Below are 72089 nucleotides of genomic sequence, written 5' to 3' on the forward strand. Positions count from 1 at the left end.
TTTGACTGATATCTATGCAACATCGACACATGAAACACATCGTGAATATGCTCAAGCTCAGGTGGCAACCTGAGATGATGTGCAACCGGACCAACATGCTCTAGCACCTCAAATGGTCATATAATCCTCAGACTAAGCTTACCCTTCCGTCCAAATCGCAGCACCTTCTTCCAAGGTGAAAATATAAGAAACACAAAATTGCCCACAACGTACTAAATCTCTCGCCGCTTCAAATCAGCATAAGACTTTTGTCGATCAAAAGCTACCTTTAATCAATCCTTAAAGAACTTAACCTTATCCTCAATCTCTTGAATTAAATCTGGACCAAAAACACACTTCTCACTCAACTCGGTCTAACACAAAGGAGTACTACACTTTGGCCCATACAACGCCACAAACGGAGCCATCTGAATACTAGCCTAATAACTATTTTATAAGCAAACTCCACCAACGAAAAATATCGCTCCCAATAACCAAAAAAATCAATCACACATGCACAAAGCATGTCTTCCAAAATCTGAATCACACATTCTGACTTACCATCAATCTGCGGATGATAAGCTATATTCAAATCAAACTTCTAATCGAAAGACTTATGCAAACTCTGCTAAAACCTCGACATAAACTGTGGGTCATGATCTAAAATGATCGATAAAGGAATACCATGAAACTGCACAATCTCAGTTGTATACAACTCCGCTAACCTCTGCAAAGAAAATCGCGTATGCATTGTGAACATTCAAAACTTACGTATGAACAACAAAAATGCAATTAATGCTTCCATTAAAAAATTAAATATATTTTAAGAGTGATAAAACAAATCCCATCCAATTTCATGTTATCAACCATAATTAATTAACAGTTTAGTTTATGGACCATTTTGAACTCACAAATATTTAGGGGACATTATAAGTCTAGGGAATAACTCAGGCATTTAACGAATGCAATTCCACCCTTTCCATCGGGCTTAATACTAAATCGATTGATCCATTTTTAGAGGGATCAATCCTTTTTTATGTGGGATAGATTCTATGCAAGATAGTAGGTTTGGGATCAATCCTTCAAGCTAAGGGATCGATCCTTTCCCCTAAAGGATCGATCCTTTTGTTATAAAAGTGCATAATTCTCAAGAATATACATTTATAAGTTGCCAAATAACCACAAAATGTTACTAGAAGCTAGGATCATACTTGGATACTATAAATCCACTTCATATATGTCAAAATACATTTATATCATGCTTCAAAAATTAGGTCAACACAACATAAAATATTTTTGCATTAAATGTCACATATTGCATAAATGTTCAACTTTAGCACAAGTCACCTACTCAAATTTTGCATTTTGGGTCATTACATACTACCTAAAGGTCTAACAGGTTTGGTTTACTTAATTACACTTGTCTATACACTCCAAACACTTATTTAAGGTTCAATTCAACATTCAAGCATTCAAATGCATTATTTAACTAAGATCATGCATATCAATCTCTAAAACATCGAATCAAATCATCAACAAGTCTCCAAACATATATCAATCATCCACAACACAAGTGGAATTATTACAATCAATATAACAGAAAATATCTAAGTCCCAAAACGTCTCCCACATTGCCACCGTTTATTTTTCAAAACCACATACACTTCACTTAAGTCTTGGCCTTACCAAACCACTTTCGATGATATCTCCTCGCTTCTGACTCGATTCTATTCCTATGAAAATAGTTAAACAAGAGTGTGAGCTGAAAACCCCAATGAATAACAATCATTCTAAGACAATACACATAACCAAGATGAAGGAAAGCCTATATGCACACACCTCACTTGTTTTTACCTCAACATATGTAGAATCTTAACATGCTCGGATGATCATCTATCGAACACTCAATAATGACACTCCATAATGATCAAGAGTAAAATAGATAAAGAGGATAAAAGAGGATTAAAGTTAAACTTAAAGAGAAAAGAAATATAATTAAAAGAGGAAGAAAAGAAAAGAGGAAGAAAAGTGCTCAGCAAAAGGAAAGAATTTAAGAGAATTTTGGAGAAGTTATAAAACGATTGAATAAGAGAAAATGAAAGACACGTGAAATGAAAATAAATTTTAATTAAAGGATGAATCTGGAAGAAATTTTGTAAAAAGGGAATATTAAAATGCGGTTAATTAGGAAGGGAAAAACTCTAAATACAAGCCTTGGTAAAATAAGTTTCATAGACTTTAGATTTTTTATAGTTTGTGAATTAGTCACTAAAAACATAATTTTGAATTAATTCAATTTAATCAATAAATCAGAACTATAATTAAATTCCAAAATAAAATTCAATAACCAAAAATCACCCAAAACTTTCAAAAATATTTTCCAAATCAAAATTCAAAATATTTAATATTATTTTCATTTATAAACAATCTGAAAACTTACGTAAATACTGAACCGAACTTTGGGACGTTACAACTCTCTCCCCCTAAAAAGAATTTGGCCATCAAAATTACCTCAACTAAACAACTACGAATACCGAGCTCTTGTCGATTCTTCTGTCTTCTATATCATTTCCTCGGTATTATGGTTACGCCACAACACCTTCACCAGCAGAACAAACTTGTTTCGAAGAACCTTTACATCACTAGCAAAATTCTTAACTGACTCATCCTCATAAAAAAGATCCTCTCAAACTTCAACCTCGTCTATCAAAACAACATGAGAAGGGTCTGGTCGATATCTACGGAACATCGACATGAAACAAATCGTGAATATGCTCAAGATCAGGCAACAACTTGAGATGATGCGCAACTGAACCAACACGATCTAGCATCTCAAACAGTCCTATAAACCTCGGACTAAGCTTACCCTTACATCCAAATCGTAACACCTTCTTCCAAGGCGAAACATTAAGAAACACAAAATCCCCACAATGTACTCAATCTTTCACCGCTTTAAATCAGCATAAGACTTTTGTCGATCAAAAGTTGCCTTCAACTGATCCTTAATCAACTTAACCTTATCCTAGGTCTCTTGAATTAAATCTAGACCAACAACCCACCTTTCACTCAACTCGTTCCAATACAAAGGAGTACGACACTTATGCCCATACAACGCCTCAAACGGAGCCATCTGAATACTAGCCTGATAACTATCGTTATAAGCAAACTCCACCAACGATAAATAATGCTCCCAAGAACCAATAAAATCAATCACACATGCATAAAGCATGTCTTCCAAAATCTGAATCACATGCTCTAACTGACCATCAGTCTGCGGATGATAAGATGTACTCAAATTAAGCTTCGAACCCAAATCCTTATGCAAACTCTACTAAAACCTCAACGTAAACCGCAGGTCACGATCTGAAATGATGGACAAAGAATCACCATACAATCACACAATCTCAACTATAAACAACTACGCTAGCCTCTACAAAGAAAACATTATATGCACCGACAAAAAATATGCACTCTTAGAAAAACGATCAACAATCACCCAAATCAAATCCTTCTTTGACCGCGTCAACGACAAACCCAATACAAAATCCATCATGATACGTTTCCACTTCCACTCAAAAATACTAATCTATTGTAGGAAACCCAAAGGACACTAATGCTAAGTTTTAACACGCTGACAAACCAAATATCACTCGAAAAACTCAACAGTAGCACGCTTTAGACTCGGCCACCAATACAACTCTTACAAATCCCGATACATTTTCATACTACCCGGATGCATCACAAATGACCCACTATGTGCCTCCGATAGAATTTTACGCCACATAATCTTATCCCTAAGCACACATAATCTACCAGGAAAGCACAGAACACCCTCGAAATTAACAAGAAACCACCACTAGAATCATCTTGCACCATTTGGAGCTTCGCCTCCAACTTCTTGTAACTCGACTATAATCACAAATACGTTGGGACCACGTAGACTTGATTTGCAATTCAACCACTAACTTCACATCTCCAACCAAACTCAAACATGCAAATAAATTATGTAACTCTCCCATTGACTTACGACTTACAAATCAATAACTATGTTTACCTTACCCGGATGATACTCGATCACACAGTTATAATCCTTCAATAATTCAAACCAACGCCTTTACCTCAAATTCAACTCCTTTTGGGTAAGGATTTATTTGAGACTCTTGTGATCAGTTTAACTTACCAAACAAGAAGTGCCGCCAAATCTTAAGCACAAACAGTACTGCGGCCAACTCCAAATCATGCATGGGATAGTTACTCTCATGCGGCTTCAACAACCTTGACGTATAAGCTACCATCCTATCATATTGCTTCAACACACACCCAAGATCGGTAATAGGCTCATCACTATACACCATAAAATCTTTCCCCGACACTAGTTGAACCAATACCAAAGCCTTAGTCAAAGTTAACTTTAAGTTCTCAAAGCTACAATGTCTCTTCTTTATCCACTCAAAATTAACATCCTTTTGTAACAACTTGATCAAAGAACAGTTATATGTGAAAAACCCTCTATAAATCGTCGATAATAACCAGCTAACTCAAGGAAACTGTGAATCTCGATAACACTTCTAGGCGGCTTCCACTCAACTATCGCCTTAATCTTATTCGAATCAACATAAATACCCTCAACAGAAACTATGTGACCAAGGAACGTCACCATGCTCAACCAAAACTCTCACTTAGGAAACTTATCATATAACTTCTCCCTCAATACTTGTAAAATAATCCTGAGATATGAGTCATGGTCCTTATTCGAAACTGAAAACACTAAAATATTATCGATGAACACCACTGCAAAGTGATCGAGATACGGATGAAACATTCATGAAACCGAACGACATCACCAAAAACTCATAATGACTATAACGCATCCGAAAAGCTATATTCATCATATCCGACTCACTAACTTTTAACTGATAATAACTCGAACTTAAGTCAATCTTCGAAAACACCTTATCACCCTTGAACTGATCAAACAAGTCATCAATCCTCGGTAAGGGATACCGATTCTTGATTGTCAACTTGTTCAACTGGCGATAAACAATGCATATACGCATCATATCTTTCTTCTTCTTGATAAAAAAAATTAAAGCACCCCATGGAGAAATACTCAGACAGATGAAACCTTGATCCAACAACTCTTGTAAAAGCACTTTCAATTTTTTTAACTCCTTAAGTGTAAAATAATAAGGCGCAATAGACATGAGAAATGAATAGGTATAGGTCGATATAAGACACCCAAGCTCACGATATGGAAGTAAAGTCGTCTTCTCTGAAAACACGTTAGGAAAGTCCTAAACTGTCTAGATATCCTGCACACATAACTCCAAACCACCCATATTCAGAACATAAGCCAAGTATGCCTCAAATCTATGATCCATCATCTTACTCGCATCCAATGTTGACACAACATTGGAAAGGACACCATTTGTCATCTTTAGAAGTGCCCAAGAAAACTCAAAATCCAAATGCACACGGTGCTCACGAATCCAATCCGTTCCTAGAATGACATCGAACTCATGGAACGGTAACTCCATCAGTTCTGTTGGAAATACCACACCTTGAATAACCAAAGAACACCTATATATACTCGATCTACAAGTGCACTTTCTCTCAAAGCCTCGGTTACTACCAAACCCATATCCTTAACACTAACAGGAACACTTAACTGACTCGTTAAACGACTAAGGATATAAGAATGTGTAGAACCAGAATATATCAAGAAAAGCAAAGGAAAAGACTAGTAAAAATGAACTCTTGATCACATCCGTCAGGATACGATCATGAGGCTCACGAATCGCATACACTCTGTCAGCTGCACCAGCACGGCTACGACCCCTACCACAAGCCTGACTCACCAGACCTCTATTTCCAACTCGCCCACCTCCTCTAGAAGGAATAGGTGCACCATCTCTCAACTCAACCATCTTCGGACGATCTTGCAACTAATGACCCTTGTCACCATATTGGAAACAACCTTAGAAGTGCACCAACATTTTCCCAGATACCTCTTACCACAAGATGAACAAAGCAGAGATTGCTCCCAACCACCAAATAAAGCATCCAACCTACCAGATTAACCCTGATAATAATTACACTGATCAGGTCCTTTACCTTTCTTCTTGAACAACCTTGAAAACTAGCATCTGTGGATCTCTTCCCAGAGAACCCTGTAACTAGATCACCCATAGTACTCTCAATATCCTTCACCTGATCCCCAAAAATATCGAACACCTCTAAAGATCCAGTAACTAGATATGTACTAATCTCTTTCCTCAGACCATCTTTAAACCTATTGCATCTCTCAAGCTTTGTCGGTACAATCTTTCTAGTATACTCGATCAATCAAAAAAAAACTCAGCCTTTTACTCAAACACCGACATGCACCCATGACCAAGTCGAGAAACTCATTTTTCTTTGTATCGATGTACTGCACACCCATAAACTTATAATGAAACACCTCTAAAAAATATGTCTAGGTTAATCTATCCTTAACAACAACCCTTATAACTGAGCGAAAAAATGTATAAGCCTCCTTTCTCTTCACCTTGTAGTAAGATCACCCTGGAGAATTCATCGCGAACAAAGCATTTTTCAGTATGGAATTCAAGGTAAACCTTATTATCCCTATCAAGCTTAGATACCAAAAGTAAATTTTTGGTTATGTAAGGTACATGCAATAATTCGTTCAATATCAAGGTTCTTGAGGAGGTTGAGGTAAGAGGAAGTAGTGCAGTGCCAATGTTATGAATGTCAATAGAGACCCTATTACCAATAGTAAGTTTACCTGAACCTCAAAATTTAGCAAGATTCAGGACATTTGTTGCATCTAGAGTGATATGATGCGTGGTTTCAGAATCAACCACCCAATGGTCATTGGATCTGGAAACAGTATTAACTTGCACATTGTCTGCTGTCTGAGAATGACCTTTGCAGCATTCACAGCCCAAGCTTGAAGTCTCAGTAAATGAATAGTGGGCATTGACAGACTGGCCTTTATGACCATTGTGAGTTTGATAGTCAGACGTTACACAGATAAACTTCTCATCAAACCGGTGCCAGCAGCGATCGACCAGGTGACCAACTTTGACACAAAGTTGACATTGAACTCTGGCTCACCCTAGACCTTGACCTCAATCACCAATTCTATTGGCAAACGATGAGCATGTAGGTTTAGAGTCTCATCGCCCATTAGAAAAGGAGTCATGAACTTCCTCTCTTGCAGTGACATTAGCAACCATAGGTATATAGTCGAATTGCTCATTAAATCCGGCCAGCTATGGTTCAGCATCTAATAGAACAGTGTAAAGGCTATCTAAAGATAACGTTTCCTTCATTGTGGTGATAACTGCCATAAATGGTTGATACTCCCTGGGCAGACCTTCAAGATGCTTGCAACATGGCCAACATGTGAAATAACACTACCACATGATGCAAGTGCATCGCATACTTCCTTTACATGAGTGAGGTACACCCGCATACTATCACTGCCTTTCTTGAGAGACTGTAACTTGTAGTGCAAACTCATGGCAGCAGTCGTGTACCTACTCGCAAAAAGTTATTGTATGACATTACATACTACAGTTGCTGATTCAGCACCCACAAAGTGAGGAAACCAATAAGGACTAATGGTCGACATGAGCCAAGAGGCAAGCGCACTATCCTACGCTACATAGTCCTTGAATGCATCATTGGTGCGAGTTGCACCAGTATCATCAAGGATTGTCTCCGGCGGTGGCTTCAGCACTCCATTCAGCAAGCGTTCAAGACGGTGACTCCATACCGTGAACAGAATTTGCTGCTTCCACAGGAGGAAGTTCATCTCATCAATAACCACATTGATTTTCTTGTGAGAGAAGCGCTTACTCGTGGATGACTCCATGAAGCCCCAAGTAAGGACGCGCAGCAACAGATGTTGATCAAGAAGCCCAAGACCGATCGGTGAAAGATACCATGTTGAAAATGGTATACTATGAATGATATATTGAATTTATGCTTTTTTCACTTACAAGCATGCAACTTTATAGCTAATGTTAAGCTAACAAACACACTAACAGCCTAACAACTTTTGGTGCCTAAACTAACTGATTGTTACTAGTTATGCTATAGTACAAGCACGTTCACAGCAGTTCTGCTATAGCCTAACAATCACCAATAGAAAATATATAGAAAATATTAAAACTATGTGAGAATTTAAAATTTCTAGAGATACAATCGCATCCCTACACCATATTCGCTCCAATTTATCGTATTGCAAATGCATGCATGCATGCATGCATGAAAATCAGTGCATGCATGCATGAAAATCAGTGGAAATTGTAAATGGAAGCAATGGATTGAGTGGACTAACCGAACGAGGTTGATGTTGTGGTCCGAGAAAAGAGCATTAGGTGTCTTCGTGGTGGAGGACTCCACGAATTCGGCTATAGAAAATGTAGTCTCGATGTCAACCATCATCTTAACTTTCTTCTAAAGAGATTAAAACTCAAACTATTCTCCAAATAAGCTTAGGGTTTATGGAATGAGGTATGTATGCTTACATTCATACATATACATATATAGGAGAAGGGAGAGCAAAGGAGATTGCATAAGAATAAAACGAAACAAACAACAGCAGCATCCAAAGGTGTACTTACTATATATATATGTAATAAGAAGATGTTTCTTTATATATTGGTAATAAACCTAACTCAAGTGCAAAGGTGGAGGTCATATTGTTAAGTGAATTAAAAATGTATTTTTTTTTTGGTTTAATTTTCATTAACCAAAATTAATTAATCGATAACCAAACAATTTAACCATTTTAAATCTGTCAAATGCTCCAAATGAGCGGTGAGATTCATGGATTTCGATGGTGATAGTGACATTAATTATTAGTTAAATCTTGTAGTGATAAGATTAAAATAATTAGATATAAACAAACCTTAAATGCAATGGTAGGAAATACTAGTATTATAAGATGATTCTTCTGCGTTAGACGAGTACTGATAACCACTATTAATGATGAGCATCATTAATCTAATTTATAAAAATTTAAATTTTAAAAGACTCAACATTGAATTATAAATTAGTTAAAATTTTAAAGGTAAATTATTTAAAATAAAAGGTAAAATGTACCAATGACCACCTAACTATTGCCCCTTTTCATTTTGACCACCATTTTTGAAATTTTGTCAATAAGATCACTCAACTATTTAAATGCATTCAATTAAGCCACTTGATGTTAATATTTAACGAAGAAGCTGATGTGATAGTTAAAATATTTGATATAATTCCATATTTGATCAATGTTACTTACTTGTATATTCTATCAATTTGGTCCTAATTTTAATAAATTAAAATGAAATTAACTCTCAAATCAAATGGCATCTTTCGAAATTTGGTCGGCGCCGTATAATAAATTAAAAATGACCACCACAATAATAACATCGCTGAAAAAAACCTCAATCAACCAAAATTATTATACATATAATTAATGTTTTCCGATAACAAAAAATTGCACTAGATTATTACTTCAATTATATCATTTTGATATTTGATTTATTCGTTTAATTATTTACACGTTTTCAAAGTTAATTTATTATTTTAAAATTTCCTTTAATTTTCCACTCCCTAGTTCTCGAGGCATTTGCCAAGAACTGTTGCATCTACTATCGTCATGTTTGTGCTTCTTAGACCACGAGGAGTGTTGGGCGAGCATCATCTCCAATCTACATTGTCCCGATAAATCTGCCTTAGAGGATCACATAGATAGCATTTAAGAAAGGGTCATTTGTCTCTCCTTCATGACTTTTACGAGCTTCGGAACCAAGTTTTCTCGGCTTCTTTGATCAAAAAATCAAGTTATAGTTCCTATTAATTGTTTTATAATAATTTGAATAAATTTATTGAAACGGTTTTAGATTTTAAAATTAATATAAGTTACATATTTCAATTAGGCACACAAATGGAATTAAATAAGTTTCAGTGACACATGACACTATTTGATTTGAGGGTTAAGTTTATTTTAATTTATTAAAATTAGGACCAATTTGATAGAATACATAAGTAACATTGACCAAATGTGTAATTATATCAAATATTTTAACTATCACATCAACTTCTCCGTTAAATATTAACTGCAATTGGCTTAATTGAATGTATTTAAATAGTTTAGTAACATGATTGACAAAATTTCAAAAATAATAGTCAAAATAAAAAGGGGCAATAGTTAGGTGGTCCTTGATATAGTTTACCCTTTATTTTAAATAATTTACTTTTAAATTTTTAACTAGTTTATAATTATATGTTGAACCCTTTAGAACTTTAAATTTTTATAAATCAAATTAATGATGTTCATCATTAGTAGTGCTTATCATGCACGTCGATCATGATAGAATTTTCCAATATAATTTTAAGGAGAGAATTTAAGTTTAATCTTCAAAGAATACGTTATCAGAAGGAGAAATCACAAATTTCTAATATAAATCTTAAAATGATATGAAAAATATAAAAAATAATTAAACTAATTTTATTAATTGTTATTGTCTAAAAAGATATTTATGAATTTAAGATTCAAATTTTATTATTGTATTGAGTTCAAATGAATTTAATAATAACATAGGTACATTTTTCATACTACGGTTGCCCTATTTTTTTCACTGTTTTCGTAGTCTCAGTTAGTCTCTTTTATATTTTTATCTTTGTTATCGACGGTGGATTTAGTCTTAGTGATGATCATCGACCATCGATATTTATTGTTTTTCCTTTGCTTTATTATATCATATCTTTATTTTTATTTTTTTTAATAATTATGTCTTTATGACACATCTTCTGCATTTAGGGACATTTTTCTATATCTTTATGATACGTTTTTTATCGTTTGACCATTATTTTATGTTATTCTTTTTTAGGATTGGATTTGACATCGACACGATTGATTAATATAGTGTTTTATTTGTTATCATGTTAATTTGTCCTGCTTTGGACTCTCATATTAGATTTAGATGCACAATTTGCATTCATGAATAGTATTTTCACGTCGTTTAATTTTTGATTTGCGATTTGTATGTGGTCTTTCAATAATTTAATTTCTTTTTGTAATTCGTTTGCAGATGTGTTATGAATAACGAGTAATGCCACGTAGTGCAGTTTGACTGGTTTAGGTAGTTAGGTGGTTGCAGTTTGGTTACTTAGTTAAATTACCTGCTTGCTTGAAGGCTGCTATATGAGCTTTGGCTAAAGACTGTTGTACTGGGCTTTCTGTTGATAATAATAAAAATCAATTTTTCTTATTCTTCTTGTTTTCTGATCACTATCTTGACATGGTATATGTTGACGAAAACGGGTAAAAAAAACGAAAGAACACGAGAATTTTACGAGGTTCGGCAATGTGCTTACGTCCTCGGTGCCTAGGCGGCGCTAGAATTTTATTCAATGATATTTTAGGTCTAGGTTACATCTCTATTTATAATAGAAAACCCTGGTACATAATTACAAAATCAACCCTGTACCGTACCGCGGGGGCTGCGCCCCCGCACCCCCAACCCACATAATTTGTAACCCCACAACGAGACTTTCTTTGTAAGGACAGTTGATGTTCACTTCGCTCACTCCGCTCCATCTCTTGTCCTCTTTACTGTTATATTTATGAGCCATACCTAACAAATCTCCACCTTGGCGAATATCCTGCCCCTTGGAAAATTTCAATGTGGGTTGGGTTACCTTGCTTTTTTTAACAACTCGAAACATTCAACAAGTCCAAGCAATGCTTGAACTTGTCTGTCGTAACTGGCTTGGTGAACATATCAGCGGCATTCTCATCAGTATGTAACTTCTGAAACAAAACCTCTCCAGATGTAACCAACTCTCTGATCTTGTGGAACCTTACATCAATATGTTTAGTTCTAGCACGATACACCTGATTCTTAGCCAAGTGAATAGCACTTTGATTATCACAAAGCAACTGAACTCCACCTTGTTGAACACCCAACTCCTTCACTAAACCAGTAAGCCATAAAGCTTCTTTTGCAGCTTCAGCCACTGCCATGTATTCAGCTTCAGTTGTAGATAGTGCCACGACAGATTGAACAGTAGACTTCCAACAAATAGGCCCTCCACCAAGAGTAAACACATACCCTGTCGTAGATCTTCTATTATCCAAGTCACCTGCATAATCTGAATCCACATATCCTACAACCAAAGGATTATCCCGCTGACTCCCAAAAATAATTCCATGTCCCACAGTACCCTTTAAGTACCGAAAGATCCACTTGACTGCATCCCAATGTTGCTTACCAGGTTTAGACATGTACTTACAAACTTGACTAACAGCATGAGCTAAATCAGGACGAGTACATACCATCGCATACATCAAGCAGCCAACAGCATTAGAATACGGAACCTTTGCCATATTTTCAGCTTCCTTATCTGTCTTAGGGCACTGTTCTGATGAGAGCTTAAAGTGATTCGCCAATGGAGTGCTAACTGGTTTCGCGCTGCTCATCGCAAACCTTGATTTCTTGCTTATTAAAATGGTGTTGAACGCTTCCGATTTTAGTCCTGCTAATTGAGGTATTGCTCAGGGCGGTTCTTCTGCTACTACCACAAGAATGTTCACCAACAAGAAGGTGAATGTCAAGATTTTAGTACTTGACGAGATGAATTTTCTCCTTTGGAAACAACAAGAACTATTGACGGTGCGTATTCATCATCTTCAGTGACTTCTGACTGGGTTGTTGTAGGTTTCGCCAAAGACGGTTGTTGGTGCTGATAGTGTAATCATGGTAAACAAAGCATATAAAGATTTTATTGATCAAGGTAGCGCTATCGCTTCTTGGTTACTGTTCACGATCAGCACCTCCCTCTTATCTCAGTTCGTTAGTGTTGAGACGGCGGTTGCAGTTTAGATGACTATTCAGTACTTCTTTGCCAACTGTTCTACTATGGCGATCATGAACCTTCGTTACAAGCATAAATCGCTCAGAAAAGGAGATGATAGTATGCGCGTCTATCTTACACGATTCAAAGAAGTGTGTGACGCCCTTGCGTCGTGTGGAAGTCTGGTGTCGCAAGTTGAGCATGTTGTCAACATCTTGAAGGGATTGTCAAGAGACTATCAACCCTTCGTTGCTGTTATAACCACCATGAGTGAATCCATCTCAGTTGAAGTTGCATGCAGAATGTTAATTGATGTCGAAACGCGCAGCTTGCAAGCTTCGAGTCTCAACTAGAAAACATACCTATCAGTGCTCATTTTGCTCAAAGCAAGGCGAGGCAAGGCACTTCTGAAACGTTCATTGCTCGTTATTACAAGCCATATCATCAGTCTTTGACCAGAGGGCTATCAGGTGGTCATGGTCGAGAGCGTCTAGGCGTGTGTCATAACCATTTTTTTGGAAAAACATTTAAATTTTTATTTAAAAAAACAATTATGACTTTTATTTGAAAAATTAACGGATTTTGAATTGATTTGGATTAAATTGAAAAGGACTCGCCATCGACCTTTAGGCTAGGTAGGTCGAATACCTAAAAACATCTTTTAAAATAATTTTAAAGAAAAATCATTTTTAAGACAAAAATGGTATGTGTTTACCAGAAATTCGATTTGATGGGCACAGGAGTCGGTTACGCGTGGAGAAGGATTAGCACCCCCACAGCGAACAAAATTTGTATTGTGTCGCTTATTGTCGAAATAGTGGAAATCATGAATCGAATGTAAAGTTAAAATATGATTTATTTATTGAGTTTAATTAATTTGCTTTGAATTAATTAATTAGAGAAAATTATTTAACATGAAAAGAAATCTCGAGATTAGCAATCCTCCTTCGGGAAAGCTATTTCGATTATTTCTTATCCGTAAAGAATATTCCCTCTTCGATAAAACGCGAATAAATTATAAATTGAAAATCGACATTTTTGCATAAAATAAATCGCTATTTAGAAACATGCATTGCATTGTTCAACTTAAAATAAAAAGAATTAATTACCAAGATAAAATCAATTTTATTTCAAGTTCACATTTCGTTTGAATGTCGTATCGGATTACACCACTTCGATCAAGTGATGCTTTCCACGCCCATTCTATAAATTTGTGTTCTTGAAAATATTCGAATAAAATTTAGTTAATAGATAAGCATTTATAATAACTAACAAATATATACATAAATATGTAAGGTTAAAAATTAACATCACATATACTCATGCATACATATTAGGGACATAAGTGATAATTTACAAACATGATGAATTAGAATACCGATAAAAAACTATCAATCATACATATTAAATAAGGACTAAATAGCAAGAACAAAAAATTTTAGAGGTATAATAATAAACATATAACAAGTCATGGCTAATATACAAATATCACATAACATGAGTATTAAAACAGAATAAAATTAAATTATAAACCCTATTGTGTAATAATTACAAGACTAAAACTTAATATAGTCAAAACATATGGGATTAAACTGGGAATAAAATCAAAGTTATCTCCAAGTCAAAGTTAGTGACTAAAACAAAAGAAACAGAAAGTAAAATGCAAAAATTAAAATAAATAAAACAGAGAATATAACATGTTAGTGACAAATTGGAAGTAATAAAACTAAAGAGCTAAAAATAAAATAAATAGAACATAGGGATTTAGGGACTAAAATGTAAAATGTGGCATGGAGTATAAGGACCTGAAAGAAAATAAACCAAAAAGTTAGTGCTGAGAAGTAAAAGGGAAAATCACTAAATCAGTCCTTAAGTATTAAAATATATTTAAACAGTCACCACACATGACCAAAATAAAAAACACGCCTAAAAAAAGGGACCAAACATAAATTAAACCAAAAATATATAACATGCATAAGAAATGGGTAAATTATAAAATCAATCCCTTCAGGTGACTGTTTTACAAAAACACGCCAAACTTAGGGGAACCTAAGTTCAAATATCAACCTTTTCCTTTTTATTTTCATTTCATTTTTTTTAACTATTTTCAGAGAGAGGGTCTCCTCTCTCTCTAAAATACAAGTGGGTGGCCGGCCACTCACCTTCGCCAGTCGCCGTCGGCCTACGCCGCCACGTCGCCGGTGGTCGATGGCCTTTAAATTACACCGAGAGGTCTATCTCGGCCTTTCCGTCTCTGATCAATGGTTGGTTTCGTGAGAATCGACCCCAAAATCTATGAATCTAGCCGAAACAGTTCGACCTTTCTCTCCTCGATCTTTCGTCGTCCACCGTATAATCGTCCCAGTTTTCAAATATGTTGTTCGTCTCATCGATGTGTTGCTTCTCACTGCTCGAATCTTAGAAAATAGGCCCTGATCGCGGGCGAAGATCCGACCAAAGGTAGTTTTTTCTTTATTTTGCTCGTTCGAATATATATATATATATATATATATATATATATATATATATATATATATATATATATATATATATATATATATATATATATATGTATATATATCTTGTTGTTAAAAAATATCAGAGGAAAGTTGTATGGTTGCTTCATTACTCAAAACAATGGGGGAAAACCCCTGTTACAATTGTTTTTCCCTACCGAAAAAATAGGAGCCCTTTTTTTTTATTTTTTTGAATCGGGGTGTACCCCTTTTTTGCTATTACATTGTTTTTTTCCCCGTCAAAAGAATAAGAACCCCTTGTCCTCGCCAAATACTTCCCTTTTAATCTTCTTTTCCTTTGATTGGTGATGGTTTGTTGTTTGATAAAATGTTGACAGGGCATGGGTAATTGGAGCAGTAGGGTATGGGCACGGGATGGAGTTGCACAGGAGGTTGGTGGTGATAGCATTAGGGATGGTGTGGGACTAAACTGGGTCGGGTCTGTTTGGATCTGGGTTTGGGCCGAATAACTTATAATTTAGGCCTATTTTGGGTTGTAATTGGGCTTCGGTGAAGCCTGTAAAATGTATTAAAATAATAATAATAATAATAATAATAATAATAATAATAATAATAATAATATATATATATATATATATATATAGAGAGAGCCAGACAAAAATGGGTGTCTACAACGACCCCTCTTTGCACATTCTTTTGTTAACAAGAATAGGGCAAAGATGAAAAAGACAATTAGTTTTTGTTCGGTTCTCTTTTTTTGGTTTTGGAAACTTGATATGTTTGTTGTTGGGGATGAAACTACTCATACATGATGAAGACTTCTGGTCGTCTAAGGGTGACACAACTCCTACGTGATGAGGAGATATGGTCGGTGGATGACACGGTTCCTACGCGATGAGAACGGCATGCCATCTTAAGGAAGGGTGATAACACGATTCCTACGCGATGAAGACGGCTGGTTATCTAGGGGTGACATGGCTCCTACGTGTTGAGGAGGTATGGTCGGGGGATGACACGGTTCCTACGTGATGAGGATGGTAGGACATCTTTAGGGATGGTAGGACATCTTTAGGGATGATAACATGGTTCCAACGTGATGAGGACGGCTGGTTATCTAGGGTTGACACGGCTCCTACTTGATGAGGAGGTCTGGTCGGTGGATGACATGGTTCTTACGCGATGAGGACATCATACTATCTTTTGGGATGATAACACGATTCCTATGTGATGAGGATGGTTGGTTATCTAGGGTGACATGGCTCCTATGTGATGAGAAGGTCTGGTCGGTGGATAACACGATTCTTACGCGGTGATGACGGTAGGCCATATTTATCTATTTGTTTCAAGAGAAACTGTCTCAAGGGAGACAAAATTTGTTTTAAGGGGGGCAAAATTTGTTTCAAGAGAAACAAATTTGTTTCAAGGGAAACGATCTCAAAGATTTTTCAAGAGAAACAATTTCAAAGTTTGTCTTAAGGAAGATTGTCTCAAGTGAGACAAAGTTTGTTTTGAGAAAAACAATCTCAAGTGAGATCAACTTTTTTTCAAGTGAAACAAAACTCGAAATTTGTTTCTTAAAGGAAAAATGTCTCAAGCGAGACGAAATTTGTTTTGAGAGAAATTAACTCAAGCGAGACAAAATTTGTTATTAGCGAAAATTGTCTCAAGCGAGATAAAATTTGTTTTTAAGAAAACTTGTCTCAGGCGAGACGACCCTTTGTTTCGAGAGAAACAATCTCAAAGGAGATCGATAGTCTGTTTGTTCCTACGTGTGGAGGAAAGGCCTTCAGAAGATATTATCATTCACTTCAGGATGTTGAATCTCTAAAGATGCCCCAACATTCATAATTTCTTGCTGCAGTACTGATAATGAGCTTTGTGTCTGAGACCCACATGTCAACTACCAAGATCCACTCCAGAGAGATTATCTTGTTTGAAAAACATTTTTCTTCTTTTTTTATTTTCAAAAGTCTAAAAATATCAATTAGAAAAGTTTTGAAAAATGTTTAATTAAAGATTTTGAGAAAATAATGCCCCTTTCTAGGTTTCACAATTGAGAAAAATAATAAAATAAGAGTTCATTGGATATCAAAGAATTAATTACACTTTTAATCTTTCAGTAAATTATAGTTATTTTGACAAGTGTCAAGATCAATTCTATCTTTAAGGTATGGTTTAGTAAGGAGAGGATAAAATGTCTCAGGTTATTGTCTTTGGTTGAAATATGGCATTCTCATTATCTTTGATGTTCACTGATCTGATGGGTAGCTTGTATGCTCTTCTACTGGAAGTGCTCTCCAACTCCCAGCTCTCATGATCACACTCGGGTTGTACGATGCCTTATCAAGTGATATCGCCTTCTATACAACATCTGCACATTCTTTCTATTCTAGTTGCCTTTTTAGGTTTTCAACTTGAACCCTCCTTTGGTTTCAAGACGTTATTCAGAATTTACATATTGAAGCCCCCCTTTTCTATTATTTTTATTTTTTCATCTATCATGCATTAAAGATTTTAGAAAACCTTTTGTAAATAAAGGATTAATCCTAATGGGGAAGGGATCTGAAGATAGTCTCTTCAGTTTAGAAATCTATATATGATTAGAAGGGACTTTTAAGGCACGTAATGTAGGCCATGGTTCACGGTTATGAAAGAAATGATAAATAGGCTCAAATAAGTGTTTAAGGGTATTGAACCAAGGATCAATTCATTCTGATGCCTTCAATCTTGTCTTGCTCAATTTGAATCTGCTCGTATGTGTCTGTTATTTTCTCTTGATATTCTATGACCTTCTGGTGAACTGATTTTGGAATTATTGTGCTTGATCAATCTCAAAGTTTAAAGCTTGATGCGCCATTTGACTCGAGGGAATCTTTGCATGTGTTTCTTATCTTTTTTCTTTCTTTGTTTTTTCTTTTGCTTTTTTCTTTATTTTTTCATTTCTCATTGTTTTTTCTTTTCTCTTTGTTTTGATTGGATCTTTGCACTCTGCATTTGGTTTACCTTTCGAATTCCTCTCTGGATGGATTTCTTCACTCATGCGAGCAGATTTCCTTCACCTTGCCCCCCGTGTGGAGAGTGATCCTTGGTTATGGTTGAATCAGAAGAAAATACAATTCAGGCTCAAAGGGGACATAAGGGATATATTTTCTCTTTTTCTGAAGGGATAATGAAAGAATGACGTTCATAATTTCATACCAGAATTCTTTGCAGAAGAGGTATCCCCAAGGGGGTAGATTTTTAGGATTGATTTTATTCACATGAAAACAATGTAGTTAATGCATGATAGAATTATTTTGAATTAATTTCCTTTTTCTGCTTCTTGCTCTCAACATGTCTCAATTGCTCATGTTCATCCTCAGAAAATTGCTTCGAGATTCCCCACATTGTTTCTTCTTGTAGGAAGGTTCATGTTTAAGTGAACATCTTATAATCAATGTGTAACACCCCCAACCCGTATCCGACCCGGATAAGAGTATGAGGTGTCACATTGACTTTTCAAACTTTGACTCTTGACAAAATTCAAAGAAAATTTAAACATTTCATTAAAGTAAAAGCGGTTTAGTTACATAAACTGACCACAATAACCAAAATCAATCAGAGCATACTTAATTCAACCAATTAGTACATGCCAACTATACTCAAAATAACCAAAAACATTTAAATCTGAAATTTTCTGATCTAAAATTTTGTAAGGGATGTGCTGACCTGTCTCACTCTTCTTCTCTTCTCTTCTCGCTTCTGTAACCTACGTGTGAAACAATCACACGCTAAGTCGATGACTTAGTGAGGCATAAAAAACCACATCTAATGAAATTCATACCCACTAATCATGCAAGATTGTTTTATGCTATCAAGTCATACAACTCATTTACATATACATCAACATATATGTGCACTTGTACCATGTCACGAGAAACACACATATCATTCTATCAAAACATACATTCCATTATTATCAATCTGTACATTAGTCCTTATAATTTTATACTCTTATCTATAATATCCTTAATTATCACATCATAGCACATATATCACTTCACAACAAAATAAACATATAATCATACCAAGTTTATTTATCTTATCATTTTTATTAGCCCATGAACACATGTGAGAACTATAGATATGTGAGTCTATAAAGGTTGTGCATTAATGATGTCACCACAACTCGTATAAATGCACCGAAGTGCCACGTAGAATTGAACCATAGTACCGCGTAGAAATGCACCGTAGTGCCGCGTAGAAATGCACCGAAGTTCCATATAATAATGTCCATAAGGACCACATATCATTCCTTAAGAATCATATACATAGACTAGGGATCAAATATGTGTCTCACAAGACTTCACACATGTTCCAAAGAATATATATATATGTCCCGAAGGACCGCGTAGACCCTCGACTCTTGGCATGCCAACTATACCCATAGCTCTCATGACACATAACATGGGCATTATCATTTATGTCATTTCACATGTTCACGTATTCATATTACCTGGGCACGTAGTCTCATAGTTTTTGAACATAACTCATTATCACATTTTCATATAATCACATAGTCACATAGTTCACTTACACGTAGATCATTTCCATGTAATTCACATGTTACATATCTCAGGTTCTTGTATTCATATAACGTATAATCACATAGATTACTTTCACATATACATGTTCTCATATAGTTTCTATTATTTCTCACACAATCGCATTTATTCATGTATAGTATTTCATCTAAACCGTATAATAATGGCATATACTCATATCACCGAATAACTTCACCTGAATATATCTTTTGTTCATTTCAATGCTTAAATCATATAACACATAAGTTTTCCTTATGTCATTTATGCTACTTATTCATATAATCTTATGTTATCTCCTAGGTAAATGCTACCTAACTTATCTCATTTTCCATTTATACCAGTTTAATCTATTTATTTAGTTAAATTTTACCTAAATCCTATACCATAATTCTCTTTAAATATACTTCTTCTCTATAACACTTATCTTATAGTTTGGCATCATCATTTATACTCAATTCTCTTCACTAATATATTATTCTCATATTACTCTATAGTCTAATCTTATTTAACTCATCACCCTTCTCCTGTAGTCATATAAATCTATTATATTGATTCTTATAATTGATCACATTTACTATGTAACATGCATGGTCACCTATCATATAACCTATTTCACATTCTCATATAATCATACAGATCATTCATATTAATTCCTATAACTTATCACACTGCATGCATTCACACAAATCGTTAATACATCCTATAATATATATATCACATATACCCAAATCAAACATATACATATGATCATACATTCAGGCCTTCTAATATAGGAAATAGACTTGTCGCAAGTCTTATTTCCGTTAAACATCATAAACTAACTTGTATGCACTCACCTTGCCTCACTAGTCAATTCCAATCTCTTATCTTTCCCCTTGATCGATCTTACTTGTCAATGATTCCGGAACTTGATTAGACTCTGAATCTACATAATTATACATTTTAAGACTATTATTAGATACCTACACCTTGTAATTTGATACTAGCAACTTAAACGAACTTATTAAACCAATATTCATAATTTTCCTTTAGGGGGAATCGGTTCCCTACTATGGGGGTATCGATTCCCTCATGACATTCTGGAAATTTTTGTTCGTTTGAAGGGGTATCGGTTCCCCCTTGAATGGGTATCGATTCCCCTAGCCCATAAATCATATTTTTAGCTCGAAAATCACTTCATTTTCAGCTGAACACTTCATACTTCACTCCCTTTAATATTCCTAACTTTCATACACATACTTAAACTCATTTCTACTCCATAATCACTTCTTTAAACTCAAAATTCTATCATTTACATGGCATTCAAGAATCACACTAAATTTCCAACATGTTCTAAAACCCATTCTATCACTTCATATCTCTTAATTTAACCCTTGACAAGTCAAATTAAACTTCAAAATCTATTAACTCCTTCTATTTCAAAAATTCACTTAAAAACTCATTTTTCTTAATTTCTCATAACTTGTTAATCTTTGAGTTTTAAGCCACCTAAAGCTTTCCTTAATCTTTCTTAACATCCCAAGAATCAAAACAAGCTTTAAAACGAAAGAATTAACCAACTGAAGACCCACTTACCTTATACAAGGCCTCACGGTGGAGAGGATGAAGAAGAAGACTGAAGAATACTCTGGAGAAATTATCTTCTTTCCCACGTTTTTATAACCCTTAAAAAGAGAATAAAAATCTTCTCTTAGAAAAGACCATAATACCCTTGTTATTTCCAAACTTTACCATTAAATCCAACATCAACTTTCTTCAATTAAATCCATGAACTTTTAACTTATTTCGAAATCAAGCAAATAGTTTTTAAAATTTGCAATTTAGTCACTGACCCTGATTTAGGATGTTACACAATGCTTTTAGGTTTTATTGGTAGAAAAATTATCGGTTTTACATCTAAGAAGACGATTGTGTGACTTTATTGGCTCAACAAAAGATAAGGGTATGACTTTTGTTTCATGAAAAAGATAAATGCAATATTTCAAAGTCTCAAAGAGAGGGAATGTCAAAATTTGGTTATTTGGTAGTGACCATGAATTATTTTGGGTAAAGAATTGAGATATTTTTATTTTGGGGTTTTAGATGGGATAAGAAAGGTCTAATCTTGTCATATGTCAAAAATCCATAATTCCTTAAGAATTAAGAGAATTCTTAATTCATTTGATATTCGAAGAACTAAAGATTAAAACTCGTTCAATTATTCAACCTTAAAAGGTAGCATAAGTTCAATCATTAAAAGATTAAACAAATATGAAAGACAAAACAAAAACAAATTCAAACAAAACAATACTCTCAATACAAGTGGTTGATGTAATGCCCCCATCCTTTTTCGATTATCCATGCCCCTGAATCCATCAGGCTTTAGATCTTACGCTTCAGTGCCTTACAATTCTCCACGGAATGTCCTAAGATTTTTGTGTGGTAACTATACACGACTTCAACATCATAAACCTCAGGATATGGGGACTCTTTTCTCAGATCATCCTGGCAGGCTCAGTCCTACAACCAGCTGAATAGCTCCCACCGTATTGATTTCAGTTTCTTCTTTTAATTGTTCAAATCTTGATTTTATTCTCAATGTGATGTCACGTGATTAGGACCACTTCATCGAGTCCTCCATAAATTAATTCCAAGTTTTCATGAATGATGCATATGAAAATGCTTAAAAATAAAATGCATATGCAAAATGAAAAGATACAAATGTAATGCAAAAATGTTGATCCCAACGATGAATATCATAGAATAAGTTTCACAAGAGATAAAAGCCTTCACATTACAAGATAGTTCATTTTACAGACATGATTTCTCTTAGATATTGGTTCTAAAATAGGTCGATGCTTCATCTTGGATCTTCATCCTTGAAAATGATGCCCCTCAAGCGCTATGTAACCTAACTCCATTAATGCCCCGACGGTGTTGAAGTCAATGCGTCGCTCCTTGATGACTAGCGATAAGATGATCGTAAATAATAATCTACTGTTGGATTACTCCTCGGATCAATGGATCATAATTCCAATCTCAAATGTTGAACGATCTTATAGCAAGTCTCTTTCTTCTACTCTCTGAACTTCTCTTAGCCCTCGGTGCATGTTTGTGTACGCGACCACTTGATTGAAAAATTTTATCTCTTCTTGTGAAAAATTTCTCTTGAATATCCCCTTGCGGATCAACATTTTCGCATTATGCTATGTCGATGAAATGCAATGCAAAGAATGATGAAAAATGACACAAGAAAAAAAAGAAAAGAAATAAGTTAGTGCGGGCAAGATAATCAATAAAATTAAAGATGTTATTTAAAGATAAATATAACACCTACCCATTCATGGTATCTACCCGAGCATGCTTTCATTAGTTAGCAATCCTACCCGGACATGCTTTCTACCCAACATAATTTATTTTCAAGAAATTGGTCCTAACCGCATGGTATCTAGTTCGCATGCTTTTATTCAACAAAATTTAAAGCAAAAGGTAAAAGTTCAGAAACGCTCCTCCTTTGTGTACACTTATTTTGGGGTACCTACTGACGGAAAGAGGTTTGGTATGGCTATACCTAGGATGACCGTTCTACGGTTCACTATATTCATGGTTTTGGGTCTATGAGGAAAAGGTACTCGGATTGTCCTTGATGTCGGTGCCCCCTTGGGCTGCCAAACCCTCGATCCTCACCCATTACAGGTTTCAAACGGAACAAGTTCAATTCAATGGGATTCAGTGCCTTATACCCATACGAGGAATAAATCCGTACGAAGGTATAAGGTATGTATCCCATGGGTTATTTGCTAAAACTCATACGAAGAATAAATTCTTACGAGAGTAAAGCATTCACCCTGACTTACCTGGAACGAAGCTCGGGTCTGGAGCTTATGCCATGCAAATGCACGTGATGTGTGTGAGGAGGAACATACAAACCTTCGACTCAAAAGGAAACGAAAAAACTCTCAAAAACTTGAACAGAGCTGAAAGTGAAAATTAAATATTAGTATGACAAAAAATGAAGAAATTAAAAACTTCAATAAATGGATCATAACTTAACTAAAGACTCGAACTCATAACTTCCACCACAATGACAATGTGTAAGCGACTTACAGTCCGTCTCTCTAAAAAAAGGTCCCCAGCAGAGTCGCCATGTTGTTATAACCATTTTTTGAAAAACAATTAAAAATTATTTTAAAAACGATTATGAGTTTTATTTGAAAATTTGGTGGATTTTGAATTAATTTGTATTAACTTGAAAAAGGAGTCGCCATCGACCTTTGGGCTAGGTAGGTCGAATACCTAAACACGTCTTTTAAAACAATTTTAAAGAAAACTCATTTTTTAAGACAAAAATGGTATGTGTTTACTAGAAATTTGATTTGATGGGTCCGGGAGTCGGTTACGCGTAGGGAATGATTAATACCCCCACAGCGCCCAAAATTGGTATTGTGTCGCTTACACATTGTCAAAATGGTGGAAATCATGAATCGAATAAAAAGTTAAAATATGATTTATTTATTGAGTTTAATTAATTTGCTTTGAATTAATTAATTAGAGAAAATTCTTTAACTTGAAAAGAAATCTCAAGATTAGCAATCCTCCTTCGGGAAAGCTATTTCGATTATTTCTTATCCATAAAGAATATTCCCTCTTCGATAAAACGCGAATAGAATATAAATTGAAAATCGATATTATTGCATAAAATAAATCGCTATTTAGAAACATGCATTGCATTGTTCAACTTAAAATAAAAAGAATTAATTACCAAGATAAAATCAATTTTATTTCAAGTTCACATTTCGTTCGAATGTCGTATCGGATTACACCACTTCGATCAAGTGATGTTTTCCACACCCACTCTACAAATCTGTGTTCTTGAAAATATTCGAATAAAATTTAGTTAATAGATAAGCATTTATAATAACTAACAAATATATACATAAATATGTAAGGTTAAAAATTAACATCACATATACTCATGCATACATATTAGGCACATAAGTGATAATTTACAAACATGATGAATTAGAATACCAATAAAAAATATTCAATCATACATATTAAATAAGGACTGAATAGCAAAACAACAAATTTTAGAGGTATAATAATAAACATATAACAAGTCATGGCTAATATACAAATATCACATAACATGAGTATTAAAACATAATAAAATTAAATTACAAACCCTATTATGTAATAATTATTGGACTAAAACTTAATATAGTCAAAACATAGGGAATTAAACTGGGAATAAAATCAAAGTTATCTCCAAGTCAAAGTTAGTGACTAAAACAAAAGAAGCAGAAAGTAAAATGCCAAAATTAAAATAAATAAAATAGAGAATATAACATGTTAGTGACTAAATTAGAAGTAATAAAACTAAAGTGCTAAAAATAAAATAAATAGGACATAGGGATTCAGGGACTAAACTGTAAAATGCGACATGAAGTATATGGACCTGGAAGAAAATAAACAAAAAAGTTAGTGCTGAGAAGTAAAAAAGGAAAATCACTAAATCAGTCCCTAAGTATTAAAATATATTTAAACAGTAACCACACATGACCAAAATGCAAAACACGCCTAAAAGTAAAGGGACCAAACAAAAATTAAACCAAAAATATATAACATGCATAAAAAATGGGTAAATTACAAAACAGTCCCTTCAGGTGACTATTTTACAAAAACACGCCAAACTTAGGGGGACCTAAGTATAATTTCCCCTTAAGTTTTCTATAAATATCAATCTTTTTCTTTTTTTTCATTTCATTTTTTAAATTATTTTTAGAGAGAGAGGGTATTCCCTCTCACTAGAAAATCGGTTGGTGGTCGGCAACGCACCTCGCTGGCTTTCGTGTCGTCCACTGCCTGTCGCCGCCGTGCCGTCCACCGCCTACCGCCGCCATACCGTCTATCGCTGTCGGTGGCCGATGGCCACTAAATTACAACAAGAGGTCCGTCTCGGTCTCCCCGTCTCCGATCTAGGGTTAGTTTCGCGAGAATCGACCCCAAACTCCACGAATCTAGCCAAAATCGTTCAACATTCCTCTCTCCGATCCGCTATCGTCCACCGTCTGATTGTCCCAATTTTCAAATATGCTGCTCGCCTCATCGATGTGTCTCTTCTCACCGCTCTGATCTTCGAAAAGAGTTCCCGATCGTCAGAAAAAATCCATCAAAAAATATTAGAGGAAAATTTATGGTTGCTTTATTGCTTAAAACAATGGGGAAAAACCCCTGTTACAATTGTTTTTCCCCTACCAAAAAAATGAGAGCCCCTCTTTTTTCATTGTTTTTTTTTTTTGAATCGGGGTCTCCCCCTTTTTCTATTACATTGTTTTTCCCCACCGAAAAAAAAAACCACCCTATCCTCATCGAATGCTTCCCTTTTAATCTTCTTTGCCTGTGATTGGTGGTGATTTGTTGTTTGATGAAATGTTGACAGGGCATGGGTGACTGGAGTATCAGGGTATGGGCATGGGATAGAGTTGCATAGGAGGTTGGTGATGACAGCATCAGGGATGGTGTGGGACTGAACCGGGTCGGGTCTGTTGGGCTCCGGGTTTGGGTCAAATAACTTGTAATTTGGGCCCATTTTGGGTTGTAATTGGGCTTTGGTGAAGCCTGCAAAATGTAATAAAATAATAATAATAATGTGTATATATATATATATATATTTTAGACCCAGACAAAAACGGGTGTCTACAGTGTGCAATGCCAATTGTGTGGCAAAATCGGCCACTTAGCCGATAGATGTTGGTATCGTTTTGATCGGGATTTTTCATGTGTTAGTAACGATAAGTCTCGGGTTATGGATGATTCTGCAAGTGCTCATTATGCTTCCCGAGACAACAATGGGTGTGCTTGTTCTTGTTCTAATAGTGATGATCAGTGGGTAGTGGACTCGGGGGCCACTCATTATGTCACACCCAATGCTGCCAATTTGGTGCAGCCTACAGTTTTCAACGGTCCATGTAATTTAATTGTTGGGGATGGTGTATCTCTTGGGGTGAACATGGTTGGTAAGTCTCTATTAAAATCATCTTCTAAAGTCTTGTTACTCAATGATCTATAGCATGTTCCAAAAATAACTAAAGTTTACTTTCGGTGTCGAAGCTTGCTAGAGATAATCACGTGTTTCTTGAGTTCCATGTGGATGCTTGCTTTGTTCTTGATGAAGGCAGTGGAGCAGTTCTTAAAGGCAAACAACTTGATGGGGTTTATGCCTTTGGTATGAATTGTAGAGTTAATACTTATAATAAGGCTGAAATAAATTCAGCATTCTGTAGTCAATATGAGCTTTGGTACAGGTGGCTAGGCCATCCCAGTTTTAATATGTTAAAGAATGTCTGCAACTCCATAAATGTACAGTTACCAAGTGTTGTGAATGATAAGTGTGTAGCTTGTTGCATGGGAAAAAGTCACAAATTGCCTTTTCAATATTCTCAAACGGTGTATAAGTCTCCTTTTGAACTTGTTTTTATGGATTTTTGGGTTGCACCTCATGTATCGTCGAATGGGTTCCGCTATTACGTTACTTTTGTTGATGCTTGCACACGATTTACCTGGGTTTATTTGCTTAAAGACAAGTCTCAAAGGTTTAATGCTTTTCGGTTGTTTCAACAGTTTATGACAACCCAGTTTGGCTTATCGATTAAACCATTCAAAGTGACTGGGATGGCAAATATAGGAGCTTTTCTGCCGAGTTGCTCAAGGAAGGAATTATGCACCGTATTACCTGTCCTCACACGTCGGAGCAGAATGGCTTGGTGGAATGCAAACATCAACATTTGGTCGAGCTAGCTCCTGTCTTACTCGCTCAACCTTCTCTACCTATAAGATATTAGTCATTTGCGGTCACAACTGTTGTGCATCTTATTAACAGATTGCCTACAAGAGTGTTGTATGGGGTGTCTCCCTTTGAGAAGTTATATGATAAGAAACCGAATTACAGCTCGATAAAAGTCTTTGGTTTTCGTTGCTTTCCACATTTAAGGTTGTTTCTGCAACACAAGATGATGTTTCGGTCTCAAGCAAGCACGTTTCTAGGCTACAGATGGGTGTATTTTTGTTTCGAGACATGTTATATTTGATGAGTTGAATTTTCCTTTCGCGGAGGTCAAATCCGGTGTTTCAGCTGCCATCAATAAAATACGAGCTATTGAGATAGTGGCAGACCTCTCTAAGTCACGTGAATGTACTATGATGATGTCATCATCATCGTTCCTATTGGAGGAGCTGTCTTATCTAATGGATCTGATTTGAATTCTTTGCCCAATCAATTCGTGCATAGCCCTCCTTTGACCGATGGTGGTAATGCTATCTCTAGTTCTCTTCCTAGTCGAGCTTCATCTTTATCTTAAGATAGTTCCGATTCTTCTTCTTCTGGTGAACATAATTCTCGCTCGCTTTTTGCCTTACCCAGCTCTCATACTAACGCTTCAAATCAATCGGTGGGAGTTGTTGATAACGATCCAGCTTGTGTTCAACGTCAGGATGATGACTTGGTAAATGGGAATCGACACCCAATGTTAACTCGGAGCAAGTGTGGCACTACAAACCAGAAATTTTCACCAGTTATCTTGATGAATGGATAAGGTTCCTACAAACATACAAGAAGCTATGCGGTCGAGTGCCTGGGAGGAGTTCATAGTATTAAATTGCGGTTGCGGATTTTGTTATGGATGCGGTTGCGATGTCGCGGTTACGAATGTTGCGGATGTTACGTAACGTGTTGCGGTTGTCGCGGGTGTGATCTCCTCCTCAAAAATCACAATATGTCTAAAATAATATATTTATACATTTTACAGTTATTTTTTAATATACTAATATTAATATACTTTTTTAATATTTTATTTTGAAAATAAAAATTTAATTTCATAGATAAAAATTTATTAAAAACAAATATAAACTATAGAAGTGTTATCATATTAGATAATGAGTAATAACAATTATAATGTTAATGAATAACATATAAAAAATATCATTAAAATTATAACCAATTTTTTATATTGTAACATAAAAATATTCATTTTACAAAACTTATAAAGAAAAAAAATACTACAAATATAAAATTCTATATCTTACAGTTTACCACCAAAATGAATAGCGTGGCGGATCTGAAGTATTTTCATCTTCGTCATTGTCTTGGTTTTGATAAGAAACATGTTGTATGATAAATGACAAAAAAAATCCATAACTTAGATTTTGTTCAAGATAGGGTGGATAATATGAATTTGATTGGTAAGAATGAGAACCATGAGATGATTCACTAATTTCATTATCATTTGTAACTGAACTATATAACGATGAACCTGCAAATGAATCATAAAAGAATTCTCTCATTCTCCTATGAGTTCTATCATCATCATCTCTTCTATTTTGTGATGCATTTATTCTATACAAACCTGAATTATCATCGTAAGGATATTTGGACGTACATTGATCTTCATGAAAAGCAGTAGAATAAATGTATTCATATTCTGGTAGGTACATACCTTCATTATCGCCACCATGATTATCACAACCATCATCATCGTTGCCATCATCATCATCATCACACACTATTAAGGAATATATTCATTTTTTTTTGGTTATAATATTATTTATTTATTTATTTGCATTGGTCTAATCCCAAATTATGTAACCATGCCTATCAATTATTTGTTTTTCTACGCTTCGTCTTTGCGCACACACACCATCACTTTTTTATTTTGTCAAAGAATATATTCCTTTTTTATTATATTTATAATATTATTTATTTATTTATTTATTCTTCATATTATAGATTAGATAAAATTTTATAGTTTCATAGTAAATAGATAAAATACATATACTATTATAGTATTATAAAGTGAATTCTTCTCTTATACATAATTTTTTAAAATTAATCACATCAATTTTAGATATGGGAAAAATTTAATTTAAATTTAAATTTAAATTAATTTAATTTTAAAATAACGTTAATAAATAATTGAATTAATTCAAATTTAAGTAATTAATTTTAAACATAACTATTATGATATTATTAATGATATATATTTATAATACAGTTTCAAGAATTAAATTAGAATAATTCATCTATGTTATTTTATATTTCAGATAATTTAAAGTTTGTTGCGGCTTTGCGGCGCAATTTATAGCGTGTTACGGTGTTACATAACGGTTTTTTACCGCAACAATCATGATGCGGTTCCCTTATTGCGTTGCTCCGATATTGCATCGCGGTAACCTTCAAAAACGTTACGATGTGGGTGTTACACTGCGTTGTGCCCATAATTTAGTACTATGGAGAAGGCTGTTCGAGACGGACTAGAGGCTCTTCGAGACGGACTAGAGGCTCTTTATAAGAATGGTACATGGACGTTAGTTGAGTTACCAGAAGGGAGAACACCTATCGGTTGTTAATGGCTCTTTAAGTTGAAAATGAATCTAGATGGTACAGTGCAGCGACACAAGATAATCTAGTGGCGAAGGGATACTCTCAAATTCTCGATTATGATTTTCAAGATACGTTTAGTCCCATGGTTAAGTTCGCCATTTTGAATGTGATTTTGTCTCTTGTCGTTGAGAAGCAAGGGGCTTTACGTCAAGTATATGTCAATAACGTGATCTTGAATGGAGGTTTGAGTGAGGATGTTTATATGACGCATCCTCCAGGGTTTGAACAAAGTACTGCTGATGGAACTTGATTGGTTTGCAAGCTTCAAAAGGTTCTCTATAGTTTACAGCAAGCACCTCGGAACTGGAATGTGAAGTTGAAGGAAAGCCTATTGCAAATGGGGTTCTATGAATCTAGAGCTGATTGTTCCTTGTTTACTCGAAATTGTGATAGCGTGTGTACTTATATTCTTGTGTGCATCGATGACATCATTGTTATATGGGATTCAATTCTGGAAGTTGAAGAACTGATCAAGAGGTTGAGCAATGTTTTTGCCCTAAAGGACTTAGGTGCTCTTGGTTACTTCTTAGGGATAGAAGTTACCCGGTGTAATGGTGCACTCATTCTTAGTCAGAACAAAATCATCTCGGAGCTTCTTGATAAGAATCAACTCGCAAGGTAACACCCACTTCAACTCCTATGGTAGTTTCTTCCAAATTGTCTCAAGAGGTTGGGAAGCCACTCGATGATGCTCATGAGTTTCCCAGTGTTGTAGATGCTCTGCTCTACGTTTGACATACCCGACCTGATATCATGTTTAGTGTAAACAAAGTTTCTCAGTTCATGCATGCTCCTTGTGAAATGCATCTTATAGTTGTCAAACGGATTTGAAGATACTTGGTCGGAACTGTAACACCCAATATCCAGTTACGAAGATTAACACAGATACCTGAGCGTACTTTAGATTACAATCAAGTTGGATAGAACAAAAAACCCTAAACATGTATGATAAGCGAAAGCAATTTAAATTTAAAGCATACATCACTCAACACGTAGCAACAACTATCAAGAATATCAATCGCAATATTTACCCAATTGAATAACTAGAGATAAACGACATTCACAAAGCAAGGGTAATTTGGACATTTCAAACTAAATGCTTGTTCAAGTCAATTTCTCATTTTAAAGTTACCAATATTCATTATTACCCATTAATTAGTGGCATGCAAATTTTTAGGTTAATGACTAAACATTCAAATATGACGCATGTTACAAGGCTAAAGGAAAGCATACCTAAATGCCATGAAACCTTACTTGTTTTTACCTCAATGATCATATCTTAATGTCATGCTTAAATGTTCACCTAATGCATCATAGATGCACAAAAAATCTAGATTATAATCATGTTTTACATCATCATATACCTTGCAGCAAATCATATGCACTCATGCACAATTACCTTTTAGGCAAAGTCATATATTCCACATACATTGTTTCAATTAAAGATCAATGGCCTTTGCTCAAAATGCAACTCACTCATTGGATAAATGTACTTCATACAACTCTCATTTTATTTGTGGCTCACATAGCTCCAAAACCACAAAATTATAGGGCAACTCAATGCCCAACCTTACCTCATGTCTTCTCGGACCATAGCTCAATGCATTAATTGAACTATAACATCCCAATCTATGGGTTAGTGACTAAATTGTAAAATTTTAGAACTTGGTGACTAAAGTAGAAGAATGGAATAGTTCAATGATTCATTTGGCAATATTACCTAAAAAGGTAAGTAATTATTAGATGAAGTGAAGGGCAAAAGGGTCTTTTGTAAGGGAAATAATTAAATTAAAGAAAGGTTATATATTAACCACGTGGAAGGGAAGAGAATCTACAAGCTTCCAGAGTTCTCTTCTCTTCTTCTTCCTTCATGCGTGGGAACCCAAAACAAAGGTGAGTTTCTGGTTAGTTAGTTTCTTGTTAAATTTAAGATTGGTTTATGATTATTAGATGATAATTAAGCTTAAGGAAAGCTTAAGTTATCTTAAAATCAAAAGATGATGGAATTAGAAGAGATTAAAGATTGTGAGTTCTTGAATGCCATATAAAGGATATGATTTGGAGGTTAAATAAGTGATTATTGAGTAAGAATGAGTGTAAATATGTGTATGAAAGTTGGGAATATAAAAAGGGGTGAAAAAAATAAAGAGTTGAGAGGATTAGGATGGGATTTTCGTGCTCAAAGTAACATTTATGGGCTGTGTGCATCGATGCACATTCAATGTGTATCGATGCACTCTCAAATAAATGAACATCGAATGCAATTAGTTCATCGATGCACCTGCTTAAAATACAAACATCGAATAGGATTTATGCACTGATGCATAGATAGTGCATCGATGCACCCGTCAAGGGATACATCGATACATGGTGTAGTGCATCGATACATGGTGTAGTGCATCGATACATACCTTCATTAAGAGATGAAATTAGTCTTTCTTTTAGCCTAAGAAGTGATAGTTAATTAGTATACTGATAAGTATCAATTTATTACCATGTAGATATAGATGGAAAGCTTGTTTCGAAACAATCGAAGGATTAGGACTGATTCAAAGTAAACAAGGCTAAGGTGAGTGCATATGATTATAGTATATGATTATATGGAAATTAGACTTGCAATGAGTCTATTTCCATGTTCTGATTTTATGAATGCATGAAAATAAGTATAGTTGGTAGCCGTTAGTATATGAATATGTATTGTTATTTTCTTTTCTATGTGATATAATTTATGTGATGATGTGACTCTGTGATATAAGTTATATGATCATAAATTATGTAAATAATAATGACTTATGTAATGACAAGAGAAAGTGATATAAACTATGTGGTATAGATATAAATGATTATATGAACATGTAATATAAGTTATGTGATGAGGATCTATGTTTTTATATATCTATGAGAAGTATGTGCTATGTGATGTATATATGAGCTATGTGATCCTATAAGAATATTGAAAGAGATATGTGAACATGTGAATTATATGAAAAGTGACATGAATTACATGAAAAGAAGTTATATGTCTATATGTATATGTGAAAGAAGCTATGAGCTTATATGAACATGTGATATGAAAATGTATATGTGAAATGATATAAGTGAAAATGCCCATGTTATGTGTACTGAGAGCTAGATGTATAGTTGGCATGCCAAGAGTCAAGGGTTTACGCGGTCCTTTGGGACATATGTGTTATATGTAGTCCTTTGGGACATCTACGTGGTCCTTCAGGACAAATTCTACGCGCCCCTAGTGGGAATTATACGAGCTGTGGTGACAACATAGTGCACAACCTCAATAGACTCACATATCTACAGTTCTTACATGTGTACATGGGCTAATAAGAGATAATATTGAATACAATATATGGGATATGAATTATATGACATGATATATGTGTGTGTTAATGATTATTGTATATGTTATAAGATATATGATATGAACATAATAAATCATATGAATAAGAGAATAGAAATATGAATGATAATAAAATGATAATGATAGGAATGAAGATAGTTATATGCATGTATGGATTTGATGGATGAAACGAAAATATGTTAGAGTATGCTATGATAGAAGTAATTGTTCAAGCATGATTACAAGTTATAGTCTACATTATATGTTTATTTGCCTCACTAAGTCATAGACTTAGCGTGTAAGTGATTTACACGTAGGTTTAAAGAAGAGTAAAGAGCAATGTGGAGCAAGACATGTCAGTTCTCCTTACCAAATGTCAGATCAGAAAAGAGGTGAATAATATGTATTTGTGTATATAAAGTTCTAGTTGGCATGTATTCAAAAGAGTATATTGTATAAGCTCTAAATAAATTTGTAAACGTTTTGAATAAGTTATATGTAGATGAATAAGTGAATTATGCATGCTCTGATCGGTTTTTGCAATAATGTAAATGTATTTTATGTAAGTTAGTCATTTATATGTTATAAAAGTTTTAAATTACTCATTATTTTATACAAGTAAATGTTTTGAAAAGTCAATGTGACACCTCAGACTCGTATTCGGGTCGGATACGGGTTGGGGGTGTTATATGAACCCCATATAACTCGATCACACACACATACAAAACACATAGAGTACTCTTTCCTAGGCATGTCTTTCATATCCATAGGTCCCATTAAGAACAAATAGCCAATTAATCTGAGTTACCAAGAGTGGTTGTCAATGATGCATAGTTTTTCACATATATTAATTCAAACTCATTTTGAAACACAATCACAATTGGTTTTCATGATCAACCCACATTATGGACAGTGAGATGGTCGACTCGTCCAATCACACATTCACATTATATATAGATTTTTGGAAAACATTTTTTAAAAATTATATACATCATTTACAACACATCACATTCACATTTCACATTCACATTTCATATCAATTGTATATTTCCAATTCACATCCCATGAATCAAAATATTTCAATACACCATAACTCATAGTCAACATGTCATAACATATATACACTAATAATGATCACATGCTTCCATTACATCATAGCTCATGCTCAACATGTTTTAATACTCATGGTTGCATATAATGCTTGTTCCCAATGCATCTTAATTCATAATTAATACATCATAACTCATGTGATTATTTCAATCACAATCTTTTAATATATTCTTAACTCGTAATCGACATACTTTTATACATATACGCATAACGATAATTCACTTTCAATGTTCCATAAGTCATGTCACAAGATACAATGTTCACATTGATCACATACTTTAATTTACACATCATGAATTCACACAATCAATTATCAACAACAAGTATACCAACTTAGAACATAAAATTAAAAGTTCACGCATAATTAAATCTTCATTCAACATTGAACAAGTTCATCATAAGTGAATAGACAACCACTCACCTCGATGTCGCAACCACACGATTCAACCCCAAACGTTAACCAAACGATCAACAAATATTGATGAACTATTTCCCATATCATACACACCTTAGGCACCTTAGAAATCAATTCAACATGTAACAAAAATATCTAAAACAGAGCAGAACATTCTGCTACTAAAACAAAACAAAAATCAACCGAAAGATCGACAAATCTTATCAAACAACTCTCCAATCCTTTGATCCAATTGACACTACTTTTCCCCAACAAGAACTGATCAAGAACAACTAATATCAGCACCTAAACTCATCTAGAAACCTCTAAATTGACATCAATTAACTCTAATTTTCGGATTTCTGAAAAACGTCAAAATCAAGCTTGTTTTGAAGAATTTCACATCAAAATCAAATGAGATTGAAAAACTGATTTAATATGATAATAATATCATCAAAAACATCTTATTCAACCGAAGAAAATCTTAAAAAGTGATCAAGAAAAATAGCACATTAAAAACCTCTGAAAATCACTTTTAATTCACAACTTCTCTTTAAAACAATTGTTCAATTAAAATCATCAATCACCTTTAATCATTAATCGTTGAAGCACAAAAAACCAAAGGAATGAGCATTACCTTCCTGGAAAATGAAAGAAAGAAGAATATCAACAATGGCAACATCAAAGAGATCAAAGAAAATCGGCAAAGAAGAAAAGGAGAAGAAACAATCTTGATTGAAGAGAGAAAATCGAGAAGAAATGAGCAAAAATTAATGAAAAATGAATAGAAAAGGAAGAAGAGTTTCAGCCATTAGAGAGAACTTGAGAGAGTTTGAGAGAAAATAAAAGAGTGTTGGGATGAGAGAAAATGAAAGGAACGGTTAATGAAAATTAAAAATGAAAATAAACAAATATTAAAAGAATGAATCTAGATGGAAAATTGGCAAAAAGGAGATGAATGATACAGTTAAGACAAGAGGGAAAAACCATCCACACAAGCCTTGGTAAAATAAGCTTCATAGATTTTTTATTTGTGATCTTTTCTAATTTAGTCACTAAAAACACAGTTTCCAATTCATTTAATTTAGTCACCTTTTAAAGCCAAATTATAAATTTCCAAAAATAAAAATCAATAATTCAACCCCTTCAAATCATTTTAGAAAATATTTATCAATTAAAAATATCAATATTAATATTTTTACCGAAAATCTAGAAATCGACCCGACGACGGACCCAAATTTTGGGATATTACATGAACACTTGATTAGGGTATGATGTTTTCACCGTCAAGGCATGGAGTAAGTGTTTACGCCTTTGTTGATGTTGATTGGGGTGGCAGTATTGATGATCGACAATCAATGTCGCAATACTGTGGGTTTATAGGAGGCAACTTGGTGTCATGGAATTCTAGGAAACAGAAAACGGTGTCAAGGTCAACTATGGAAGCTGAATATTGAAGTTTCGCGGATGCAGCTGCTGAAGTAACCTGGATTAGTGCTTTGTTAGCTGATCTCGGTGTTGCACAGAATGAGCAGCAACTATTTGGTGTGATAATACGGGAGCAATCCATGAGTACGAACCCGATTTATCATGTTCAGTCTAAGCATGTGGATCTAGATATTCATTTAGTGGTGAGAAAGTTGCTGCCAAGCAACTCATCGTGATCTATGTGCCTGCATGCCATCAAGCAGTAGATGGATTGACCAAACCTCTATCGAAGCATGCGTTTGAGTTGTTCAGAGAAAAGGTTAATGTTTGTTTAGTTAAAGAAAAAGAAAAAAAGTAGAGAGAATGTTGTGAATAACGAGTAATGCCACGTGGTGCAGTTTGACTGGTTTAGGTAGTTAGGTTGTTATTGTTTGGTTACTTAGTTACGGTACCTGCTTGCTTGAAGGCTGATATATAACCATGGTTTTCAGAATCGGACCGGTTAGCGAACCGGCCATGCTACCGGTTCACTGGTTCAACCGGTCGAACCGGTCCGACCGGTCGGAAGAACCGGACGACGTCATAATTATTTAAAAAATTAAATAAAAATACCAAAAATATTTAATAAAAAATTTTTATATCACAAGTCATATTCAAAGCAAGTCATAACATATAAGGTAAGTTAAAAAACCATAAATCAAGTGAAACAAAATGATTCAAATTAACTAAAACATAATATTTAAGGTAAAACATATTAAATAATAAATATAATTATATAACTATAATTAAAAAATAAATTTGGGGCTAAAAAATCATAACAAAATGATATTGTTTGGTTTAATTGTTTTTTTAAAAACAATTCCACATGGCTAAGAAACATAGAAGAGCATCCCAATTAACTTCTATAAATAATAGAGGTAATTTGACATTCAAAATCATGGAGCCTTTTGGTGAGTATTGAGTGAACTATTCTTTCACTTCAATCAAGCTCGAATTTTAGGCTTCAATCGAGCTTCTAAATTTTTTTTGAGTTCAAGCCTTTTCGAGTTCAAGTTTCAATATTATATTTCGAGTTAGAGTTGAACTTGATAATTTTAGCTCGTGAGTTTGAGTCGAGTGAGCTTACTTTTAAAATTTCGAAGCAATACTCGGTTCGACTTGGCTCGTTTAACAAACGACGTTTTGGTTTAATTTTTTTTAAAAAAAAAACAAATTGGTTTTTTTTCCGGTTTTCAACAGGTCCGGTTCGAACGGTTCAGCGGTTCCGACCGGTTCACTAGTAGCAGTTCAACCGGTGTAGATTGAACCGGACTAGGCAGCGGTTCCCGATTGAAACGGCCGGTCCGGTCTGGTTTTCAAAACACTGTATATAACCTTTGGCTAAAGACTGTTATATTGGCCTTTTTGTTGATAATAATAAAAATCAAGTTCTTATTCTTTTTTGTTTTTTATATCACTATCTTAACACGATGCGATTAGATATGTTCGTATCTATCTTTTATCTGAGTTTATTTGATTAGTTTTTTAACATTTCCTTGTATGGTCCTTGTGGTCTTAAGTGACTAGATTTTTCGTGTTTAGAAAAATATATTTATTATATGTTTAATTTACGATTGTGATTGTAAATCTTCATTGTAATTTGGATATTTTCTGTTTTAATAAAATTATCCGCTTCTATAAAAAAAATTAATAGCATACGTTGAAAAAGCTGGGGTATTTTAAATAAATATATCCTGATAGGGATGAAATTAGTATGAACATTGATAGAGACAAAGTATTTAAGTCCAAAATATTAAAGATTTATTATAAATTTAATGTAAAAAATTAGAAAAAATTAGAAAGAATAAGAATGAAATTTTATTTGAATTAAACTTATAAAAACTTAAAATTACATTATACCAAAAATTTGGAAATGGATATTTCCTTCCATCCGTACATTCCTTAGAGAAATATTGTGACCTTAGTTTATAAGCTAAATACAATGTTAGACTTGTAAGAGCCAAACAAAGATGGTGGAATCGTAAGCACATGAATAGTGACCCTTAATACAACATTCAAATAGTAAATTTGTCTTTGACCCCTCAAAATATAGAATTTTAGTTCAAAGAACAAAAAATTATATTTTTTGACCTTGCAAAGTTCATAATTTAACCATGTCTTTTAAAATAATATTGTTATGTTTGATTGATCAACCGAAAATCATCAAGAGGGAGTGAATTAGCCTTTAAAAAAACTTTGGGTGGAAGTAATAAGGGATAAGATTTAGACACAAGATTTACAATGGTTCAACTTTCTCAACCAAAGTCTTCATTCACTACCTTAGCTCCACACTAAGGATTTTCTAATAAATTCACTAATTTTTTTTTCTTTTTCTAGGTCAATAACATTTACAACTCTAATTTTTTTATAAATATTTAAGCTCACAAGAATAAAACAAAGTCTACAATTAAGCTCTATACACTTATGTACAAGAGAAAAATGAAGGAAATAAACTCTTTTCCTTGATCTCTATGCTTGGATAGGTGTGGAAACTTTCTTCAAGTGTCTTTGAAGCGTTTTTAATGTGTAGAATGAATTTATAGTCTTCTATGATCGTTGGAGATGAATTATAGCCGTTGGAAGCCTTTATTCCCCTCCATTTCTACATTTTGCAAAGTGATTCCGAAACCTCTAGAGGAGGTTTCGAAACTTTGTTGAAAAATATAAAGTTGGAACAAGGGGTTTAGAAATCAGGTAGGACGTTAGAAACCAGACAGTGTAGTTTGAAAACCATGCATAAAGGGTTTTGAAACTAGAAAATGGGGTTTCTAAATCCGGTAAAATTTCTTGAAACTTTGAGCATTATGCCTCAAAGGTTTTGAAACTTTTATGGGGGTTTCAAAACCATGCTCCAAATTTTATAAAATTCGTTTTGTTTTTTGTTTCAAAAATATTTTTAAGTAGAAAAATGATTGAGCAAGTTTTTGAAAAAGTTTGACAAAGTTAGAAAACATTTAAAACATATTTTTCAAATTAATTTGGACTTTGAGTTATTTTCTAATCATTTTGCAATTATTTGTTGTATCAAAACACATGTTCAACAGATATTTTGGCTTCACTCTTGTTAACAATTAGGCCATTGTGTTGTGTACAATAATAACTAGGGTAAATTACGCATTTAGTACTTAAACTATCAAATTTTGATCCGTTTTAGTATTTAAACTATCAATTTTTTCTAAAATCATTCTTAATTTTTAGTTTTTGTTTCGTTTTAGTACCTCATCGTTAAAAACCTGATAGGTGATTTGCACATGACACCTTTTTTATGGGTAAATTACATCATTCATCACTCAATTATCTTCTCATCCCTATTTTGGTTACTAAATTTTATTTTATTTTTAATTTAACTACTTAACTTTCAAATTATTCCTAGTTTAATCACTCAAACTTTCAAATTTAATTTTTATTTTAAATTATATATTAAAATAATAATAATAAAAAAGTCATGTCATACTAATTATTAATAAAATAAATTAGAGTAATTAAAATATGAGTTTGAAAGTTGAGCAGTTAAATTGAAATTTTTTTAAACTTTAGTACCAAAATAGGAGTGAGAAGATAGTTGAGTAATGAATGATGTAATTCACACGTAAAAATGCAGTGCCATTAAATTTTTAACGGCGATGTACTAAAATGCAATAAAAAACTAAACGTTAGGTATGGTTTTGAAAAAAAATAAAAGTTTAGATACTAAAACGGACCAAAATTGACAATTTAAATATTAAACACGTAATTTGCCCTAGTATCTATATTAGCTAGAAATTGTGATCTAAATTTTGTTTGTATTGATAGAAAAGTGTGCGATAAGATTCATTTGGGGAATAGTTAAAATTAAGAAAGCAAGAACGAGATCCCGTGATGCATGTTTATAAGGTTTATAAGGATTGTGAGAGAAAATAAAGGATTTTGTGTGAATTAATTTGTCCTTGGTGCAATTTCTACAATCTTTATCGTAACACATTTATGTAGTGAAATTCTTTTACGTTGTTCGTAATTTTTTTTTATGAATATTTCACATGTTCTTGCATTGCGATCTTAATTTTTTGGTCATGATTCTCTACCCAAATTTATTACAACATATAATTTAACTCTCTCCTTTAAAATAATTTTTGATTTCGCCCCTATCAACAATTGGGTCATTATGTTGATATTCATATTTCCCTCTGGTAATTTCCTTTTGGACGTTTCCATTAATATTCATCTTATATCTATATTATTCAGATCTAAACGAGTACATAAAAGTATGCGTCTGATAATAATATCAGACATGAATACTACAAAAAATAAAATAAAAGAATGCAACATAACCATATACTATTATCTGAGATTAACAAAGATGAAGTTTATTAGTGACGTTCAGAAAATAAAAATGGGAGACCAAGATGTAGACAATTTCAAGGATCTTTCATTGCTGACAAATATAACAGAGATGGCAGCCAACAACTTAGGCAGCTGCAGTGATGTACTGGATTGCCTGCTGGCAAATACCAGTCATCGTAGCTTCCGGACCGTAGACCTACGAGAGAAGCACCGAATTGAAAACGAAAACATCAGAAAATGTTTTAGTTTGGGAAAAGATTTAGACAAATAATACCGATACCACAATAGGGATTCCGATTTCCTCGCCGAGTGCGCGCATTTTCACGAGACCCCTCTGGTAATTCGGACCTCCTCTCCTCACATATATGTGCATCCGCGCGGCTTTGAGCTTCAGTTCCTATATAAATTTGCACATCCAGTTAGTATTAACTTATGAAGGTGGACACAGAAAGTGAAGGAATACACCATTATATTTAAGCTCACCTTCTCCTTCAGGGCTCGAATTATGCCGTTAAATGTAGCACCAACATCAGTAAAGTTAGCTATTCCTCCACCGATTACAAGGGCTCTTTTGTGACCATCGGGGTCTGCGGTTGCACACTATAGAAGAACGGTGAAATTATTTGCACAGCCAAAAATCAAATGCTTAAACCGGTTTGAGGATGCATGTTAGCGAGCACAGGTAAAAAACGTGCTCATGATGCTTATGAATGCATGGTATGTTCTATATCTTGAATTACTTGAAAATATTTCATTTTGTCTTCGATCGAGACAGCATTAATCGGTCAAGTACAAGATCTGGATTACTACTTTAGTAACATTATAATATAAATTAAGGGCCGGAGTCCTTACATCAATTACTACTCTGGCATACTGCAATACTTCCTCTTCATTTGGTGCTCCACTATATTCTGCATAATTTCCAAGCTCAGAAGCAAAGCCGAGATCTCCGACCTGATTAGACAATGAATGACACGAGTAAATTAAAAGCATGAACAGCCTATGCCGAACACACTGAGAGCAAAAGCAAGATAACCAACCGTATCAGCATAGATGACACTAGCACCTCCTCCAGCTACCATTGTCCAAATGCGTCCCATAGGGTTCAACACCGTAAATTTCAAAGATGCGCTAGTCTGTAGTATAAATATTTGTTTTTAAATTAATACCATATTTTTGGATGAAACTATTAAAAGAACTGCTACATACTGTATTCCACTTTTATCGGATTAACTGGACGGTAAACTGAATAGAATATTCAGGTTTAGGTGATTAATAAAAATTTCCATGTATACAGCTGAAGTTTCCACTCCAATTGGCTGATTAGCAAGTAAAAGAAGAGTTTGCATACAAAGCCAACTATCTATTAAATCTAATGTACCTTCTCATCTAGCCCATGAATATAGCTTTCAGTTGCACTCATAACTCTTCCAAAAGGCATGGGAAATTCAATATTGCCCCACCTACAAAGGAATTAAATTGAATCAGTTGAATTCCATCCCCTATTCCACACTGCATTGAAACAATAAATAGAGAAAACTACTGATAAAAGGGGATATACTTCTTGAAGTTCTTGAAAGCAGCAGTGTCATCCAGCTCGCCTCTCATGTCCAAAGGGTAAGGCTTTCCATCAACCAGTGTGAAAGGGTTCATCTCAAGGAAAGTGAAGTCCAGATCTGACATTTTCAAGCATGAAAAAGTTAATCACAAGTCCGAAATGTTAGTTTGAATAGCTTTAGATTTAAGCCAGATATATTTCATACCTTGAAACAGAGTAAAAATCACTTTGATGAACTCTTCAATTTCTCCCTTGATCTATAATAAATGAATTTATATTTAGTTAAAAATTCAAAGAGCATTTACAGAATGGATACAAGATAATTTCTGAAAGCTATCCGATTAAGTTTTCCATTGGAAGAAGGAACGTGCTCAAGTTAAGCAAAGGAAAATCTAAAGCAAAAGTACAGATAATAGAGAAATTAATGAAAATACAATCAAGAAGCAAAGGCAGCCCACAAAATCATTGATTATTTGGAAATATTACCTCCAAGGGAAGGGTTGCAACAAGTGGAGCACAAATTTCTGCTGTGAAAGGAGACCCAGTGGGGACAAATATGGTCTTAACCTGTATGACGGCAACCCACTTAACTAAGAAACTATTTAAGGTGAAAATAAAACAAGAAACAAAGTTAAACTGAGAAAAAAAAACTCAGATGATCTCAAAGTACCTTATCCCAGTTCTCTTCGATTTCAATCCCTCCACACTCTGAAAAGCTAATGCTGCAGCCAAGTCGCTCAGAGCCTATGTTAAGGTAGAACTCTTCATTGTGAGGGATGAAAGGTTCAACAATGAATGTTGTAACCGGTCCCTTGCATCCACCCATTTCCACCTATAACTCATGAGAGGTTAGCATAAGTCGAACCCTCGACCATAATAACGACAAATTAATGGCTGCAAAAAACACGAACACTGGGCAAACCTCTTTGCCGAGGCGCTCCTTTACGAAAGCAATAACTTGAGCAAAATCCAGATTTAAGCCAACCAAACCACTCTTCCCACGCTTTCCAAACAACATATCAGGTTTAACAACCAGTTTCTGTGACGATAGCCATGGCTCATTCTCTACTAGCTGATTGAAATCAGTTGATTCCGTAATCTAAAATCAACAGGCACAACCAAACAAATCACTCTAAGTTCAATGTGTCGTAACCGGTTTTAGTCCGGGCACGAAATATTACTTGGCAGGAAAATTGATATGAATAAATGGTTTTGAAAATAATTTGGGAGTCGACATCGGCCTTTTGGGTTAGGTAGATCGAATACCTAAAAATTATCTTTTAAAAGAGTTTTAAGAAAACATCAGTTAAAAGATGAACTGATCTGCGTTTATCCCAAAAAAATCGTTCTTTTTAATAATAAAAAGGGATTCGTGGTCGGTTACGTTTAGGGAAGGATTAGCACCCCTACAACGCCCAAAATTGGTACTTTTTAATTATAAATTGTCTCTATTATTAGAAATTTAAAAATTCAAAATATATTTAATTTAATCTTATTTCAAAATTATAATTATAAGAAAAAAAAATAATTATATATATTTATAAATAAATGTTATTTATTTAGAAATATCAGAAAAGGACTTCTAGGTGCTTTAAGACAGTTCTTTTCTTCAATATTAATAATATTAATATAATAATTTAAATAAAATTAAATTATAATTTTTATAATATTTAATTTAAAATACCAGAATAGGACATACAGTTGTAATAAGACTGCCCTTTTCTTCGATATTGAAAAATAAATATAATATAATTTATGTAAAAAAATTATAAATTATTATTTATTATATATATATTTATATGACTACATAAATAATATTTAAATATATAAACAAGTAAATTAAAACAATAAAAATACAATTGAACTATATATTTAAAAGCAGTAAAATAAAAGAAAATATTTAAAATTAGTGGACTAAATTATAATAAATTTAAAATTAAATACCTATTCATAATTATTTAAATTATAAGGATTAAACATGCTATTTTATTTATTAATTTAGTGACTAAAATAAAATATATAAAAATCGAATATCAGATTAAAATAAATTAAAATAAACTCAGGATTAAAATATTATTTATTAAAATTAAGGGATAATATATTATTTATCCTAAATATTTATAAATACGGTTAAGGGTTAAAAATAAAAAAGAAAATTTAGAAAACCAAATTAAAAGGATTATAATCGAATATCAGATTAAAATTAAATATAAACTCAGGATTAAAATATTATTTATTAAAATTAAGGGACTAATATATATTTTCCTAAATATTTATAATACGGTTAAGGGTTAAATATAAAAAGAAAATTTAGAAACCAAATTAAAAGGATTATAAATTTGATTTAGTGACTAAAATGTAAAGATTACAAGTTAGGATGGCTGCGGACGGAATTTAACAATTAGTTAATTACAAACAGACCCCTCCCCAAAACGGCGTCGTTTGGGGAGGGCTATTTAAGTCCAAAACTGGCTGGCTCGAAGGGCCAGCTCTCATTTCTCCTCTCTTCCCTCTCTCTCTCTTCTCTGAGAGAAAAAATTCTCTCGCTTCTCTCTAGCTTCCCTCATCGGAGGGAAGCCGGTCACCGGGCGACAGCCGTCTGCCGCCGTGTTTCTCACCGCCGGCCACCGCATCCGGTGGTCGGAAAAAATTATTTTTACACCACAACGTAGATCAGACCGTCCTAATGACGGTTCCGGTGCTCTTTTCTCCTAAATAGCTCCCGATCGGAGCAAATCTAAAAAAATACCTTCGGTTTTCGTTTGGAGGCCGGTGGTGACTCCGATCACGGCGTGTCTTCCCGGTAAGTTCTCTGTTTCTCCTTGCTTTTTTTTTTTATGGTTGTTGGTTTGCTTTCTTTTTCTTGTTTCTTTTTTTTTTTTCTTTGCTCTGTTGGTTGCCTCTTTTTCCTTTGCAAGTTGGGTGATGGCTTTATAGCCATCACCGGAGCTTGTCTCGGACCGGTCCTAAGGATGAAAGGCCCGGTGAGTCACCAGTGAGTCACCATAGTTATGGTGGTGACTCACCATAGGGCTCAACGTGGGTGGCTTCATGACGTTCTGGAGTGTCGGCGAAGCTGGTGTCGACGTGGGGCGGCTGGAAGTTGAAGCAGCGCCGCGTGGTCTTCTGGAAGCTACGGCGGCGGCTGGGACGTGTCCCTAGGGTATCATCACCCTAGGGTTTCCTGCTAGAACCATCTGGACCGTTGGATCTAAGTTAGATCCAACGGCTGAGAAGCAAGGCGGCGACTGGCTGGCTGAGATACAAACCCTAAATGAGTTTTAGGGTTTTTTTTGTTTGGGCCAGTCTGTTGGACCTATAATATTATTTGTAATTATTTTTTAATAATAATAATAATATATATAATAATTATAATAATAATAATTATAGTAATAAAAAAAATTAGTATCTTCACAATGAATCAAGGAAGACCAACATCTTTAATTCATAAAATCAGCAGCACGAGCAGAAAAAGCAGTCAAAGTTCAGTTACATACAATAATCATAAATCAATGAATCAAGAAAGGTAGATGAACTTCCTAAATTCATTTTATATTTCAAAACTTCCTGATCTGGAATGAATTTTCTATTTTCATAAAACTAAAGAGTAATTAAACCTACCGAATCTTGCTAATTTAATACTAGATCAGGAAATCAAAATACGAGCAGTATTTTTCAATAATCTGCTTTAAAATAGTAAAAAAATACCAATACAAATCTAACTAAAAATAAAAGGAAAGTTGATAAACTTCAAATGAAAAGAGAGATCTAGAACGATAGTTTGAACTAAAAATCAATTCAAATTAAACAGCTAAGAAAGACTAATACAATTATACAAATCGAACTGAAAAATGAAATATCGATGAACTTCGAAATGAATAGGGAGATCTAGAAGGAGAAATTGAACTGACTTGCGCGGATTTGATCGGCAGGTCTTTTCCGGAAAGTCTCTTGAAATGTTCTTTCAACAATCTCTTGGAATCGAACTCTCTGATCTTCTTGCGTGCCATTTCGTATGATTTTTTATTTCTCTGAAAAAAAAAACAACCGAATGAAACCTTTTCAATTCAGATCTAAACAAAACGTAACGGAAATGTAGAGAAAACGAAAAAAATGGAGAAAGTACCGTTGAATTACAAACGAAACGGAAGGTTGTTGGTGGTTTGGTGTATTTATAGTTGCGAATTTGGTTTATTTTTTTTAAACTATTTTTGCTTTTAAATAATCGAAGAATTTTCTCTTTTTTATAAAATAACGGAAATTTTAGAGTAAACTACACTCTGAGTCATTTAATGATTAGTAAGATTAAAAATGGGTCACTGGATTCCAAAAAGTTACAAACGGATTATCTTTTTATCGACTGTAATAAACATTCACTGAATTTATCGTTATAACAATCAAGTCACTCAATTGTAACTAAAAATTAATATCACACTTAATGAAAAAAATAATATATTTGTTACCATCAGTAAATAGAATGACATGTTTGTAACTTTTAAATTTGATGACCATTTACAATCTTACTAATTATTGAGTGCATATGTGATGTAATTTATCTAATAATTTATTCATTAAATTTATTTTAAATTTAAAATTATGATTTTTTTTTTTGGTTTTCAAATCAATACATGTCAATATTTAAACTATCAAATTATCATGTCGTTTAAATTTTAATAATTTAGTCCCCTAATCGAATCCTAATATAAAACTCAATGTTTAAATTGAAACGTTTAAAAAGTTAATGATAAAATTGATATACAATCTAAACTTTAAGCAAATATTAGAATATATTGATGAAATGATATCCTAAAATTAATTTAATAATCAAACTGTTCTAAACCTATTCTCTTTTAGTCCAATGTATATATATATATATAGTCGCCATGAGTTTAGCAAATAAAATAACAATAAAAAATGGCAGTAGGCTTGACTGGACACTGAAGCATGAAAATTATAAACCAAGGTCAATATATAAAAATAAATAAATATCAAGTAAAACACTACCAATGACTAAAGTCCCATTTTCAAATCATAATTGCAAAAAATAAATAAATGAATGAATGAATTACTCTTAAATATATATTTAGGGAAAAGTACATTGAAGACCGTTGAATAATACTAAAGTAATCATTTTAGTCATTAAGTTTTCAGAATTTATAAAATGGTCATTTATTTTATTGAAATTGTAAAAAATGATTATTAAATTTTATCAAATTGTTACAAAATGATCACTAAATTTATCAAATTTTTATAATTATTATCAAGTCAAGTATCATTTTGTAACAGTTTGATAAATGAATGACTATTTTGTAACTTTTAAACGTTTAATATAATTATTTGAGTATAGTTCAATGACCTATGATGTACTTTACCCTTATATTTATCTGATATCATGTGATGTTCGATAGTCAAAAGAATTTTGAGTAAATCAAAATTCAAGTCGGATTGAACCTTATTTTGGAGGTCAAGTTCTCCCATTGCTTTTTCATCCATAAAAGTTAAATTCGAGATCTTATTTTATAAAACATCAAGTGCTAGAGGTGAATGTAATGGGAGACAGAATGGTTTAATTGGCTTTTAGTCCCTTAAAGATGTGCTTTGTCGTCCCCTAAAGTTCATAGTTCAGATTTGGTCCCTGGAAAAATTTCTAAGTTCACCCTATTTTAAAACTTCTTACCACTTGATGTAACTAGTATAAACAATTTCCTTCTAATAAATATATATTCAATAATTTATTTATATGAATTTCTGTATTTCAAACAACTCTTAAAATATACTATTTCTTCATAAAATATTCAATAGTTTCTGATTTTATGAATTCCTTTGACTCTTTTTTCTGGAAAATCCTAAACAAATTATTCAATATTTTATTTTTCGTGAATTCATTTGATCCTGTATTTTGGCAAACTCTAAATATAATAACAAATGTTCTCCTCTAATATTTAATAGTATTATTTTTGTTTTTGGCAGATTCCAGTTGTAGTTAGCAAACAACTTGCAACGCCAAGTTTTATACGTAAATACCTTTCACAATTTAATAAATAAAAATATTTTTTTAGTAATTAACTTGTCACCTTCTCCGAAATTGGTCATTATAGGCGGGCTATTTTATTTAAATGATATTTTTAAAAATTATTGAATGGATAACACCATAAAAATATTTAGAAAATTAAATTATTTTATATATAAAATAAAAATATGTCACGTCAATACTTTTCAAAAAGGTAAAATAAAAATTTAATAAGAGTTTTCAACCTTTTACATGACCAAAATAAAAAAATAGAAAAGAGTTAAAAAGTAAAAAAAAAAGCATATAAATTTTATCAAAAAGAAAAATACATATGATATAAATTAAAGATACATATTTACACGAATATAAAAAATAGATGTTATTTTATTAAATAGTTTTAAAGAAAATATTAATTACAAAAGTTTGCCTCGTAGGCAGCTCCAATCAGTGACTAATTTAGAAATTTAGAAATGAGGATCCAAAAATTTTAATACTTTTTTTCAATATAATAGGTATGTAAAATTTCTTATTTTTTTTCTTATTCCTTTAGTATATTGAACTATATTTAATATTCAATCTAAAATAATGAATATGCATCCGCCTTTTACTCCAATTGTCACTATAAGAAAATATACCTTTAATGACACACGAACGATGACACACGTTAATTTATGACTTGCAAAACATGTGTCATAAAAAATGTCATATTTTTTTAAAGTCTGAACGATTTATGACTTACAATAATATGTGTCATATTTAATAGTCATAATCTAAAAAATTTACAAAACACGAAGTATAGTTTTAAGTGTGTGACATCTTTAGGAGTCGTATTCTAATTTCTCCCCCCATTTTTTATCCTTTCCCGCTTCTTCCCCTCGATAATTATGATAGAATGCAGTGTTTGTCATTCAAAAATAGCACCGCCCGGTTCTAAAACCATTTTTGAGGTCTTACGATACGCATCGCAGCTATGTATCCTCCAAAAATCGTCTCCTCAACGTTCTTTTGGTCGGTGGGGACTGCATTTTGGTCTGTTTTCAGGTAAATTCTTTGTTTCTAACCATCAAATCTAAATCGGTACTATGAATCCGAGATTTCTTTGCATTCTAACACCATACGTTTATATTATTGTAGCCTATATTGGTTTATATGTCAAAGGTGGATGGTGGTTTCAAGTTTAGTCCCATTAGCGTTAACTTTCTTACTGAGTTGGCTAAAGTTATTTTAGCTATTATTATGCTCTTGTTCTAGGTACCTTTTTAGCATTTTATTAACTGTCAACTAGAATAGTAGGGGGGCTTATACCATTTACCTAAAGTGGAGTTCAAGAACTCAACAAAAAGATTTATATGCTTTTCATGTGTTAGTTTAGCTATAATCATGTTATAACATATGCCTAAAGTGGTGTCCAATGAGGAACTCTCTTGTCCCCATGGAGTTGTATTCTCAATTAAGTCATAGTTGTACATGTTGAATTTAAGATTAAATTATCTTTTTATACTAGGTTAGATAGACCAAAGAAATCTTAAATGTCTCTCTATTACAACTTATCAAAATAATTCGGGAAAATAGAGCTCCAGTGTATCCAATATAAGATGCCCTTATACAGCGCAATTGTTGAATTTGGTTTCCGTGAACAAAGCAAAGTGCTTATATGGTATAAAGGTGTCAGAAGCCCACTAAACTCAGTCCTCACTTTTAACTATTCAATCTAAATTGCTTCATGTAGGAAAAGTGTTAAAAATATCTTTGTTCGTGAAACTTGAGAAGTATAAGAGAGGGGGTGTTACAAAATTCATCAATTATTTTTGTAAATTGTTTTGTATCTGATTCGTAAATTAATTTTAGTGGGGATATCCTGACATGTTGGAACAAGTAGATAATGTTCATTTCCATGTATTATCTGATATTCTGGAAGTGTAACAGATCAGCTGCATTAGTTCTGGAAGTTAGAGAGGATTGCTAAAGTAAATTTACTTTTTATCATGGCCTACAGTGTTAGGAAAAGTTACTAAGCCTAGCCTGTAGAAGCTCAATGGGCTTGCTATTAGTTTCAGCCGTAACAGGAACAATTGCATTTCAAAGATTAATGGAAATCCTATCCCATTGATTATTACACTAAATGCTATTTCAGATTCTTTTTACTAAGTTCTTTAATTAGGTTTTAACTATTGTACTTATTTAACTCTCTCTTTCTGAAGGCTCGGAATAAGAAAGTTGGGGAGAAATCTCTCCTCTCAATTTCTTCGTTAGTGCAGGTAAGAACTTTACTTCCACAAATTTATGATTCTAATTGCAATTCTATTTAGTTCTGTATCACTAATTTGACTATTGATTCTTGAGTTGATTGTTTTATGATACATTCTGATAGCTTTTGATAAAAAATGAAAAACTTGTAGACTATTCTAAGAGGCAAACCATTGGGCTAATTAGAGGTTTGAATGTTAGTTTCATTACGTTTCTTCTATTGGTAGGCGATGATTTTGTTTGGGTGCTAAACTCTGAGACTGGTTAAGAAGCTGACTTAACCATGTATGATTTGTGGTAGATAACAATAACAATTGGCATACCAACATGGTTATTCATTGTGATCTTAGTTAACACTTTAAAGGTATTTTGAGTTTTAAAGGGGGAGAAATTAGAAGAATTCCAGTTATTAAGATGCCATGCTGAAAGTAGAGATAAAGCAAATCAGTGAAATGTTTTAGTTTCACATAGTTGTGCATTTTTTATTGATTTTCTTGGTCTTGTATAGTAAATTTGGTCAGACACGGTGTTATGCAATGTGCAACTTTAATGAGACTAATGGTAGATGAGTGAAGATACATTGCTAGCATTCTTTTATTGTTGAGGGGCATTCTCTTTATTCTTCCTTTGGTTTATTAATAGTTGATATAATTTTAACTCTCTATTCATATTATGGGTTTTCTGAAAAAGATGCTCCCAATTAAGTATCTTATTTGGTTGATAAAAATATGTTTGGATTGCATTCTGTAAACTAATATATCTGTGCAAATATCAGTGTGGTGTCATTTTGATCAAGCAAAACCGTCTTAATGTGACATGAAGTCTTTTTGGAACTTTTAGCTCATTTCCCCCTTTTTATCTGCAAATTATTGTTTTGCACTGAATCTACTTCTCTGAAAGTAATATATCAACATCTTTTTGACCTCAAGGTGTCTTTTCCTTTGCTCCAAAATTTTACAGGCTGCTCGAAATAATGTGCTTCTTACAGTTCCAGCTCTACTTTACGCTATTAACAATTACCTAAAGTTCATCATGCAGTTGGAGTCTTTAGCTAAAGTCTTTTTTAATATTCTTTCGCTTTTTTCCTTGAAGTAATTGTTTTCTAATATTTGTGCCATTATTCCCTTGCAGCTTTATTTTAATCCTGCTACTGTGAAGATGCTTAGTAACCTAAAGGTAGAATAATACATTTTGTTTAATGATTATTTAAATGGTATAGGTTCTAATCAATCTCCTTTTTGCTCTAAATAAATGCATTTTGGGTTAGTTTATGCTTTAAACCCGTTTCCATTTGATTATTCGTCATGTGTTTGTTACAACCACAATCAATGAGTGCGATGAATCCTAAATAGAATCAGTTTAGGACTCATTCTATCTAGAAGTTTAATGTATTAGTGAAAGCTAACTTTATACTACTGTTAACCATGGGAAAATTTAGAGTACTATGCATATGATCATGCCTTTTCTTTTGGTTTTCTTGTGAGAATTCTTAGTGAATCTGTTTCAGTACTGTCCAACTTATGCAGGTTTTGGTAATAGCTATCTTGTTAAAGATGATCATGAAGCGGCGATTTTCTATTATTCAGGTTAGTTTGAACAGAAATATTTTTCTCCTTGAATTGTATCATGGTCAATTATCCAAAAATTGAAATCAAATATGTGGGCATTTGGACTGGTTAATTGGTTATAGTGTATCCATATTGCATGTGTGGTGTGGATCTATGTTTGTAACAGTGGGAGGCTCTTGCTTTGTTGCTCATTGGAATTAGCATAAACCAGTTGCGGTCTTTTCTAGAGGGTACAACTTCACTTGGTGTTCCGATTGCAACAGGCGCATACTTGTACACTCTTATATTTGTAAGTTGTTAAAATAATTGCTGCACTTAATTGATGTGACAACTTTTTGAACTGTCTCTTTCAAAGGGTCAAGCTGCCTTCTCTGCATAATAAAGTTTCTTAATTAAGGAGGATCCTAATTTGTTGAATTATTGCCATTTGTCTTGCTCCGTGTTTTCATATCTTAATTCCATTCTATAGGTTGCAAATTGCTTATACGATATGGAGCTTATTATGTATTGGTTGTGCAAAATTTTGACATCTTTGTTTTATTTTGCTTACATTTTGTTGATATTGTTTTTGCATATTCTATGCATCCTCATTTTTTTGTTGTCAATACAGGTTTGGCAACACTGCCTATTTGCACATATCTGTGGCTTTTATCCAGATGCTCAAAGCTCTAAGTATGTGGAAACAAAGTGCATTATTTGATTACATCCAACGAAATCACTCTATAATTGTAATGACTGGCTATTTATGTTTGCAATATTACAGTGCCAGTGGCAACATTTTTCATGGGTGTCATGTGTATATATTTTATGCAAATGGATTGCTTATATATAATATGATATATATATATATATATATATGTTTAGTATTATGAGACATTAAATGTGATTTAGTTTGATTATTTGTCAATCTACAATATATATATATATATATATATATAATTTACGAAATACAATCACGATCTTCATTTATGACAGGGGCTTCAATGACACGCAATGTAAGTCATACATGCGTGTCATTAATTTATGACACACAAATGTGTGTCATCTTTATTTATGACGGGGCTTCAATGACGCTCAATGAACATCATAAATGAGCGTCATAAATGTGTCATAAATGCACGTCATAGATTTATGACACACAGTTGCGCATCATCTGAAATTCATGTCGATGGCTTCAACGACAAGAAAATGTATGTCATCCGTACCCATAGATGACGCGCAATATACATCATTAAAGGAATTTTTTCTAGTAGTGTGTTTTGCAGCAATAAGAAGAAAGTACCCACCAAGGATGCTTGTCTTTTGAATACCTTGAAAATTGATTAACCAATTTTAGCCACCTTTAATTATCACTATTATAATATTGCCACCAACCTTGTACCAACTTAAAACTCAAATGTACGACAAGAGAGAGAGAAACTATAGGAAAAATTGATTTTTTAATTGAAATGGGTGATATTATTGATTTTGAGGGATATGATATATGTAATGTCATTATTTTAAATTATGTGGTACATGTTATAATATTATTTTAAATATATGATATATATCATTTAATAATTGAAAACATATGAAAAATGTCATGTCAGTAATATAAACTAATCGTTAGTTAATTGATTTTCATCGAACGAGATCTATTTTGATCAAAAATTAAAATATAAAATGCTAAACTGCTCTAAAAAATATTGGACAAAATAACTATTTATACAAACGTTAAAAATAATTTTATTATTATTCTTTTTATATATTTATTTATACCTCCTCACCCCTAATTCTCTCCCTTTCAACTAATTTCTTTTTCTTGCTTTATCCGTCGTTCAGTATCCACATAAATATTGGAATCATGTTTTAATGTCATGAAATACTTGTTTTTTTAAAGCATGCATAAAATTTTCAAATGAAATAACATTAGCTATAATTTAAGATTTTTTAATTTTATAAAATGTAATATAAATCGTAATCATTTGATATATTATTCATTTTTTAAATTTTACTTTTTTATTATTATTTTTTAAATTTGACTTTTTTCTAATGGGAAATTCACACTATTTTTTATTTAATTGGACATCTAAATTTAATATAGTGTTAACAATTTTAACATATGATGACATGATATTTCGATAATCAATTAAATTGTGATAACTTAGATTTCAAAAACCAATAAAATTGTGATACATATAAAAATACTAAATCATCGCGTATTAAAAAATTTAAACATAAAAAAAAAACAGAATATCAAATCCAAATATCATTTCAAAATTGGACAGGTTGTAAAACAGTAATTGTCTCGAGAATATGTTTCTTTATATATATATATATATATATATATATATATATATATATATATATATATATATATATATATAATGGGTATTTGATTCAGGGGTAAAGTACACAAATGATCGTCTGATTATAAGATATTATTTTATTAAATTTTTTAATTATTAAAAGTTAAAAAATGGTCATCCGATTATAGAGTGTTGCTTTATTAAGTCTCTCGACTATTAAAAGTTATAAAATGATCACCGAACTATTCATTATGTTCCAAACTCGTCCTTTCCGTTAAAAAAATTGACGATATTCTGAACTAAACGTTAACTTGCTAACTGTGATATGATAAAATCTTATCCCAGTATCTCAAATGACTATCATATCTCAGTCATCATGTCAATGTCCAGATTAGACAACCCTAATTTTTTAACGAAAAATGATGAGTGTGGAACATAATGAATGGTCAGACACCAATGAACTCATTTTGTTTTTCTCTGCTTCTTTATTAATTTAAATTTCCTCAAAACATGTTTAAAACTCATGAAATTGAACACAAAAAACTTCATCATTTTTTAGGTTTAAGATATTTCTCGAATTTGAGAGTTTTAGAGTGCTGATTTGAAAATGTAAACGGTGATAATCATTATTTCAATAAGACAAGCAATGTACCTAAAAATTAGTCTAATTGGACAACTATTGGGGAGATCAGAACATTAGGATGTCAAACATTTAGATAGATTTTCATCGATTTTGAGTATATATGTAGGAAACTCATTTAAGGAGAATAAAAACAAGTGAAATATAAATGTTTTGATGTCGATCTTATCACAAATGGTGATCGGTGATAAACAATGATTGACTAACAATGATAGTCAAGTTTGTCAATTTTCTAGAGAAAACAAGGAAAAATAATCAGATCATCACACCATGAATAATTTAACGACTCAATACCCTTCTTGAACTGGTTAAACTAAAATTTAATGCTTAAAATAAAATGTTTTAAAGTTTAATAGTGAAATCGATATTAAAACACAAATTTTAAGGACTTGATGTAGTTTACCCTTTACTAAATGCAACATATATATGAGAAAGTTCAAATTTGAAAATAGCGGACTTAATAGATAACAATTTATAAAAATAGCATATATATAACAAAAGAGGATTAAATATATATTTTAGTGAAAGTAGTTCTAGTTGACGAATAATTCTCTCTAGATGATTACCTCTGGTTTCCCCCCCCCCCTGAAGGTCGGCCACTGGCCCCCTCCTCTGTTGTCCCCACTGCCACGGCGATCGCTCTGGCCACCAGCTTAAAACCTCCTGATCTCCCATCATCCTCGGACGTTGTGATGGAGGTGATAGATCAGGACGCCAATCCGGAAGGACAACCATCTGTACCCCGATCCAACGTTTCGATCCTGGCCGGAAACCTTGGTGGTAATAGCCTCCCTACGAATAACCCTTCAGCCAAAAGTGAAGATATTGAGATTTCGGAGGATGATATCATCACCGGAACCACAAATTTATCCCTTCGATCCAGTTTTCTGACAGGGCTTATACCCTTATGGAGGCAAGTATGAGCATGACGATCGTTTTAAAGCTTCCCGATCGGAATATTGGGCTTAACACCCTTACGAACAAGGTCTATGCCCTTTGGCGTCCCACTCAGTCGTTCACCCTCATGGATCTCGAAAACGGTTACTTTCTCGTAAAGTTTTGGAACGAGGATGACTACGCCAGAGTTCTTGCTGACGGTCCCTGGGTAATTTATGGACAGTATTTAACTGTCCAACCATGGACCATGGAATTTTGCACTGATCAACCGTATCCCACCATGGTTATCTCTTGGATCCGCCTCCCTGGTTTGCCGGAGTAAATGTATAAGAGGAGGGTCCTCACGGCTATCGGTAGCCTCGCTGGTAAGGTTGTTAAACTTGATTTTCAAGGTAACACCAGCTATAGAAGACGGTTTGCTCGCATCGCGGTCTATATTGATTTGAATGAACCGCTCGTTTCGAGGGTTTTGGTATGAAACAAATTACAGAGGATTGAGTACGAAAATCTTCCAACAATTTGTTTCATATGTGGAAGGTTTGGCCATACTAGGGAAGCTTATCCCCATGCTATTACCATGGCGCAGACTGGTCGAGGAGTTAAAGACCTTTCGAACCAGCCCCAAGTCGAACAAGTACCTTGACAAAACGATACTACTAAGATAGCTCCTCCCGAGTCGAACGAGAATTCCGATGAAGCCTTTGGTCCATGGATGCTCATTGAGCGACGTCGTCGACAACAACCTACCAGTACGGCAGCGAAATCAGAACATACCAAAGCGCCGAAGGAAACTGCATCACGATTGGATTCTCGGGTTGGAAAAAGCAAGAAATTTGAAATGGTCAGCAGCAAATCTGGAGAATCCACAGGAACCAAATCGTCTGCTACGCCTCAAATTCAGGCGGTGATTTCCCAGCTTCCTATCGAGGGTAGCTCAGATGGAGCAACCATTACTACGTATAATATTGGGCCCTAAGGGCAAGAGTCGCAAGCCAGGCGCTGCCTCAAGACTCCCACGTGGCCTTGTCTGGCCAGCAGAATACCTTAAGGCTTAAAGGCCCTATAGAGCACATGCAAGCTCCTAATATTTCCATTGGGCAGAACGTAAACCAAGGCACACCCACGTCTGCTCCCATGCAAATACCCGAAAATCCTTCAAATGCGATCAGTTCAAAGCTGAATCAGGTACACTTTAATGAAGCAAATTTTCATACTAATATTAATCCTATTTTCGATAATTCCTTAGGTTTAAATGGCGCACAAGTGACTTCGAGTGTGGACCCCAAGTCTCATTCGGTAGTAACTTTCAACAAGGCCACCATTTTGGAGGTGCTAACGTGAAGGATAAGCCCCTCTCCATCAATCGACGTTCAATAACCACTAAGGAGAAATCCGCAGTCCAATCGGTTCAGAATAAGGGACTGTGGCGCGGAGAAGTTGCAGTCCAATCGGTTCAGAATAAGGGAATGCGGCACAAGCCTATTTCCAGTTCCCATATCTCCTTTCGGGAAGCAGTGAATAGCGTGCTACAAGACATTACAAGCCAAGAACAAGGCCAGACTCACGAAAGAGTCCACATGGATGATCGGACACATTGAGCATGTGCCAGGTAATTTTCGTTCCTCTCCCAATTTATTTAATGGATTTTAAATTGTTTTCTTGGAATTGGCAGGGAGGTGGTGGGATCAAATTCCCCAGAGTATTCAAGGAATATGTTAGAGATTACCACATGGTTGCTCTCCTTGAGCCTAGAGTGGGCGATAAGAATACGGATAAAGTCATGTCAAAGCTTGGTTTTGGCATGTACTTCCGGGTCATGTAGATATGGATCATGTGGAACAAGTCTTGTAATGCCCCAAATATCGAATTAGAGACTTTATTGAAAGAATTTAAAATTTTGAGGATTTAATTCGATTAAATGATAAAAGATGAGAATGATTTGGATTAGTGGCTTAGATTAAATTATAACAATGGATGATTAAGAGGGCATTTTGGTCCTTTAAAGGAAAATGAATTTAAAATTCATTATTAGTAAGGTATAAAAGTTAGGGGAAAAGAGGAAAGTAAGATATCCCTTTTTCTTCCTCTTTCACATGGAAAAAGCCCTCATCCATAGCAAAGGTAAAGTTTTATTTGATTAGTTTCTTCTTTCGTTTTTGGCTGGGTTTTGATGTATTAAGTGTTGAGTTAATCGATCGACGAATCGGCCAAGGGGGTGAATTGGCAATAAAAATTTCGGTGAAAGCTTTTGCAGAAAATAGAAAATAATTGCACAGTGATTTAGAGTGGTTCGACTTTCTCAGCCAAAGTCTACGTCGACTACCTTAGCTATCCACACTAAGGATTTTCCACAAATTCACTAATTTGTCTTTCTTTTGAGGACAAAGAGTAGCCTTACAAATCCCTCAAGAATTATACCCCAAATTCTTGAGAACACTCTCTCCCAAAGAGAACAATACAAATTTCGCAAACTTACAGAAAAACCTAACAAGGCAAGATGTTTGCACAATTCTAGAACAAAGAAAGAACACTCAAGAATAATACAATTGAGCACAATAAGTGTTCTTGAAAGCAAAAATGAATATTGAATGAAATAGACTTGAAAATGCTCAAACTTGGGGTTTTATGCTTTCTCTTTGATTCTCTCTCAATTCTTATTGATAATTATTGATCAATGTCTCCTAAGCTTGTTTAAATACTCCTTGGATCACTTCTGAACGTTGGGGATCATTAGTGGAGTCAATAGAGCAGTTATTGCGTGAAAACAATTAATAAAATAGTTGAGGAACGTGGGTGGTATCGATACCCATTCATAGTGTATCTGTACCAGCAGTGTAAAATTCAAATATTTCGACCGTTAAGTGACTAGGGGTATCGGTACCATCTTGGGGTACCGGTACCATCCGAGCATTCTGTTTTTTTTCTCATAGCTAAAATTGGCATGGGGGTATCGGTACCATCTGGGGGGTACCAGTACCATCTGGGGGTACCAGTACCATCTGGGCAATCTGGTTTTTCTTGAAGCCATTTTATTTAAAAATTATATTTGGCTCGATTAAGGCTTGAAATACTTTGTAATATTTGTTTTAAAAATATTTTGAGATTAAAACATAATTTTACACTTTAAGTAAGGATTGATTTTGACATTTGAAAAACTTGGAGTAATATTTTGATATTCGAATAATTGAATCGAATATACTTAGAAAATGATTTGTAAAATCTTAAAATTCATTTATACTTAATTTGTTATATCGAAACATCAAAATGTTTTCAACAATCTCCCCATTTTTGATATAAAAAAACATTTGAGTAATTTTAAGATTTTCAAGAAAATCATTTTTAAAATCAAATTTGTAAATTACTCCCCCTCACTATAACATTTCTCCCCTTTTTGTTAAATCAAAAAGACTATAAACGTTTTTAAACAAGGTTTGTTTTTGAAAAAAAAATTAAGCCAATTGATATTTAGAAATTTAAAGCTTAAGTTGCTAAGAACACAATCAAGAGAAATGTTAGCCATTAGTTTCATAAATCAATATTCATAAATAATGTGCAATGATAAATTGGCCAAATTAATCTAAAATGTAGATGATGCAAAAAATTAATAGGCATTAAAAATTCAAACCAAATATATATAGATAATAATGTATGTTCAAATATCCAAATCATCCAAAACAAATTCAAGCATCCAATCCAAAAACATCAAAAGGTTTAAATCCTAAGTTCAATCTAAGCAAAAACAAAGCAAAGCAAGGAAAGGTCTAATCCATAGAAGGATCGAGAGGAGGATGAGGATAACGTGCTCGCATCTCAAGTGTGAGCGTGTCTAAACGTTTTCATCTCCCATTGTTGAGCCCCCATAGCAGTCAAATAGGACTCAATGGATGCCAACCTCATATCAAATGTCTCCATAAATGATCAAAAATATAGAGGCACTTGATCCTCTTGCTGTGTCGGCGCGTCCTCGGGTGTGCTTCATCGTCAATATTGTCGATATCTTGCATAAGTTCCTGAAGCTCTGGATCATCGTCCGCTGTCGGTGCCGAAGGAGGTGGAGCTCGTGAGGAGCTAGCTCCCGGTGTTTTCTCAGGGGATCGAACCCATTGGTTTGTTTTCGTATCCTTTTTCCATCCTGATTTCTTTAAAGATGTCAAATTTATTTTTGTTTTTAGAGGGATGGCTACATCAAGCTGTACTCTAAGCTCGGCTTTGATAAACAGGTTACTCAGAAGACAACCGTAAACTAGAGTTTCACAAAGCTTTTTATTAGGGACAATGTTTACGGTTTCAATGAGTTCGGCAAATATAATCTGAGGTAGGTTAATTTTCCTATTATTTTGGATACAATGTATCCACCAAAGGTCTAAGGCTTGAAAAGTGGAGTATTTGCTTCCGGATGGTCTAAACTACCAAGAGATCACCAGATGAAGAAAACGATCTTGGTGATCTAACACACTCGCACTAGACCTAACCTTATAAGGAGAACCTATTGTTTTCTTTTCATTATATAAGCCATCATTATCTAATTCAAATGCGTTAGTAATGTAGGTCGAATCAATATGGATGAATCTACCTAGAAGATAGGATCGAATTCCTATTGTCTCGGTTTTAGCTCGGTTTTGAATACAAACGATATTTGAATAGAAAATCCAAAAGTGTTGTTGGTAAACTACTAGTTCGAGATGAAAAAATTTATCAAATTTCCATTCTTAAAGAGTAGGAAGATATCTAAAGTTTATTGCATCCATAGCTCGAAGAGAAGGAATATGTTCTTCCTGAATTTTGTATGACTCAAAATACTGAGAATACCTAAAGAAGAGATTTTGTCTACGACCAGGTTCTTTAAAGCATGAATTGCGAATAGTCATTTCGGGTTCATCAAGATTATGAATTTGTTGAATAGGAGGTGGGTTTTGAGGTGGACTTGGTGGTCAGTTTGAACGACTAGAGGATGTCCTATGACGTTTATAGGACATGGTTTAAGAAATCAGAATAGGTACCTACAAATTTAAAACATGTGTATGCAATACAATCAATTCCCAAAACTCAAATGAGTCCTCAATATTTCAAGGTTCTCTAAAATAATCCTAATGGGCAATTTTGAAAAATTAATATATAGTTTTCAAAATACAATTAAATCAAAAACAACAATTTTAAAATCAAAACAATTTTTTTATTTCGAAAATTTTAAAAAAATTTGATTAAATCTTGTGTTTTTGATAAAATTAGTTGTAGATTTTTGTTCTAAACCAAAATCTAAGTAATGCCCGATTACTATTTCAACCTAGAACTTATCAAAACTAGTCCTAAGTTCAAAATCAATAAAATAATGGTTTTAAAACAATTACCTTGAAAGATGAAGATTGAGTGGATTTTGATGTTTCTTGCACAAAATTAATGATGCTAGCAGGATTAGGAGTTGAAAACTGAGTGAAATCTAACTTGAAACCGTTGTTTTTAGGCAATGTAGAGATTATGGATGATAACGAGAGTGAATGGCGTGAGAAGAGAGAGATGAGGGTTTTGAAAGAAGAAGAGATTTGGGCGTTTTAATAACCAAATCTCGATGGGGGTATCGGTACCCTCATGGGGGTATCGGTACCCATTCAAAGGGGTATCGATACCTAGCGCGCAGAAAATTAAAAAATATGTATTTAAACACTCAAAATTCTAAATTAATTTGCTCTAGTGGTATTGGCAACTCATATTATGAAAATTAACTATGTTCAATCAATCAAATCTATCCTTAATGAACATATAATTAATTTTCACTAAGAATCATAACCTCCTCCTAACTATTAGCAAAGAATGCAATCAAAAGAGTTATTTTTATAAGCATTTTTCAATTCTAATTAAAAGTGCTACAATTATTTTAAACACTAAGTGAAGATAGGTCAGTTAAACCTAATTCTCTCCTAAGTGTCCAAAATCTTTCTTTATCTAAAGGTTTTGTAAAATATCCGCTAATTGGTGCAACGTATCAACATAATCTAGAACTATATCTCCTTTAGTGACATGATCTCTAATGAAATGATGTTTTATTTCAATGTGCTTAGTTCTAGAGTGTTGAATGAGATTTTTAGTGAGACAAATAACACTAGTATTGCCACACTTGATAGGTATTGTACCTACCTCAATTCCATAATCAAAAAGTTGTTGTTTCATCCATAAAACTTGTGCACAACAGCTACCAGCTGAAATATATTTCGCTTCAGTGGTAGATAATGCAACACAATTTTGTTTCTTTGAAAACCAAGAAATCAACATATTTCATAGGAATTGGCAAGTGCCGAAGGTTCTTTCCTATCTATTTTGCATCCTCCATAATCCGCATCAGAGAAAGCATGCAAGCTAAAGCTAGAGTCTCTAGGATACCAAAGTCCTAAACTAGGAGTGTCCTTAAGGTATCTAAAGATTCTCTTAATAGCTAGTAAATGTGATTCCTTAGGAAATGATTGAAATCTAGCACATAAGCAAACACTAAACATAATGTTTGGTATACTTACAGTTAGATAAAGCAAAGAGCCAATCATTGACCTATACAATTTAACATCCACACATTTACCTCCTTCATCTTTGTCAAGCTTTATAGAAGAACTCATTGGAGTGGCATGAGGTTTCCCATTTTCCAGTCTAAACTTCTTGAGCATATCCTTGACATACTTAGCTTCATTGATGAAGATGTCATCTTTTCTTTGCTTGATTTGGAGTCCCAAGAAAAATGAGAGCTCCCCCATCATGCTCATCTCAAATTCACTCTGCATTAGCTTAGAAAATTCTTGGCAAAGAACATCATTAGTAGAACCAAATATTATATCATCAATATAAATTTGAACTAATAATAAATCTTTACCTTTATGCTTTAAAAACAATGTAGTGTCAACCTTCCCTTTTGGAAAACCTTTTCAATTAAAAAATTTGACAATCTTTCATACTAAGCTCTAGGAGCTTGTTTTAAACCATAAAGTGCTTTTGTCAATTTAAAAACATGATCTGGAAATTTTGAATATTCAAAACCAGGAGGTTGTTCCACATACACTTCTTCTTTTATAAAACCATTTAAAATGCACTTTTAACATCCATTTGATATAGTTTAAATTCAATGAAACATCCAAATCCTAATAACATTCTAATTGCTTCCATCCTAGCTACGGGAGTGTATGTTTCATCATAATCTATACATTCTTCTTGAGTATAGACTTGAGCAACAAGTCTAGCCTTGTTCCTCACTATATTACCACTTTCATCAAGCTTATTCCTAAAAACCCATCTAGTACCTACAGTAGATTTATTACTAGGCCTTTTAACTAATGTATATACTTTACTTCTCTCAAATTGATTTAACTCTTCTTGCATAGCCATAATCCAATGTTTATCATTTAATGCTTCTTTAATATTTTTAGGCTCTATTCATGAGATAAATGCAACATAATTACATATATTTCTAAGAAAAGATCGAGTTGTTACCCCTTTGGATGGATCACCTATAATTTCACCATCCTTGACATAGTTGTACTCTCTTGGGTAAGATACTTCCCTTTCTTCAATTATTGGATTCTTGAGAGTATCATGAGTTTCATCATCTTTCGTTTCTTCCTTTGATGATGGTTCTATAATGTTATGTCTAACATCATTTGTGTTTACAATACCTACATCATCATTCACACAAGAATCCTTCCTTGGAAGGGGATTATCATCGAAAACAACATGTATAGACTCTTCTACTGTTAGAGTATACCCAAAGACCAATCATATGATGATTGTAATAATACTTTTATTTATCGATTTTATTGAATAAAGGCATTGTCGCTATTATTTTCATTTATATATATGTGTTTAACATAAACTGGAAGATAATAAGTCCATATAATGACATAATTGTTATTATTAAAAGATCTCTAGTCAAGTATTATTATGGGTATGGACAATAATAATACGCTTAAGACTAACATGTTATTGATTGATGACAATGAGTTGTCATTGACATAGAGATGTCAGAATTGATACATGATTATATTATTAGAGAACAATGTATTGGATTGACCGACCATGAGCATATGTCTTGGATTATTATGTGACAGACATAACATTGCTCATGGTGATGATTATATGTATGATCCTCAGACTTGAGATCAATACTATCCCAACATATATTGTTGTATGTTTTGATGCAGCTAAACAAGCTCCGTAATTGGTTGCTCTATAAAGACTGTTATTGAATATATCTCAATATATGTAGTGGGTGTGTATGATTAAGATATGATTTGTCCTTCCTACATAATAGAAAATATATCATAGGCCACTTGATTGAGTAAGACTATAAACGCATGACCATGCTCGAATAAGTTGATATGAGATATCATAAACTATTCGTTAATTAAAGTCTACTCTAGTAATAGATGGGTTATACAAGTGTGACTATTCCAAGACTTGTGCATATTCTAGATATAAAGGACATAAGGATGTAATACATAAAAGAGTAATCACCAAGATGATATGTCGAATCATATTTTCTTGTAACTTAGGTGACAATGATATATTGCTAGATGTCACTCATTGTATGTAATATTAGAATTATTCTAATAATTACTGTTAACGTTACAAGAACCTACAAGGTCACACCCTAGGATTGAAATAAGCAAAGATGTATAATTTGTTGTACGTTACTAAAATATATATCTAGAGTTAATTAAATATATGTTTTAATAATCCCGAATATTTAATTTCAATTAATTAAATATAGATTTAATTAATTTCAAATAATAAAATCTCTAATATGATTAGGGTAACTTGGATATAAGAGGATTATTAAATTCCAATTAATTAAATATATATTTAATTAATTTGAAATAATAAAACCCTAATATGATTAGGGTAACTTGGCTATAAAAGGGTGTGTTAGGTCTAGCAGTCGTTTTACACAACACACTCAAAACCTTCAGTCGTTTTCTCTCAAAAGGAGTTTTGGGGAAAACAAAGATTGCTCTCAATCGGGTGAACTGAGTAGAGACCGAGACGTGATTTCGTGGAGGCTTAAGATTCAAACCAATCTATACCACCAGTATTCACTGTTGTCTTTGTTGTTTTTCAAGGAACCCACTGTAAGTATTCGTATCTCTTCCTCCCGATTTTAGTTTTTCGTACTTGGATCGCTGGTGAGACCGTCAAGTTTTGTTTCCGCTGTGCCAAGGGGTACTCTGACGGTCCCAACATCTACCACTAAAGTTCTTTTATTAAATACCCGATAAGCTTTATAATTTAAGGAATAACCCAGAAAAATTCCTTCATCACTTTTAGCATCAAATTTGCCAAGATTTTCTTTACCATTGTTTAAAACAAAACATTTACATCAATAAGGATGAAAATAACTAATGTTAGGCTTTTTATTTTTAGCATCATTACTTGATTTATAACATAACAAGCGGTATTTGTGGCTTCCGCCCAAAAATATTTTGGCAAATTGTTTTCACAAAGCATGGTTCTAACCATTTCTTCTAAAGTTTGATTTTTCCTCTCAACAACTCCGTTTTGTTGTGGGGTTCTAGGTGCTAAAAATTATGGCTAATACCATTTGAATTACAAAAATCAGTAAATCCAAATTTTCAAATTCAGTACCATGATCACTCCTAACACTAGTTATGGAGTAACCTTTTTCATTTTGGATTACTTTTGAAAACGTGATGAATTTTTCTAATGCTTCATCTTTAGTACTTAAGAAAAGAACCCAAGTATATCTAGAATAGTCATCTACCAAAACAAAGCAATATTGTTTTCCACCCAAGCTAACAGTCCTAATTGGCCCAAAAAGATCTATATGGATCAATTGTAATACTCTACTAGTTGATACATCATTAATGGACTTAAAGGAAGCTCTTTGATGTTTTCCTTTAGCACATGCATCACAGATTTTATCTTTATCAAATTTTAGCTTTGACAACCCTCTTACTAAATCTCCTTGAATTAGTCTTTTTAAAACACTCATGCTAGTATGTCCTAGTCTCCTATGCCATAACCAACTATCATGCTCAACAACTAGACATAAATTAGTCATATTAATAAAATCTAAATGCACCATGTAAATGTTTCCTATTCTATGACCAATAAGCATAATCTGATTAGATGCAATGTCAATGACTTTACAACCATTTGTTTCAAATAAGACATTGTATCCTTTATCACAGAATTGACTAATACTCAATAGATTATACTTTAACCCATTCACATATAAAACATTTTGAATTTGTATGGAAGAGGTATTACCTATAGTACATATTCCTTCAATGTGACCTTTTGAGTAATCACCAAAAGCCACTTCTCCTCTATTTTTGTCGTTAAGCTCGATGAACCGGCTTTTTTCTCCGGTCATGTGTCTTGAGCATCCACTATCAAGGTACCATGAGTTTGAATTTGTTTCTCGTGCCTTGTAGCAATGCTCTTTTTCCTACAAACATAGATTAATTTTTGATTTTTTGGTACCCAATTTCTTTTGGGTCCATATTCATTAGTCTCTAAAATCCTAGTCCCCTTGGGTATCTATTTGTGTATATCCTTATCTTTAGTAGTAATGAGTTCTTTAGGAACCCATATACTTTTAATGATTTTTCCATTAGAGGTTATTCAGGGACCTCTATGATTATAGTTTTTAAAACTTTTTCTAACAAAGTTGGATTTTGAACTTTCTCCATTTTCAAAATGTTTTGTTCCAACTTTATCAAAAGAAGTTTTAAGATCATCAATTTTCTTTTGATGATCGTCATTTACTCTCGAAAGTAAGTTATGCAAATCAGAATTTTTCTTTTCAAATTCATCTAATTTGATTTGCAATTCTTTGATCTTACTTTCAAGATCATTGATGGTTTTGGATATGAGATTATTTTCATTTTTCAATTTTGAAATATCATTTTTGTATTTTAAAAATAATTTCTCATAATCCAAAGCCAACTCAATATATTCCTCTACTAACTCATCAAAAGAATAATCCTCAAAATTAGATGAGTTAGAGGTTACCTGAGAGTTTTCCCCGATGGCCATCAAGCACAAGTTTGCCACTTCTTGTTCCTCTTCATCGAAACCTTCATCATCGCTCCATGTAGCCACATGAGCCTTGTGCTTCTTTTTGGATTGACCCTTTTCTTTAATTACGGACAATCTTATTTGACATGACCCGACTTTTTGTATTCGTATCAAATAATAGAGTCTTTCTCCTTTGGTTCATTTTTGAAGCCTTCGTTTCATTTGAATCTTCTTCCTTGGTTGGGCTTCATAAATTTTCTGAACCGTTTGGCAAATAATACCATCTCCTCGTCATCGTCATATTCATCCGAATCACTCTCATCTCTTGTGGATTTGAGAGCAACTCTCACGTTCTTCTTTTTCTCCGTCTCCTTCTTTGGCTCGTTAATCTTCTCAAGGTCTATCTCATCTTGAAGCATCATTTCATGAGTGAGGAGTGAACCAATTAACTCTTCGAGAGTTAAAGACTTTAAGTTCTTGGCCTCGATGATTGCCATTTTCTTTGATTGTCAAGCTTTCGGAAGAGAGTAAACTAACTTCCTCACAAGCTTCTCGTTCGGAATGATCTCTCCATATGATTTGAGACCATTTATAATCATTGAAAATCTATCCATCATAGCTTTGATATCTTCATCCGGTTTCATCCTGAAATTTTCATAGCTATGAGTTAGGAGACTAATTTTAGATTCTTTTACCTCGTCTGTGTCTTCATGGGTGACTTGTAGTTTATCCTATATTTCCTTGGCGGTTATATAAGATGAAACTATCCCGTGTTCATCCGGTCCAAGAGCATAAAATATGATATTGTTGGCCTTTGAGTTGAGCTAGAACATTCTTGTCTCTCCTTCACTCCACAATCTTGGATGAGTAGAATGTTTGATGTATCCGCCTTCTATGACATTTCATGCTCTAATGTCACTTGTTTGAATGAAGTACATCATTGTATTCTTCCAATAAGAATAATTAGCTCCATTGAAGAAAGGAGGCTTGTTGACGGGCATTGAATCGAGAACAATGTCGAAGTTTGAAGTATCGACCATTGATGACTTGTATATCGATGTAACTCTTCTCGAATCGACTCAAGAGGCGATTAAACCTTCAAATGAGTAAGGCTCTTATACCAATTGTTGAGTTAATTGATCGATGAATCGGCCAAGAGGGGGGTGAATTGGCAATAAAAATTTTGGTGGAAGCTTTTGCAGAAAATAGAAAATAATTGCACAACGATTTAGAGTGGTTCAACTTTCTCAACCAAACTCTACGTCCACTACCTTAGTTATCCACACTAAGGATTTTCCACAAATTCACTAATTTGTCTTTCTTTTGAGGATAAAGAGTAACCTTACAAATCCCTCAAGAATTATACCTCAAATTCTTGAGAACACTATCTCCCAAAGATAACAATACAAATTTCACAAACTTACAGAAAAACCTCACAAGGCAAGATGTTTGCACAATTCTAGAACAAAGAAAGAACACTCAAGAATAATACAATTGAGCACAATAAGTGTTCTTGAAAGCAAAAATGAATATTGAATAAAATAGACTTGAAAATGCTCAAACTTGGGGTTTGATGCTTTCTCTTTGATTCTCTCTCAATTCTTGTTGATTGTTATTAATCAATGGATCCTAAGCTTGTTTAAATACTCCTTGGATCACTTCTGAATGTTGGGCATCATTAGTAGAGTCAATATAGCCGTTATTGTGTGAAAACAATTAATAAAATAGTTGAGGAACGTGGGTGGTATCGATACCCCTTCATAGGGTATCTGTACAAGCAGTGTAAAATTCAAATATTTCGACCGTTAAGTGACTAGGGGTATTGGTACCATCTAGGGGGTACCGGTACCATCTGAGCATTCTGTTTTTTTTTTCTCGGAGCCAAAATTGGCATGGGGGTATCGGTACCATCTGGGGGGTACTAGTACCATCTGGGCAATCTGGTTTTTCTTGAAGCTCTTCTATTTAAAAATTATTTTTGGCCCAATTAAGGCTCGAATTACTTTGTAATATTTGTTTTAAAAATATTTTGAGATTAAAACATACTTTTACACTTTAAGTAAGGATTGATTTTGACATATGAAAAACTTGGAGTAATATTTTGACATTCAAATAATTGAATCGAATATACTTAGGAAATGATTTGTAAAATCTTAAAATTCATTTATACTTAATTTTTTATATCGAAACATCAAAATGTTTTCAACATTAAGTATGATAGAAACTTAACGAATGATTAAATGGGATCAAAACAAAGAGATGGATGAAATATTGGAGATCTAAGGAAATGGGTTTTTGAATGATATGTTAGAATATGAGTTTTTCCTGATGTTTATTAGTATATTTGACTTGTAAAAGATGTAAATAAGAGATTAGAAGCATTGGATGGGATTAAGAACATGTTAGAAAAAGGGGTTTGATTCTTAGATTTACATGTTATTGGGAGATTTGAGATAGTTTAAGAAGCCAAATGAGGGAAAATTAATAGAGATAAGTAAAGAAGAGTTTAATAGTATTGTTAGGTGTAAGCATAAGGGAATTTGACTAAATTTGGGGAAGAATCAGGCTAAGAAATAGAAAATATGGGTACGAGGATCGGTACTTGTAGAACAATACCGATACTATAGGCTTAAAATTAGAAGAAATTAGCTTAGTAGTATCGATATTGATGCAGTCAGTATCGATACTGAGAGAAGAGTATCGATACTAGGAGGAAGGCATCGATACCATTGATCACAGAATGCAAAAATGGTCTCGGTACCGTATTAGAGTATCGGTACCATAGTATAGTAGTATCGATACCATGGTATGGGTATCGATACTAATAAGCCAGAAATGTGAAGATAGTCTGAGATTGTTATAGAAAATATAATAATAGTACTCTCGAGTATTATTTAATTATAATTGTTAGGAAATATACTAACAATTAATATTGTACGTGTCTTTAATGGGTGATTGAGTAGATCGAAATCAAGTTCCCGAGTCCAGCAAAACAAAGGGCAAGGGCAAGGTACTTGAGTAATCAGTTTTGCATTTTGGATACGATAGCGAGGCAAGCCAGGTGAGTGCACTTAATTGTGTAACTATATGTTATAATGGTTATATATGCATGATTGCTTAATATATGTGCGTGGTGATTCCCAAATAGTCACTAAGTGTGCAATTCACGAAATTCATCATTTGTTGATGAATAACCGTTTCGACACTAAGTGTGCAATTCACGGAATTCATCATATATATGTTGATGAATAACCGTTTCGACACTAAGTGTGCAATTCATGAAATTCATCATATGTTGATGAATAACCGTTTCGACAATAAGTGTGCAATTCACGGAATTCACCATATGCCGATGAATAACCGTTTCGGCACTAAGTGTGCAATTCACAGAATTCATCATATATATGTTGATGAATAACCGTTTCGGCACTAAGTTTGCAATTCACGGAATTCATCATATGTTGATGAATAACCGTTTCGGCACTAAGTGTGCATTCACGTAATTCATCATATGTTGATGAATAACAGTTTCGGCACTAAGTGTGCACTTCACGGAATTCATCATATGTTGATGAATAACCGTTTCGACACTAAGTGTACAATTCACGGAATTCATCATATGTTGATGAATAACCGTTTCGGCACTAAGTGTGCAATTCACAAAATTCATCATATGTTGATGAATAACCGTATGGGCACTATTGGTGCATTACAAAGAGATGATAATGACTGGAAAATAATGAATTGGTATTTGATCGATAAAAAATAATGATATAATGATTTCATTGTATGATTAGTTTTTTCCACACTAAGTAATACTTAACGTGTGTTTATTTCACGCTTAGGTTTAATACAAGCTGAGTAAGGAGATCATCGGACATCAAAGGCAGAGTCGCCTCGTCAGTAACAATAGGACATACATGTCTACTTTTAATGTACTTTAGTTGGCATGTAATAGGTTTATTAAAAACGCTCTGAAAGCTTTTGAATTAAACTGTTGTAAAACGGTGAAGTGTTTGAACATCTCTTTTTATTTGTCTATTTAAGTTTAATGCATGTTTTATTATAACTAAATTAAAATGTTTTATAAAAAGAAACAAAATTTTACGGGTTTTTCAAATGAGGAATTGTTTTAAAAGTGATGTGACATTTGTATCTTGTATACGGAAATATATACGGGAGATGGGTGTTACAAGTCTCTTACAGTCGAGGTCATCAAGTCACACCCCTAATTCATCACTATTGAGGTTTCTTGGTCGCATGTAGCTAAGGCAATTTGGGTCACCACAGTTTACGGCAGTCCGGATAGAACCAAACGTAAAGCCCTTTGGCAGGATTTTAGTCGTTACCCTTGTCTTATAGGAGTCTCGTGGATGATTGCTAGAGACTTCAATGCCATTCTCTCGGTGGAAGATAAGCGAGGGAACTTGTCAAGGTCAAGGTTGCAAGCTCTTCCAGGACTTCCTTGATGCCCATAACCTCATGAATATGGGATGCGTTGGTTCCCGCTTTACCTGGTCCCAAGGCAATCTCATGGAACGTCCCGACAGGATGGTGGCTAATGTTGATTGGTATAATATGGTCCCGGGTTTAGTGGTGCACCATCTCCCTTGTATCAAGTCGGATGACCGACCGATTCTTTTGAGTACTCTTGGCCCTTCCCCGCCCAAGTCCCAAAGACCTTTCAGGTTTCTGGCGGCATGGATGAAGCATGCGCAGTTTGATTCTTTTATCCGGGAGAATTGGCAAGGAACTGGTAACATGGTATCTTCATTACATAATATTTCTTCTTCTCTAAATGGAATGGAAGAGGGAAGTTTTTGGTCACATTATCCAGGAAAAGCAAAAAACCAAAAGTCAACTAACTGCCATTAGGGGTGTTCAAAAATACCTAACCCGGTTGACCCG

General features: G+C 33.6%; 1 protein-coding gene and 1 pseudogene across 1 annotated transcript; one reads left to right on the forward strand and one right to left on the reverse strand.

The window, feature by feature from the left end:
* Positions 1-41070: 41070 nt before the first annotated feature.
* On the reverse strand, positions 41071-46716 carry LOC120142630 (ATP-citrate synthase alpha chain protein 1). The gene is made up of 13 exons (XM_039157167.1): positions 46645-46716; positions 46430-46549; positions 43441-43617; positions 43189-43350; positions 43005-43085; positions 42724-42775; positions 42522-42636; positions 42342-42423; positions 42001-42096; positions 41813-41914; positions 41444-41560; positions 41241-41357; positions 41071-41156 (listed from the first exon to the last, which is right to left on the reverse strand). Exons 2-13 carry the CDS (start codon positions 46526-46528, stop codon positions 41085-41087), a joined length of 1272 nt encoding a protein of 423 aa, XP_039013098.1. The 5' UTR covers positions 46529-46549; positions 46645-46716; the 3' UTR covers positions 41071-41084.
* Positions 46717-49412: 2696 nt separating this feature from the next.
* Positions 49413-52683, forward strand: LOC120142677 (annotated as a pseudogene).
* The last annotated feature ends 19406 nt before the right edge of the window (positions 52684-72089 follow it).

The sequence above is a fragment of the Hibiscus syriacus genome, unplaced genomic scaffold (genome assembly GCF_006381635.1).
Source record: "Hibiscus syriacus cultivar Baekdansim isolate YM2019G1 unplaced genomic scaffold, ASM638163v2 tig00110831_pilon, whole genome shotgun sequence".
In the NCBI taxonomy this organism is placed as follows: domain Eukaryota; kingdom Viridiplantae; phylum Streptophyta; class Magnoliopsida; order Malvales; family Malvaceae; genus Hibiscus; species Hibiscus syriacus.

Excerpts from the sequence above, each read along its gene's own strand:
- LOC120142630 (XM_039157167.1), bottom strand. The coding sequence starts at position 46,528 with ATGGCACGCAAGAAGATCAGAGAGTTCGATTCCAAGAGATTGTTGAAA. Across the intron at positions 43,351-43,440 it reads AGGAGCGCCTCGGCAAAGAG|GTGGAAATGGGTGGATGCAA; the intron begins GTTTGCCCAGTG and ends CATGAGTTATAG. Across the intron at positions 42,776-43,004 it reads TTGCAACCCTTCCCTTGGAG|ATCAAGGGAGAAATTGAAGA; the intron begins GTAATATTTCCA and ends CATTTATTATAG.